The sequence below is a fragment of the Vulpes vulpes genome, chromosome 14 (assembly GCF_048418805.1).
Source record: "Vulpes vulpes isolate BD-2025 chromosome 14, VulVul3, whole genome shotgun sequence".
Taxonomy (NCBI): domain Eukaryota; kingdom Metazoa; phylum Chordata; class Mammalia; order Carnivora; family Canidae; genus Vulpes; species Vulpes vulpes.
The window spans coordinates 79,449,022-79,521,110 of NC_132793.1; the positions used below are offsets into that span (position 1 = coordinate 79,449,022).

At 36.1% G+C, this 72,089-nt stretch overlaps 2 protein-coding genes and 1 pseudogene across 2 annotated transcripts; all 3 read right to left on the minus strand.

Moving 5' to 3' along the window:
* Positions 1 to 11,210: 11,210 nt before the first annotated feature.
* On the minus strand, positions 11,211 to 12,146 carry LOC112912634 (olfactory receptor 6C2-like). The gene has a single exon (XM_072735216.1). It carries the CDS (start codon positions 12,144 to 12,146, stop codon positions 11,211 to 11,213), a length of 936 nt encoding a protein of 311 aa, XP_072591317.1.
* Positions 12,147 to 37,678: 25,532 nt separating this feature from the next.
* LOC140595301 (olfactory receptor 6C2-like) lies at positions 37,679 to 38,617 on the minus strand. Its single transcript, XM_072735217.1, has one exon. The coding sequence runs from the start codon at positions 38,615 to 38,617 to the stop codon at positions 37,679 to 37,681; it is 939 nt and encodes a 312-aa protein (XP_072591318.1).
* A 17,316-nt stretch (positions 38,618 to 55,933) lies between these two features.
* LOC140595270 (olfactory receptor 6C2-like) lies at positions 55,934 to 56,882 on the minus strand (annotated as a pseudogene).
* Between the last annotated feature and the right edge of the window lie 15,207 nt (positions 56,883 to 72,089).

Here is a 72,089-nt window from a genome sequence, read left to right on the forward strand (position 1 = left end):
TGAATTTGAGTTCTTTCCAGTTTTTGAATGGATCCTTGTATTGCGATGTATTTCCCCCTCAGGACTGCTTTTGCTGCGTCCCAAAGATTTTGAACGGTTGTATCTTCATTCTCATTAGTTTCCATGAATCTTTTTAATTCTTCCTTAATTTCCTGGTTGATCTTTTCATCTTTTAGCAGGATGGTCCTTAACCTCCACGTGTTTGTGGTCCTTCCAAACTTCTTGTTGTGATTAAGTTCTAATTTCAAGGCATTATGGTCTGAGAATATACAGGGGACTATCCCGATCTTTTGGTATCGGTTCAGACCCGATTTGTGACCCAGTATGTGGTCTATTCTGGAGAAAGTTCCATGTGCACTTGAGAAGAATGTGTATTCAGTTGAGTTTGGATGTAAAGTTCTGTAGATATCTGTGAAATCCATCTGGTCCAGTGTATCATTTAAAGCTCTCGTTTCTTTGGAGATGTTGTGCTTAGAAGACCTATCGAGGGTAGAAAGAGCTAGATTGAAGTCACCAAGTTTAAGTGTATTATTATCAAAGCATTTCTTCAGTTTGGTTATTAATTGGTTTAAATATTTGGCAGCTCCCACATTCGGGGCATATATATTGAGGATTGTTAAGTCCTCTTGTTGGATAGATCCTTTGAGTATGAGATAGTGTCCCTCTTCATCTCTCACTATAGTCTTTGCGTTAAATTTTAATTTATCTGATATAAGGATGGCTACCCCTGCTTTCTTTTGAGGACCATTTGAATGGTAAATGGTTCTCCAACCTTTTATTTTCAGGTTGTAGGTGTCCTTCTGTCTAAAATGAGTCTCTTGTAGACAGGAAATTGAAGCAGTCATCAAAAACCTCCCGAGACACAAGAGTCCAGGGCCAGATGGCTTCCCAGGGGAATTCTATCAAACGTTTAAAGAAGAAATCATACCTATTCTACTAAAGCTGTTTGGAAAGATAGAAAGAGATGGAGTACTTCCAAATTCGTTCTATGAGGGCAGCATCACCTTAATTCCGAAACCAGACAAAGACCCCACCAAAAAGGAGAATTACAGACCAATATCCCTGATGAATATGGATGCAAAAATTCTCAAGATACGAGCCAATAGGATCCAACAACACATTAAGAAAATTATTCACCATGACCAAGTAGGATTTATCTCCGGGACACAAGGCTGGTTCAACACTCGTAAAACCATCAATGTGATTCATCATATGAGCAAGAGAAAACCCAAGAACCATATGATCCTCTCATTAGATGCAGAGAAAGCATTTGACAAAATACAGCATCCATTCCTGATCAAAACACTTCAGAGTGTTGGGATAGAGGGAACTTTCCTCGACATCTTAAAAGCCATCCACGAAAAGCCCACAGCAAATATCATTCTCAATGGGGAAGCACTGGGAGCCTTTCCCCTACGATCAGGAACAAGACAGGGATGTCCACTCTCACCACTGCTATTCAACATAGTTCTGGAAGTCCTCGCCTCAGCAATCAGACAACAAAAAGACATTAAAGGCATTCAAATTGGCAAAGAAGAAGTCAAACTCTCCCTCTTCGCCGATGACATGATACTCTACATAGGAAACCCAAAACCCTCCACCACAAGATTTCTAGAACTCATACAGCAATTTGGTAGCGTGGCAGGATACAAAATCAATGCCCATAAATCAATGGCATTTCTATACACTAGCAATGAGACTGAAGAAAGAGAAATTAAGGAGTCAATCCCATTTACAATTGCACCCCAAAGCATAAGATACCTAGGAATAAACCTAACCAAAGAGGTGAATGTTCTATACCCTAAAAACTATATAACACTTCTGAAAGAAATTGAGGAAGACACAAAGAGATGGAAAAATATCCCATGCTCATGGATTGGCAGAATTAATATTGTGAAAATGTCAATGTTACCCAGGGCAATTTACACGTTTAATGCAATCCCTATCAAAATACCATGGACTTTCTTCAGAGAGTTAGAACAAATTATTTTAAGATTTGTGTGGAATCAGAAAAGACCCCGAATAGCCAGGGGAATTTTAAAAAAGAAAACCATATCTGGGGGCATCACAATGCCAGATTTCAGGTTGTACTACAAAGCTGTGGTCATCAAGACAGTGTGGTACTGGCACAAAAACAGACACATAGATCAATGGAACAGAATAGAGAACCCAGAAGTGGACCCTGAAATGTATGGTCATCTAATATTTGATAAAGGAGGAAAGACTATCCATTGGAAGAAAGACAGTCTCTTCAATAAATGGTGTTGGGAAAATTGGACATCCACATGCAGAAGAATGAAACTGGACCACTCTCTTTCACCATACACAAAGATAAACTCAAAATGGATGAGAGATCTAAATGTGAGACAAGAGTCCATCAAAATCATAGAAGAGAACACAGGCAACACCCTTTTTGAACTTGGCCACAGTAACTTCTTGCAAGATACATCCACAAAGGCAAAAGAAACAAAAGCAAAAATGAACTATTGGGACTTCATCAAGATAAGAAGCTTTTGCACAGCAAAGGATACAGTCAACAAAACTAAAAGACAACCTACAGAATGGGAGAAGATATTTGCAAACGACATATCAGATAAAGGGCTAGTTTCCAAAATCTATAAAGAACTTATGAAACTCAACACCAAAGAAACAAACAATCCAATCATGAAATGGGCAAAAGACATGAAGAGAAATCTCACAGAGGAAGACATGGACATGGCCAACATGCACATGAGAAAATGCTCTGCATCACTTGCCATCAGGTTAATACAAATCAAAACCACAATGAGATACCACCTCACACCAGTGAGAATGGGGAACATTAACAAGGCAGGAAACAACAAATGTTGGAGAGGATGTGGAGAAAAGGGAACCCTCTTACACTGTTGGTTGGAATGTGAACTGGTGCAGCCACTCTGGAAAACTGTGTGGAGGTTCCTCAAAGAGTTAAAAATAGACCTGCCCTACGATCCAGCAATTGCACTGTTGGGGATTTACCCCAAAGATTCAGATGCAATGAAACGTCGGGACACCTGCACCCCGATGTTTCTATCAGCAATGGCCACAATAGCCAAACTGTGGAAGCAGCCTCGGTGTCCATCGAAAGATGAATGGATAAAGAAGATGTGGTTTATGTATACAATGGAATATTACTCAGCAATTAGAAACGACAAATACCCACCATTTGCTTCAACGTGGATGGAACTGGAGGGTATTATGCTGAGTGAAATAAGTCAATCGGAGAAGGACAAACAGTGTATGTTCTCATTCATTTGGGGAATATAAATAATAGTGAAAGGGAATATAAAGGAAGGGAGAAGAAATGTTGGGAAATATCAGGATTGGAGACAGAACATAAAGACTCCTAACTCGGGGAAACGAACTAGGGGTGGTGGAAGGGGGGAGGAGGGCGGGTGTTGGAGGGGAATGGGTGACGGGCACTGAGGTGGACACTTGACGGGATGAGCACTGGGTGTTTTTCTGTATGTTGGTAAATTGAACACCAATAAAAATTAATTAAAAAAATAAAAAACATAAAAAATAAAAATCAGAAACAGTGTAGGTAAGTTGTTGCTGGGACTTGGGGATGAAGAAAATAGGGAGAGATTGGTAAAACATAGGTACTATAAGGTGAGTAAGTCTGAAGATCTAATCTATTACATGATGATTACAGTTGATAACACTGTATTGTATAACTAAAATTTGCTGAGAGTAGAACTTAAATGTCCTCACAAGAAAAACCAAACTTCCAAAAGCCTTGAAACCAAAACCAAAGAGCCAAGCCAAAGCCAAAAAGCCAGATTTTATCGATTTATTTGAGAGAGAGAGAGAGAGATAGTGACAGAGATAGCAAAAGAGAGCAGGAATGGGAGGAGAGGGAGAAGCAGGCTCCCCACTGAGGAGGGATCCAAATGCTGGGCTCTATCCCAGGACCCTGGGATTGGGACCTGAGCTGAACGAAGATGCTTAACCAACTGTTCCACCCAGACACCCCTATGGATGTGTTAATGAACTAGATGGGAGGAACCTTTTCACATTGTGTGCATATATCAAATCATCACAATGTATACTTTAAATATCTTACAATTTTACTTTTCAGTTACACCTCAATAAAGCTGAAAAAAATTTAAAGTGAAAAAAAAAATCGCTCTAAAATGCATTACCATCAATTAGCTGTTACCTAAAAAAAAAGTTAGATTTATGTCCATTATGTTATTCTGCCCATTTTTCCCATGGTGGGAACCATTTTTGACGACACAGCCTTGAGAGAGCAGTGTATTGTTGAAACCATCTAGACAGTATATGTGACCAAACCCAGTTAAAGCCTCTACATAAACTTTTACATTCTGGAGGATGGGTGTGTACTCAACTTGCAGCCACTGATGACAAACCTTGTATGTAATATATTCCCTTTCTTCTTAAAAACTGTAGTTTATCAATCTGTAGTGGCCTGCCTTTTTTGTCTCTCCTTGCCCTTGTGTAATGGGACCATTTTCAGATTTCACCTGGGAAGCTCCTGAAGTTGTGAATCAACAACTTTTTACAATGAAAAACTTGTAAAAGGGCATTCATTTCCACAGTAGTACGTTTGGATAATTTCAAGGTATATTAAAAAAAACAACAGATTACTATATCTATACCACATTCTAATGACAAAGTATGAGTCCTTTTCACTTTTTATTTCCAATTTATGTTTTATCTGAACATTGGATTGGAATTACTTGTAGTTATATTTTATCGCTAACTGAAGATAAACCCTAAAGCTAAATCTTAAGCTTTTTAACGACTTTGTAGTTAAAAAGTTACTTTTTTTAAAGATTACTTTTTTTAGGTTAAAAGGTTACTTTTTTTAGGTTAAAATGGACACTGATTTCCACCCAGTGAAACTGATTTTGCACTTGTCCTCAAACATTGTCTAGAGAATAAATTTCTATTGATTCCAGTCACAAATAAATTGCAGCAGCCATAAGAAACTAAAAAAAATGTTACTTTTTTAAAAGATTTTATTTATTCATGAGGGGCACAAATAGGGAGAAGCAGAGATATAGGCAGAGGGAGAAGCAGGCTCCCTGTGGGAAGCCCAATGCAGGATTCGATCCCCATCTTGGGACCTCAAGAACATGCCCTGAGTGAAGGCAGATGCTCAACTACGGAGTCACCCAGGCATCCCTGTAGTTTGGCTATAGGTAAAGTGCAAGTATAGCACAAATAGTTTGGGGTTTACTATATGGGCTTTCTGTATCCATTGCTTAAGATTTTGAGATCTAACATTATTTTATTTTTTTTAATTTAAGTTCAATTTTCTAGCATATTACATCATTATCACATCATTAGTTTTACACCTGTTATAGTTACCGCATCCTCCCACACACCTCCCCTGCAGCACTCCTCAATTTGTTTCCTAGAGTTAAAAGTCTCTCATGGTTTGTCTTCCTCAGGATTATTCTAATTCTTGAACTCATTTTTTTTTCTCTCTAAACAAATTTCTCCTGATTCATTTCTTCTTGTGTACAAAGGACCCAACAGTGTCCTTTATATGCTATTTGAAAAATTAAATTCTATATATCTGAAACTTAGAAAAGTGCCTAGCTTGTAATAACTATATGCTCCCTAATTCAGTGTCCTTGTTCACAGTAATTATCCTTTTATTTACCCTCCATTATTCATCCCATTGTAATCATACTTTTGCCTCCAATATTTTTTTTTTAAAAACTTAAAATATATTTGAGGGGGGGCCAAAGGGAGAGGGAGAAGAAGAGAATTTCTGCTTGAGAGAAGAGCCCAACACGGGGCTCAATTTCATGACCTTGAGATCATGACCTGAGCTGAAACCAAGAGTGGGACACTCAAACAACCGAATCACTCAGGTGCCCCACACCTGTTCTAATGAAACTGGTTACCGAAGTTTATCAAAGAATTCCCCCTTTCTGATATAAAATTGTAGAAGATTTCTATGTAGAATGGAACCTAATGAGATTCTGATATATGGGTTTGATGTTATTCAGAGCAATCAATTCGTTATTATAGCAACACCCTGAAAATCTGCATTGTTTTGAGGCTTTTTATCTAGAATAGCATCTGTAAATAACACAGTTCTATATATATTCAATGCCTAAAAAATTTACTGGCAAAAATTTTTTTTAAAGATTTATTTATTCATTTGAGGGGGCGGGAGAACGAGTTGGAGAGGGACAAGCAGACTCTGTGCCAAATGAGGAGCCCAACAAGTAGCTCCATCTCATGACCCTCAGATCATGACCTGAGCTGAAATCAAGGGTTGGAAATTTGACCAACTGAGCCACTTGGGTGCTGGCAAAAACTTTAAGTGAAATTTTCCACCTGAAGCTACATTATTCTTATTTGGGATATGCCTAAAAGTTGCTGGGATATTGAATTTACTTATTTAATTTGCTGTATTCTGTGTTTAACATTTTGACTTTTGTTTTTGAAGATTTTTTTTTCCTTTGGCTAGTGTAGTAAGTCGTATCGTGAAGGAGCACTTCTCTGATTACAGTCTTTATATTCACACCTGAAAAAATGATAATTGCCTTCTCTTTGCCTTATCTGTCAAACAGAAGAATAGTAGTATGCTCAAGAGGAATAATTGTATGATCATTAATATTGTTTTCTTCTTTCCTGATGCATCTCTCATTGGAGCATTAAACACAGAAGCCAGGGACCTTGAAATCCTAAATCTGTGGCATCATGTTGCCTGGATTTTTCCCCCTCAACTAACACAAACTAAATACTATGCTAGATTTTCAAATATTTTCAGAATGGAATCCAGGTTTCCAAAAATAGTAGATTTCCTGCAATATGTCTTGCAATTCATTTACTATGCAAAATGTTTTGCTATATTGTTTTATAATATTTTCTCTATGTTGAGAGGGAGCCAGTACCAGCTCTGATCATGTGCCTAAATTTGAGAGTTGAATCCCAGGAATGACAATCACTATCATAGGCAAGGTACATGGACTTGCTCATGTTTGCTTGAGAGCTAGAATGCTCCCATAAATGTAGGTCCACCCTTGACATTTACAATAGATTATTTCTATGATGAAATGATCATTTCATCACAGTGAGGGAACATTTCTGCAGCCCACCCCATCCCTGAATCTATTCTTTCCAATGTATACAGACTTGTGCTTCTCTGGCAATTAATGTAACCCATTGACTCTGGGAATCATTTTTATTCTAGTTATTAAAACTATACTTCCATAATAACTCTGATACTACAATGCAAGTGTTAAGTATTGAATTGATCTGAATTTTTATTGACTGATTATTGTTTATATTATATGTAAAAGTTTTAAAATTTGATTTCTAATGAGATAATGCAATGTGAGCCAAGTTGTTTTTTCATTGATCTGTGCTTCTTCATGTTCCTCAAGCTATGTTACTTTTAGAAGACTTCCTATTTATTGATGCATAAAATGATCACGTCAATGAATATAAACTATCCCAAAGTAATATGTTTCAAAAATAATGTTTCATTAATATCCAAATTAAAACTCCTATATCCCAGCTTTATACAGTTCTAGGGAAAATCCATTTTCCAGAAACAAATGTGACTCAATATCACCAAAAAAGAATATAACTGAAAGGGCAGGATTGATCATATTTATATTTTGAGCAATTAATCATAGCCTCTCTTGATGTTTATCAACAATTATTCTTACAACTACAAATTTGAAAATTAATGTAATGTTGAAAACCTGCATGGGAGCTTCTGCCCACTGCCTGATCAAATCCATGCTCACAGTTACAGAATCCTTGAATGCCTTGAGCTTTTATCTTCAATCAATTACATAAATTTCCTCAAGATAGATGTGCTGTCATAAGCCCAGGAAATATTTTCTTTTACTTTCCATCACTAAAAAGAAGTACTAGTACAAAGGAACTTCCAGTAGCTTTGGAAAAATTGATGTTCTGAACTATCTTTGTTAGTGTAGAGAAATGCAATTGATTTTTGCTATTGATCTTGTGTGCTGCAAACTTGCTGACCTTTTTTATTAGTTCTAATAGTTGTTTGTGGATTTTCTATATACAGGGTCATGTCCCTTCTCCCTTTCCTGTCTTATCTTGTCTTTCTCTGTCTCTTTCTTTCCTTTCCTTCCTTCCTTTTCCTTTTCCTTCATCTAATTATTCTGGAAAAAAAACCTCTAGTACAATGTTGAATAGAAGTGGTACTTGACAGGATGAGCCCTGGGTGTTATTCTGTATGTTGGTAAATTGAACACCAATAAAAAATAAATTTATTAAATTAAAATAAATTTATTAAAAAAAAGAAATGAAAAAAAGAAGTGATGAAAGCAGATATCCTTTTAGATATCCTTTTATTGTTACTGATCTTAGGCAGAAAACATTCAATCTTTCCCTCATTAACTGTAGGTTACCCATAGATACTTTTATCAAGTTGAGGAAGTTCCCTTCTATTTCTAGTCATTCTAGTATCTTTATCATAAAAGGGTGTTGGATTTTGTTCAGTGCTTTTACTATGTCTCTTGAGATAATCATGTGTATAACATGTACATGTACACAAAGAGACGTTCATTTTGAATTTTTATTTTTATTTAACTAGGGTTAACCAAAAATCCTGCAACTTTTTTTTTTGGCTTGGCAGTAGACATTTAATATTCTACCATTTTGTAGATGAAAAGTTGTTTGAAAAAGATTCTTCTTTATTTTTACCCAAATACATATATACCAAAACTTTCATATATAAGTGGGGTTATATGATTATGGTTTTATTTCAATTTTTTCCTTTGTCTTATTCTACCCATTCTTCTTTCTGATTGCATTTCTTAGTTTCTGCTTCAGATAACCTTCATTAGAATTTCTTTTTCTTTAAAACTTTATATGTGGGATCCCTGGGTGGCGCAGCGGTTTGGCGCCTGCCTTTGGCCCAGGGCGCGATCCTGGCGACCGGGGATCGAATCCCACATCGGGCTCCCGGTGCATGGAGCCTGCTTCTCCCTCTGCCTATGTCTCTGCCTCTCTCTCTCTCTGTGACTATCATAAAAAAAAAAAGTAAAACTTTATATGCTCAGTGATTATATAAAAGTAAATATTTCTAAGATACACAAATATTCTATATATTCACCCAGACGCATGCTTGTACTAAAATTTTCCAACCAAGAGTATTGGCTTTCTTTTGTTCTATTTTAATATTCTTTTAAGAGGTTTTATACTTTATATATAAACTGCTCCTTAAGTTAAATTTATCCTTTTGGCAATTAAACTTTTTTGACTTTTATGACCAAAATAACATTTGCTCATTGAATTCCTGTTGCTTGTTGCTATTACAGTCTATTAAATTTTAAAATATTTTCCAGTTTTTTTTCAACTCGGATTCAAAATTGCTTTACTAATTCCTTTAGTTTCCTACTAGAGTTTTTTGAGTTTTCTATTATGTAAGAATGTCCTCAGTATAAAAAAAAGATATGTCAAATTTCATCAATTTTAAGGCAGTGTCAATTGTAAGGCATGCCATTATACTATGTATCACTAAGTGTAAAGAAAATGTTAGTAATTAGCCTATGAACAATGGTCGATGCCATCCATTGCATGAAATATCTGCATTTCAGAAAAGCAGAATGTGAATAAGATTTTAAAATCAAGGGAATGCAATTGTTTTATTTATTCTTTCCCATATTTATCATGATTATTTTTTCTTATGTTATTGCATGTCCAAGATCTTCTGATAAAATATGGAGCAGTTCCGATTTTTACTTATTACATTCATTGGGATGGGGTTTATCTATGCTATTGAACTTTTTAAAGAACTGGCCTTTGAGCGTTTTTTAAAAGATTTTATTTCTTTATTCCTGAGAGACAGAGAGAAGCAGAGACATAGGAGGAGAAACAGGCTCCTCACAGGGAGCCTGATGTGGGACTCCATCCCTGGATCAGGATCATGCCCTGAGCCCAAGACAGACGCTCAACCGCTGAGCCACCCAGGCTTCCCTGGCTTGTAAATTTTTAAAACTTATTTAATCCGTTTCATTTTCTACCCATAGTAAGTTACATTTTCCATTTACTTCTGTTTTGTTTTCTCCTTTTAAAAATTCATTAGTATAGATTCCTCGCTTTTTGGCTAGTTTATATATTTATTTTTTCTAATGCATATATTTAGGATAATAATTCTAACTACAGCTTTTTTAGTGCTCCGAATAATTTGCAATGGCATGTCTGCATTTCATTCTTTTCCAGATAGCAATTAGTTAATTTGATGTATATTCCTTAATTTCCAAGGAATTATATCAATGTGGATTTTTCAATTCTTTATAAGTAAAACTCTTTACATTTCAGGTATTATTAGAATTTGGACTATAAGAGTTTAATTTGTATTAGATGGAGGCACAGGCTATCGAATACACTGGGGAATGTTTTCTCCTTGACTCACAGCTCTGTAAGTAGCAAATGGTATTTTTAAGAAAAAAAGTAATTTTTCTGTGAAAATGGGCTTGGTTTTCTAATTCAAACTTTCGCCGAATGTGCAGCTATTTTGTCTTTCCAAGTACTCTCACCACATTAATCCTGAGACTTTAAACCTAAGCCTTTGCTTTCCATAATGCAATCTCCTGTTCCCACCCTCCAGTCTATGCTCACCTCAAGACCCACAAGTCACTTTATAGATTATTACTCTACTTTTGGTTGAATCTTTATTTCTGATACTTCCTGTTTACAACTTTGTAATGATTTCAGCTATAGATTTAAGAGAATATTTATTACATTTTATCCAGTGTTTCTGTGTGTTCATAGTAGTGAATTTTGTCTATTTTCTCAATATTAGAAGTGCTATTCTTTCTCACGTGTATTTTAAACTATACGATTATTCATCCATTTTAGACATTTTACCTAAAATTACTCTTATCACATGTGTTTAGATATCATTATTGTGTATATTTAAGAGCTACAAAAATTTTTACCCTATATTTTCCTGATGAGTAACTTTTATTATCTATTGTAATAATATTATGAAGTTAATTTCTCTTCAGAATGGTTTTTAAGAAATTGGTATGCAAAAGTATCAAATATCGGTTGAAAAATCAAGAATGGTATAAGCAGGGCTCAAAGTTAAGGAACTGTTGAGAAATTAATGTAACTGAAGTATATACTATTAAAAAGCAAGATTATAAGCTTCAAAAATAAAATGTCTGTGGACATTTATTCTTGCTTCTGAGATGTTTTAAAAATACTATTTCCTTTTACTTAGTTGAGAGCAAGGCAATTCTTTTGATTGAGTCCTCGAAGGCTTTCTTAACTTGATTGTTTCTCAAGGTATAAATAAATGGGTTCAATGTAGGTGAAATAGAAAAAATGAGCAGTGAAACCACTTTATTAATGGTCACTTTTTCCTTTGCTGTAGGATTCATATAGATGAAAATGCATGTGCCATAGGTGATGGATACCACAATCATGTGGGAAGAACAGGTCGAAAAGGCCTTTTTCCTTTGTTGAACAGAAGGGAATCTAAAAATTGTCTTGATTATGTAAGCATATGACAGAACCACACAGGTAAGAGTCATATTTAAGGTCAGTATGGCACATATTATAACTGTCCATTCCATGAACCTTGTATCTGAGCATGAGATTTTCACTAAGGGAAATGCATCACAGCCAAAATGATCAATTATGTTAGAGTCACAAAATTTTAGATTTAAACCCAGGCTAAGTGGTGGGATTATTATACATAAACCAGCCACCCAACAACAGATATTGAGAATCCTGCAGACGCTGTTACTCATTATGATCACATAATGCAAGGGTTTGCAGATGGCAACATAGCGGTCATAGGACATGGCGGCCAGCAGAAAAAACTCTGATACTCCACAGAGGTCAGTAAAAAACACTTGAATGACACAAGCATTATAGGTAATAACATTGTCACCTGTTGCTATGCTATACAAATATCTGGGAATAATGGCAGATGTGAATGAGATCTCCAAGAAGGAGAAATTTTTTAAGAAAAAGTACATGGGTGTTTTAAGGTGGGGATCCACAAAAGTGAGTATGATGATGGCCAGGTTTCCAGTTATACTCAAAGTGTAGGTGAGAAATAGAAAGATAAAAATCAGAACTTGCAGCTCAGGGTCATCTGTCAGTCCCAGCAGAATGAATGTTGTTATTGTACCGTTTCTCATCACTGACTTCTGACTTCTCTCCGATGTGTATGTGATATTCAGGTAGATTTTCTTATAGATTATAGATTATTTTAACTGTTCTAAAACATAATGTATAAAGTTTTATATTTCATTATATTTATAATATAACAGAAGCATATATTATATATACATTTACATTTCATGTCTATCCTGTGCTTAGGATTTTTCCCATGTGACTAAGCAGATTACTGAGAGACTGACACTGAGAGAGTGTCATTTTATGGGTGAAAAAATTCTTCCCTACTCAGAAATTAAGTCACAAAATTTAACCCTCGATTTCATGTCTTTTCTTGACACTTTGGGTCTTTTTAGAAAAACAGTGCTAATATAACTTGAGTTCACTCTATTTTTTTTAATTTTTATTTATTTATGATAGTCACAGAGAGAGAGAGAGAGAGAGAGAGAGAGAGGCAGAGACACAGGTAGAGGGAGAAGCAGGCTCCATGCACTGAGAGCCCGACGTGGGATTCGACCCAGGGTCTCCGGGCCAAAGGCAGGCTCCAAACCGCTGCGCCATCCAGGGATCCCTTGAGTTCACTTTATAAACCACTAGAGCAAAACTCAAGGTCTTTGTTCCAAAGGATTTTTGTTTTTGGTGTGTTTTTAGGTTATGAACAACTTTATGCCCTGCTGATTCCCCCTACCTCCTGCTACACAGCCTTTTTTTTTTTTTCTGAATATTTGCATTACCTGTACTGAATTTGTGTTACCTTTACTGCCTACACAAGTGACGGCTGTCTTGTCTTCCCTCCTTCATCTTCCAGTCAGTGAATTATTTTATCTTCATTGATGCTACACCTGGAGGGACTCAAATATCTTTAGTATACATTCAAGATCTTAAGCCTTGAGGTTTTCTGACGTTTTCCCCTTGCATACAGACTTCATTTGTTTTATAAGCAAATTCACTTTATTGTTTAACTTACTGTGTTCTCTTCTGATTGGGGCAGAATTGTTTGTGGCAGAATTGTTTGGGACTATTTACCTTGTTCACAGTGTTTGTGATATAGAGAAAAATCACCAGCAGGATCAAAGTTTACTCAGGAGTTAGAATCCTCTTAGGAAATTTTGTCTCTCATTCAACAACTATCAAATTGAGATGCAGAAGGAATATTCATATACTTGCAACACACTCACCTTCTTTTCATCTCTTCTCTGAATCTCTGAGATAATGTGCATCACTGTGAAATCTTACTTGGCCCTCAAACTATTATTCAATTTTCAAAATATAGCTATTTTCCCCCAAATAATTGCAACTTACTCTATGATAGAAGTTAATAAAGAAACTGACACTAAACTGTAACTAACTGATTTTGTTATTCTTTCTAACAAATCTTTAAATGAGCACAGTAGTGTCATGAAATGCTGTTGTTTCAGTCATTATGGTGTTCTTTTGGTGCTGGAAAGAGGAATACAAGGGCATGCTTATAAAATTCTACATATATGAAAACACTTTATTTCAAATTTGAGGTTGAATATCTATCCAAAGTTACCCTAAATATTTCTTACATTAAGTTGGATACAGATTTGCTTACATACCTTATGCATGCAAACTTCCAGACATTTATCTACACAGGGAAATTCATTCTTAAAAAATTACATCTCATAAATATATCTTAGATACATTAAAAATATAAAAATTATCCCTGAAATTCAGTTTTTTTCTTAGGAGAAAATATAACTTATATCCTACAAAGGGAATTACAATCAAAGAGACAAAATTTATTATACTTACTCTTCTGTTAGTAAATCAGAGTTTCTGTTGGTTGTTTGGCCATAGCAATATTAAGACTACAATGTTAAAAGCGATATTTTTATAAAGGTATTTATGTCTTCATATTCAATACATGTCTGGGAACACATGGAACTCCCTTTGTTTACTATCTCCAACAACTTGGGCAGATTTGATAACGGGCTTAGTGCTATTAGAAGCCTCCAAATATTTTCTTATGATCTCCATCATTGAAAAGAAGATAAAGTATTCTAAGGGCTGAGGAACCTTCTCTACTGGTGGAAGAGATGAATTTTAAATCATAAAGGCAGAGAGAAATGCTTTTACCATGCCAAATGTGACTTTTTAATTTGCAGAAAATGTTAAAAGTGAAAAAAATAGTCCTTGGTGACCTACAGTAAAGAGTCATTAACTTCCTGAATAATGAGTTTTGGCAAAAACACAAGTAACAATGCTTCATGAGGACAGTGTCTTTGGAGATAGGAGGATGTTATAGCATCATTTGACACAGATTGGGGGGCAACTGTATCATTTAAATTATGTAGTTAATTTGTTTTAAACTTTCACATCCACTAAGGCATTTGTAAGATTGGAATCCTTTATTTATGAATGAAATTCTTATTACATATATATATGTTATGTAAATTATATAAATTATATAAATTATATTTTATATTTATATAATTATATAATTATTATATAAATCCTTATTATATAAATGCTTTATTTATTTTTTTAAAAATTCAATTAATTAACATATATTATTGGTTTTAGAGGTAGAGGTGATTCATCAGTTTTATATAATACCCAATGCTCATTACATCACATGTCCTCTTTAATGTTCATCACCCAGTTACCCCGTTCCCCCCATTCCCCTCCCTTCCAAAAACCTTCAGCTTTGTAGGAATAAGAATCTCTTATGGTTTGTCTCCCTCTTTAATTTTGTCTTGTTTTATTTTTTCCTCTCCTCCCCTTTGATCCTGTTTTGTTTCTTGAATTCCATTTATGAGTGATATTATATGATAATTGTCTTTCTCTTGAATTATTTTGCCTAGCATGTCCTCTAGTTCCATCTATATCATTGAAAATGGCAAGATTTCATTTTTTTTGATGGCTGAGTTATATAGATACAGATATAAATATGTGATATCCATAAAGATATGGATATTTCTTTATGTGTTGATGGACATCTGGGCTCTTTCCACAGTTTGGCTGTTATGGACATTGTTGCTATAAACATTGGGGTGAATGTGCTCCTAGCCAGACTTATCAAAAAGAAAAGAGAAAGGACCCAAATTAATAAAATCATGAATGAAAGAGGAGAGGTAACAACCAATACCAAGGAATTACAAACAAAAGAACATATTATGAGCAACTATATGTCAACAAATGAGACAATCCGGAAGAAAGGGATGCATTCCTGGAAACATATAAACTACCAAAACTAAAACAGGAAGAAAGAAAACAAGAAAATACCCATAACCAGCAAGGAAATTGAGGCAGTCATCAACAACCTCCCAACAAACAAGAGTCCAGGGCTGGATAGCTTCCAAGAGGAATTGTACTAAACATATAAAGAATAATTAGTACCCATTCCTCTGAAGTGATTTCAAAAGCCCACAGCAAATATTATTCTCAATAGGGAAAATCTGGGAGCTTTCCCCCTAAGGTCAGGAACATGACAGGGATGTCCACTCTCACCACTGTTATTCAACATAGTACTAGAAGTCCTAGCCTCAGCAATCAGACAACAAAAAGAAATAAAAGGCATTCAAATTGGCAAAGAAGGTCTTCACAGATGACATGATACTTTATATGGAAAACCCAAAAGACTCCACCCCAAGATTGCTAGAACTCATACAGGAATTCATCAACAGGGCAGGATACATAATCAACACACAGAAATCAGTTACATAGATACCTATGAAGATCTCTTTTTTTTCTTTTTGGTATGAACTTTGTTTTTTGTTTTTTTTTTTAAACTTTTATTTATTTATGACAGTCACACACACACACACAGAGAGAGAGAGAGAGAGAGAGAGAGAGGCAGAGACACAGGCTGAAGGAGAGGCAGGCTCCATGCACCGGGGGCCCAACGTGGGATTCGATCCCGGGTCTTTAGGATCGCGCCCTGTGCCAAAGGCAGGCGCCAAACTGCTGCGCCACCCAGGGTTCCCTGAACTTTGTTTTTATCTGTGATTTGAAAGTTAATTCTAGCAAGCCTGGAGTTGGCCTGTGCTATTTTTTGCTAAATTTCCAGCATAGCACTGACACTTGTTAAAGGGATGAAATATACTGGTCAATGATGTTTGTCACCATGGGCATAAGGATTTTCAGAGCAGTTTGTACTAGCTTGTTAGCACTGTTTATTGATAATAGTGACATTGATTAATTGGCACTTGATCTAGGTGAGACCACTATGCGGTTCTCCTTTTGAGCTTTTTATATAGCAGAAATGTCCCTACATATTCAGTAAAATATAAAAATTCCTAACTGTGACTCTATTTGGGCTCTCTGGGATTGAGGTCTTTTTTCCACACAGCAGTGGTTTCTGACCTGAGAGAGAAAATATGTCCAGCAATAAGAGGGAGGACAATAAGAAGTGGACAATAAGACATGCACCTTGCCTCTTCAGATTCTCTAATGTGACATAGAATTTGTCAGTGAGGCTTACCCTTTATTCTAATGCTGTTCATATGGTATGTTCTTTTCTTGCAATAAGCTATAGCTGTAAAAATAGTCACTCAGGGTCCTGTGAATCATCTCTAACAATCAAACACTAAGTGCCACCATTGTGCATCACGCTGTAAGAATTTGTCTATTTTATACAAGTTAACTTATGGTTATGCACTTTCAATAAGACTCCTTTGTTCTTTTAATATCCATAAAATCTACAGTTACATCATTTCATTCATGCCTTATATTTGTAATTTGTGACTTCTCTCTTCTTTCTTGATTTTCTCTAAAAACCAACATCTATCTATTGTATTCTTCTATTTAAATTGATTTCTACAATGATTTTTATTATTTTTTTCCTATTTGCTTTAAATTTGATTGACTTTCCTCCCTCTCCCTCAAACTTTAGGGGAAAATTGAGAACATTAGAGATTTTTCTTCTATTTTCATATAGGCATTTTAGTACTATAAATTTTCACGAAAATATGACTTTAGTTGCATCCAACATATTTTGACACTTTGTGCTTTAATTCCCATTCATTTCAACATACTTTAAATATCCCTTTTGACTTCTTCATAACCCATGAATATGATTTAAATTATTTTATGGCCCAGAATATGGTTTATTATGCATGTATTTTTCTATATATATACATAGGTATATATATACATATATATGTATGTAAATATATATATACATAAAGATATATATATCTTACATATACATGTATATATATCTTACATATCCATCTACCATTTATCTATTTATCTATTATCTATGTACATATCTATTATGATCATTATCATCTATCTCTATGCATAGTTAAGTATATACACATATTGAAGGGTTTGGCCAAGGTTTCTATTAGAAACATTTGATATATGAAACACACTTTTCCACCTTTTCAAAAAAAAACACCAAAAAAATTCATGGGAATTACCACAGATGAAATGGCATGACTCTAATGTATTTATGTTTAAAAACAAAAAAGTTAAAACAAACAGAAATCAAGTGGGGGATGGGACCCCCACGGAGCTGGACTAAGAGGGCTGGTGAGAGGCTCCAGGACAGGAAAGCTCAGCCCCAGAGAAGTGGGAACTTTAACTCCGCACTGGATTCTTCCTGGTGGTTGATATTCGTGACTCAGCTGGATCATACAGCCACTCTGCACGGAGCAAAATGACTAGAAGGAAGAATTCAACACAAAAAGAAGAAAAAAACACAGTACTCTCTGCCACAGAGTTACAGCATATGGATTTCAATTTGATGTCAGAAAGCCAATTCAGAAGCACAATTATAAAGCTACTGGTGGCTCTGGAAAAAAAGCATAAAGGATGCTAGAGACTTTGTTACCACGGAATTTAGATCTAATCAGGCCGAAATTAAAATCAATTAAATGAGATACAATCCAAACTGGAGGTCCTAAAGGCTAGGGATACTGAGGTGGAAGAAACAGTGAGTGACATAGAAGAGAGGGTGATGGTAAGGAAGAAAACTGGGGAAAAAAGAGGAAAAAAAAGAGACCATGAGGAAAGGCTAGGGAAAACAAGTGACAACCTCAGGAGGAAAAATGTACATATAGTTGGGGTTCCAGAAAACGCCGAGAGGGACAGAGGACCAGAAAGCATATTTGAACAAATCGTAGTTGAGAACTTCCCTAATTTGGGGACGGAAATAGGCATCCAGATCCAGGAGAAAGAGAGATGGCCCCCAAATAAATAAAAACCATTCAACACCTCAACATTTAATAGTGAAACTTGCAAATTCCAAAGATAAAGAGAAAATCCTTAAAGCAGCAAGAGACAAGAGAGCCCTAACTTATATGGGGAGAGGTATTAGATTAACAGCAGACCTCTCCACAGAGACCTGGCAGGCCAAAAAGGGCTGGCAGGATATATTCAGGTCCTAAATGAGAAGAACATGCTGCCAAGAACACTTTATCCAGCAAGGCTCTGATTAAGAATAGAAGAGATAAACAGCTTCCAAGATAGGCAGAAACTGAAAGAATATGTGACCACCAAACAAGCTCTGCAAAAATATTAAGGGGGACCCTCTAAAGAAAGAGGAAGCCCAAAGAAATAATCAACAACAGAGACTGAACAGGCATTATGATGACACTAAATTCATATATTTCAATAGTAACTGTAAACATGAATGAGCTTAGTGATCGCAACAAAGGCGCAGGGTTTCAGACTGGATAAAAAAAGCAACATTCATCTATTTTCTGTCTCCAGGAGACTCATTTGAGAACTAAGAACACCTCCAGCCTAAAAATGAAAGGTAGGAAAGCATTTACTATTCAAATGGTCCTCAAAAGACAGCAGGAGTAGCCATTCTCATATCAGATAAATTAAAGTTTATCCCAAAGACTGTAGTAAGAGATGAAGAGGGACACTATATCATAATTAAAGGGTCTATCCAATAAGAAGACCTAACAGTCATGAATACTGATGCCACTGATGTGGGAGCTGCCAAGTATATCAATCAATTAATAACCAAAGTAAAGATATGGATAATAATACACTAATAGTAGAAGACTTCAATATGACACTTTTTGCAAATGACAGATTTCTAAGACAAAACCTCCAAAAAACAAGAGCTTTAAATGATACACTGGACCAGATGGTTTTCACAGATATATACAGAGCTTTGCATCGGAATTCAACTGAATACACACTCTTCTCAAGTACCAATAGAAGTTTCTCAGAATAGACCACATACAGGGTCACAAATCAGGTCTCAACTGCTACCAAAAGATTGGGATTGTTCCTTGCATACTATCAGACCATAATGCTTTGAAACTTGAACTCAATCCAAGAAGAAATTTGGAAGAAATTAAAAAGGTGGAGGTTAAAGAGCATCTTGCTAACAGATGAAAGAGTCAACCAGGAAAGTAGAGAGGAATTAAAAAGATTCATGGAAACTAATGAAAATGAGGATAGAACCATTCAAGATCATTGGGATACAGCAAAAGCAGTCCTGAGAGGGAAATACATTGCAATACAAGCCTCCCTCAAAAAATTGGAAAAAAACAAATACACAAGCATTTAATTCATTTAATTCAAATTCTGCTGCATATGAGACTATAAACTGTTAACTTGTGAAACTCTTTATAGCTTCATTCTCACTGTCTCACATTTCCTTGAACTTCTTCCTACTGCTTTGTCTCTTTCATTCTCTTTTGTGGCTTTTCTTTTTCTAATCCCTATGGTTGTTGATCCATCTGAAATCTCTTCTCTAGAAAATCCTTTGTTTTGCTCTCCCTTATAAATGAGGGGATTCTTATAAATAAGATGACTTCAAATAGGCTAATTCCCAAATTTATATCTACAGAGAAAAATGCATCTTACATTGTTCTGATTTCAACATTCAGCTTATTTCTTGGGCATCTAGATCAGACTTAGAGGGTTTGAATTTACACTTTTTTCCTTTCTGAATGTCTTTGAAAAATTTGCTTAACTTCTTTATTTTGTGCTTTTATCATGTGCAAAATTCAGGTAAAAATAATATTTACATCTTGGGGTTATAGTGATAAATTTAGATAGTATAGATAAAGCATATACAGCTGCATTTGGAATATGGCGAACACTCATCACTATTAGCTACACTGAACATTCTTATTTTGTTATCTTATTATTTCCTACTGAGAGTCCTGTAGATGTGCACAATTCAAGATTTTAAATGGGCATCTCATTATTGTATATCCTTCTCTGTCAATCCTAAGTCTCATATAAGGACATTCCTTATTGCTCCTTTTTCTATACTCCTGTTTTCAGTTTATCACTGGGTCCTGCCATTTTGCTTATCTCCTTAATTTGTTTCTTTTACTCTCTCACTCACAATATTAATCTTATCTGGGATGTCTTTATCTCATAGCTAAAATATTGCAAAAGCATATGTCCTTGCTTCTGCATTCAATATTTTAAAATCAATCAGAATCATTTTTTAAAAAGCCCGGATATGACTAGTTCTTCTTTATGTGTTGTGTAAGACTGAACTGTTATTAGCTGACATTCATCCCATACTAGATGTATCCTTAAAACTCTTGATCCATGTCTCAATTGCATGAAAGCTAATTAGTCTTGGCTTTAGGTAAGAACTGTAAAGAGTAGAAGATGGAATATATTTTGGATTTTAAGTTTGAAATGCATCAAGCATTTAGATTAATGGAATATTTTCAGGCAATAAATATTTTATTCAGAGTAATATGTAATAACAAGTCTTCTATCCTTAGAGAATCTATGAAATTTGTTTACCGGGGGATAAGAGAGTTGAGGGATAAATTAGAGAATTTGATGGTTCTGAATGAGATTTCTATGTTTGGGGCCCTCTGCTCTCTTCCAGTGATATGGAGCGAGGATAACAGAAGGAAAGAAAGAAATTGACTGGTGCAGATGTTTTTATTCCTTGTAGAGATCTAAGGGGGAAAATAATAGGAACAATTATTTGTTCCTATTAGGAACATAGGCTAAAGGGCTTTAGAAAGACACATAGTTTTCCCATTCTCAAGACTGGTATAGAATTAGAAGAATGGTGTCCTCGTGCTTAATTGTGGCAGGAAATTAAAAAAGAATGCTTGATACTTCATAAATTTTTCCTGTATTGCAATTTGCTGCAGAAACACTAAAAGTGGGGGATCCCTGGGTGGCGCAGCGGTTTGGCGCCTGCCTTTGGCCCAGGGCACGATCCTGGAGACCCAGGATCGAATCCCACATCAGGCTCCCGGTGCATGGAGCCTGCTTCTCCCTCTGCCTATGTCTCTGCCTCTCTCTCTCTCTCTCTGTGACTATCATAAATAATAAAATAAAATTAAAAAAAAATTTAAAAAAAAATAAAACACTTAAAAAAAAAAAAAAGAAAGAAACACTAAAAGTGTCTTAAAGCTTTCATAGGAAACCAATGGACTGCAAGAGTAATACAGGAAGGGAAATAGGAGATGGATTCCACAGCAGTAAAGCACAGAATAGGTATTTGAGGACCTGAAGAGATGATGGATATTTTGATAATGTCAGCTCTGACGGATACTGATATTTCTTTACCTCTTAATATCAGAACTGTGCAAATGTATCAGAATTAAGGTGAAGCTGAGTTGAGGGTGTCAACAGATATATGATAACAATTCACTAGAGTGAGGTGATGGGTTTGGGTAGAGAGAAAAGACTGGTATTAAGTTGGATTAAAAAATAAACTTTTATTTATTGTTTTAAGAATTTGAAAATGGAAATTTTGTAACTCAAACAGTAATTTTAATCCTTTCCCTCACTCCCTTTTGCCTTCATTATAAAATTTAAGTTTCTCAGTGGGCATATGGAGATCTTTCTAATATTTCCTGTATTAATTCACACAATTTACCCAGTTTTTTGTTCTATTCTCCTGGTTATATTCTATTTTCCTTGCACTGGCTGCTGTCTTACTATCCTAGTATGTATGTACCACAAGATATACAATGGGATATTACTCAGGCTTAAAAAAGAATGAAATCTTGCCATGTACAGCAACATGGATGGATGGATCTGCAGGATATAATGCTAAATGAAGTAAGTCAGAGAAAAACAAATAAAATATGATTTCATTCATGTGGAATTTAAGAAGCAAATGAACAAACAAAGAAAAAAAAGACAAACATAACAAAAACAGACTCATAACTAGGCCAAAATGGTGGTTGCCAGGAGGTAGGTGGGTGGAGCCTAGGTGAAATAGATAAAGATGATTAAGAGTATATTTACCTTGATAAGCACTGAGAATGTACAGAATTGTCAAATCATTATTTGCACACCTGAAACTAATATAAGTCTGTTAATTATATGTCAATAGAAAAAGAGATAATATACCAAAATAATAGAGTACAGTCTATAGAGTTAGGCCTCTGGTTTCACATCTCCTGATTCAATTTGCTTCACTTATTTACTTGTAGTTCCAATAAAAGGCTATGCTTAAAATTATCTGTGGAAATTTCCATATGCTGATCCTTTTGTCTTTAGTGATCTCTATACTTGCAGTCCCTACCCTCCCTATCCCTCTTTCAAGTTTTGGTTAAGGTATACATTTCACTAGGAATCTATCTATAATCCTTTAAGATAGAGTAGCTTTTCCTCTAACATTCCCACTGTAGTCTATGACTATTCTCAAGATAGCTCTTATGACTAACTCGTAGGTGTTGACAAGTTGACATTATTGAGAGAGAGAGAGAGAGAGAGTGAGAGAGTGCAAGAGCATGCACATGAACTTGGGAGGAGCAAAGGGAGAGGAGGAAATCTTAAGCAGGCTCCATGCTCCACACAAGCCCAGGCAGGACTCAGTCTCACAACACTGAGACCATGACTTGAACACCTTTCCTGAATTCTTTATAGGCTTGTGAATATTGGTGCTTCTGAAAACCCATTCAATGTTCTGTAAAGAAATACTAAGGGCAGAATTGAGACTGCAATTTTGGACATGAGACAATAGGTATTTCACGTTTCTTTCTCAACTATCATTAGGTAATTAATTCTATGAGCAGCTATTTCCCTTTGTGAACAAAGAGTCTGTCCTTTGTTTTCCCTGCATTCCAAGGAAGAAAAGGCTTCCCTATGGAAAAACTAATTAATTTGTTATATGAATGGTTTCACTTATTTCTAGTGATATGTACCCAACAAGAAACCTAGAAATGTGCTTTTGTAAGGTCTGATGAATTGAAGCATGTTACTTCTATCAATACAGTAACGTATAACAGCATCAGAGTGCTAGAGATAGGAAATTACCTTGCATTGTAGGCACCTCTGCAGAAAAGACCACTAACCTATGCTCAGGGGGGGAAATAATTAACTGATAACTAGGTACCCTTTTAGACAAGATTATAGAAATTGACCTTTTTTAACCAAACTGAGAAAATTCTTAAAGAGAGCTTCATTGTGGCATCATAATTCAGAGCACTGTCCTAGATTCCTAAACTCTCTTTCTCATCATCAACACTTATCTTCTGTGATCCTGGGATATTACATGAATGTTCCAGTAATTAGTTCAGGTGTATTTTCAATTTAGTGTAGTTCAATGAATATTTGTGTTTATAATTAGCTCATTGCTCACTAATGACAACATTGCTAATACTTTGGCACTCTAATGAAGGCACAGTTACATCTTGGTATAAATATATATTGATTGATAAGTACGATGCTTTGGGGCAGATCACTTCTGTTTGTCCCTCCTGTTTCTATGATTACTCATAAATTAAATAAAAACATATTTTTTGAGAACCAATTATATGATTGTATTGCTGTAGATACCAAGGATTAAAAAAAAAAAGTGAACAGATGCTGACTCACCTCTACCGATGTGTGTATTAAATATTTCCAGTAAATCCAATCCCTTAAAATTTTTCTTTTTTTTCTTTAAAATTTTTCAAAAACAAATTAACATTATAAATAACTATTTGCTTTTTCAGAGATTTCCGAGTTAATTTATCGCCTTCCCATATTTAAGTAGATCAGTCTGATATTTTGCAGAGGCCAAAGAACTAGAATGTTGAAGAAAGAAACTGAAATTACCAAATAAGAATATACTTACTCTCATGGAAAGTAACCATGGCTTTAGGTGACTGTGTAAGCCTGATGGTTCCAATGATAAAACTGGAAGTGTAAGTGGCATCAAATATATGCACAAATGCCTCTCTCCTGGGCACACACACGGCCAATGTTTTACTACAGATTGTGTTCTCTGGGTTGCCAACAAACTCTCATTGAAGATTCTATTCCACTTCAAGCCTAGGAAAAAAAATTCTTATATACCAAACCTGATAAAAACCTGTCATTTATTTTAAACGATGAGCAATGTAAGGTGAATTTTAGAAGATTTTGGCAGATGATTTCTGATTTCTCTGGGCAAAGATACACTTTTACACGGTGAAGTTACATGAATGTTTTATTATCTCAGACTGTTGTGGATGTGCAGGGGCTCTCTATATTGATAAAAAAAGGGTCCTCTGTGACCAAAGTTTGAACATGACTAATTCTTCTAAAATGTCTTGCATTTAGGCAAGTGCATCTAATAGAGGAAGCAGTGGGAATCATGTCCTTGGAGAAAATAAGGTGCAATAATTTTAAAAGACACATTCTGAGGGCAAAACAGCAATTTTCTGATGAAAAGCTACTTCTGGCTACTCTTTGGCCCATAGATAACAAAAGATTAACAAAAGACAGCAAAATTGCTTTCTGCCTATACTTCCAGTGGAAAAAAGGAAATATACTTGAAAATAGTATACATACAATTTCTGAATCAATAACTATGAATATTTTTCCATGGTAAAAATATAGATTTGTATCTCATTTGTTTTCTGCATTGTACTCTTTTTATGGACAAGCCATATTGGATAAAGCTTCCCATGTTTAACTATTATAAATTATATATTTAAAATCTTTTTTTATATACATGTCATCTATTTCCTAAGTATAAATTATCAGAGGAGGAATTTCTGAGGCAAAGGCCAGTTATATTCTAGAATTTTGAAGTGTATTGCCACACTTTACTTCCAATGTGTAATGCCACATAATATTCACAGAAGTGGTTGGGCTCCTCACCACTGCTGGAATTGTGAAGGAATCCCACTTATTCTTTGCTTGACTTCTGAGTCAGTTAGATATATGGATATTAAAATTCCAGTTTTAGGGATGCCTGGGTGGCTCAGTGGTTGAGCGTCTGCCTTCAACTCAGGGCGTGATCCCAGGGTCCTGGGATTGAGTCCCACATTGGGCTCCCTGCCGGGACCCTGCTGTGTCTCTGCCTTTCTCTGTGTGTCTCTCATAAATAAATAAGTAAAACATTTAAAAAATTAAATTCCAGTTTTATTATAGATAGAATTATTGAACACATGGCTTTGAACATCCCAATAAGAATTTCCTGAGTTAGTCATATATATCAGAGAGACAGTGCTAGATCCAAATCTACTCCATCAACCAGGGGGGACTCTTTTATTGGTGACTTCAAGCAGTCTGAAATCTAGCTGTAGAAAAGACAACATAAAAGGGGAAAGGGCTAGCTAGCATACCCAGGTCCTTGTTCAAAATCTATCCATCAGATAAGTCTTTTCAACCAGTGGAAGGCTAGATAGGGGAGAGACCAGGAAAATTGCACAAAAGAATTATTTTAAAAATCTTCAAATCTTAGAGAAACAAAGCAGGAGAATGACTGCCCATCTTTATAATGTCACTATTTTACAGATTCACCCAAAAATTATTAGGAAAATACACAGGAAGTAGACTTTATTATTTACTTGTTTGCTTAAAGACCACACACCTTGAAGTGACACATTAACTGTTCAGCAGAAAAGCTATCCTAAATATTGCAGTTTTATGGCACTATAGGATATTAGTCTTCTGATTGTATAGGGTTTATCCCTTGAATTCTCCTTTGAATAGCCTTACCATCTTACTGGCTTAACTGTTGAATAAAATATTTTAGCATGTGTTTCTTGAACAATTGTATGAATTGTGTAATTGTTTTTACTTTTTGAAAAATTTTAATAAGGGAATGTACCTCCACATGGAGAGGGAGTATATATTTCTTTCTAATATTCACATATTCACAATATTTCTAAGATTTTCTCTTAACTAATTGGCTTAATATTAAGCTTATGGTAGCAAAGCATGTGCTTATACCCCTTGAGAGAGAAATCATTTCTCTTTAAGGCAGAACAATCTACCTTCCTAGTTTTACTTTCCCAATGCCAATTCCTTTGAATATCTTTCCGGGACTGTGTTGGACATTTCAGAATTTACTCCGAATCAGAGAACTGGATAACTAAGTGAGCAAGGCCATTCTAAACGTATAACTGAAAATTTACCTTCTAATATTTTCCCACTGTCAAGTACTTAGATGTGTTATCTAACACAGGCAACCTAATATCGAATGACATTATAGATACGTTAAAAATTCTTATATAGATACAGAGTTTTTAGAGAATAGTCCTAGAAAATTTATTCATGAAATAAAGTGCTCTAGACTCCTCAAGTTTTGTTTATTCTTTTTTTAAGTTTTATTGAAGTATAACTGATATACAAAAACTGCATATATTTAACGTATACAAGTTGATGAATTTGTACCTATGCACATATCTGTGAAACCATCACCACAATCAAGATAATTAACCCATCACCTTTATTTTAAGTACAGCATACTTGATGTTTGGATGGAATTCAGATTTTTTTTTTTTCAAAACTAAAGGCTGAGCTGTAATCCTCTAACTTAGATTAATTCCTTCAGGGATTTAAAAGATGTAAGAGTCTAATTTGCCAATTTTCAGAGATTCCAAAGTGTTAAGGAAGCCAATGAATTTATTATGTCACTCTTTTTATTCCTTATGCTGGCATATAGGAAATTACTAAAACAACCTCAATTTTTTGTAGCAGTTATCCCAGGATGTGATTTTTCCTGAAATATTTGTTGTTTTTAAAATTCTCCATATGTTTTAATCCTGCAAGATATTTTTATTATTGTTTTTATACAATGTGTATTTAACTTTCCACCTTATTTTCTTTCTTATTATGTACTTAATGAAGTACTCATGACATTCTCAAGGATACACATCATTATTTTTCTTAGTTATAAAGAGCACTTTATTATTTTTTCTTTTAGTGTAGGTATACTGATGATGAATTCACTTATTGTTTGTTTTTCTGGAAAATTTTCTTTCTTTTTTTTTTCTGGAAAATTTTCTATTCCATTTCTTTTCTTAAAAAGATTTTATTTATTTTATTTACGAGAGGGAGAAGCAGGCTCCATGCAGGGAGCCGATGTGGGACTTGATCCCAGGACCCCAGGATCACAACCTGAGCCTACCACTGAGCCACTCAAGGGGCCCTCACTGTTTCATCTTTAATAATTTACTGATGTATAACAAATTTACAAGAAATGTACACAATTAAATTTTACTAGTTAATTAATCTTTACAAAGATGTACAACCCTATGACCACCACCCAGATAAATATATAGAATATTACCAACAATCAAAACAAGTCTCTATTACCCTCTGTCAGTCAAGATTCAACCAAAGTAGCTATTATCCTAACTTTATGTGTATAATTTTTGGCAATATACATTTTCATTTTTCTTAGATATATAACTAGGAGAGCAATTACTAAGACATGATAATTATGTTTATATAAAACTGCCAGAATATTTTCTTAAGTGTTTATATACCGTTTCACATGTCTGTCACCAATATATGATACTTCCAATTGCTCTCCATCCTTGTCATGATTTATATTGTCAGCTTACATTTTTAATTGTAGCCATTCTAGTGAGCGTGTGACTCATTTATAATTTGAATTTCCTCATAACTAATGATATTGAGCTTCTTTACATTTGCCTATTGGCTATTCATGTATCTTCCTTTATGAAGCATTCAATAAATTTACTCGACCATTTTTAGTTATCATTGTTCACTAGTATCTTGTTATGGATATTTGCATCTATGATCATGAAAGATATTGGTAATTTCTTTGCCTGGTGTTAGTATCAGATTTATGCTGATTTCACAAAATGAGTGGAAAGTGTTCTCTCCTCACATGCTTTGAAGGATTGGATTATTTGTCCTTTTGAAAGTATTCACCAGTAAGGCAACATAAATTTGGAATTTTCTTTGTGAAAAGACTTAGGTATTCAATTTTCATAGCAGAAATAAAAGTATGCAGATTTTCTACTTTGTGTCAGGTCTATAATTTACATCTTCCACATAACTTTTCCATTTCATCTAAGTTGTCAAATATATTGATTTAACCGTGTTTGCAACCTTCGTTTGTTAATATGTTAATATTCAGAGGATCTGTATTGCTGTTCTATCTTACCTTCTTTTTTTTTAAAAAAAGATTTTATTTATTTATTCATGAGAGACAGACACACAGAGAGAGGCAGAGACACAGGCAGAGGGAGAAGCAGGCTCCATGCAGGGAGCCCAACGCGGGACTCAATCCCCGAATTCCAGGATCACAACCTGACAGAAGGCAGACGCTCAGCCCCTGAATCACCCAGGCGTCCCTCTCTCACATTCTTTATATTGGTGTTTCTACCTGGGTTCTATCAGGAGACAGAAACCACACAGTGATTTAAACAGGGGGAGTTTAATATCAAGGATTATTAACCTATGCTAAGTTAGTAACCATAACATATGAGAATGTTACAAGATACCCTAAGACCCAAGGAGAATTTAACAAGGAAGTACGATTTTGAAGGGGGATTGAATCTCCTGGTCAGGTTCGAACCTCCTTGCAGAAGCTGTAGTTGCATTATACCTGGTGGCAAAGAAGTTTACAGGTTTTCCTGGGCCTAAACTCTTTTACAGTTCTGTGCAAGGCAAAAAGAACACCCCAGGGCACTGACTAGTCTTAGCCAGTGGGTGCCTATGAAGGTATGCAGAGGTCATACGGCTATTACTGTGGGTGGGAGGCCTTCACATCAGGAAGAATAGAAATAGTGATTACCAGCCAGGCTGGAGCTGCAAGGCTGCTGAAGGGCTATGCGTAACTGGCGAGGGGCTAGGGTATATGTCCTCACTCTCATGCCTCTCTCATATGTGCAGCTGGCAGAGCTAGCATGTTAGAGGAAGTCCTGAGACATCCAGCTTGACTCTGGCAATTGAGACTGTCTATGTCCAACCCTGTTCTACAAATGTATGGTCTGTCCATCATTCCTACAGTAAGAGCTTTTTCAAGAACATATCCTCAAAAAAATAAAGTGTTGTTGAGACGATCTGGACTGCATATGTGACCAAATCCAATGAAGGGCTCTATATCATCCCATTAGATTTACCACTCTTTCCCAATAAAATGGATTCATAACACAAGACTTACATATTTTTTACAACTATAAAAAGGAATTTACTATGCATAATATAACATCACTGCTAAATAAGAAAAAGTTATAATTTTGTTGTTCTGTTTTTTTCAGTTAAAAAATTTTGATAATTACCTCTATCACTTGGTTCAAGGTTCATCTTCTATATTATTTTTTTAAATATTTTATTCATTATATATATATATATATATATATATATATAGAGAGAGAGAGAGAGAGAGAGAGAGAGAGAGAGGGAGAGAGGCAGAGACAGAAGCAGAGGGAGAAGCAGCAGGCCCCACGCAGGGAGCCCGACATGGGACCCGATCCAAGGATCCCAGGACTGAGCCCTGAGTCGAAGGCAGGTGCTAAACTGTTGAGCCACCCAGGAATCCCCTTATCTTCTATATTAAAACTAAAGTTTCTGCCAAGAAGCACTGGGAGCCTTTCCCCTAAGATCAGGAATGAGACAGGGATGTCCGCTCTCACCACTGCTATTCAACATAGTACTACGAGTCCTAGCCTCAGCAATCAGGCAACAAGAAGAAATAAAAAGCATTCAAATTGGCAAAGAAGAAGTCAAAGTCTCCCTCTTCACCGATGACATGATACTCTATGTAGAAAACCCAAAAGACTCCATCCCAAGATGGCTAGAACTCATACAGCAATTTGGCAGTGTGGCAGGATACAAAATCAATGCCCAGAAGTCAGTGGCATTTCTATACACTAACAATGAGACTGAAGAAAGAGAAATTAAGGAGTCAAACCCATTTACAATTGCACCCAAAAGCATAAGATACCTAGGAATAAACCTAACCAATGAGGTAAAGGATCTATACCTTAAAAACTATAGAACACTTCTGAAAGAAATTGAGGAGGACACAAAGAGATGGAAAAATATTCCATGCTCATGGATTGGAAGAATTAATATTGTGAAAATGTCCATGCTACCCAGGACAATTTACATTTTTTTAATAATAAATTTATTGATTGATTTATTTTTTATTGGTGTTGAATTTGCCAATATACAGAATAACACCCAGTGCTCATGCCATCAAGTGCCCCCCTCAGTGACTGTCACCCATTCACCCCCAACCTCTCCCCTCCTCCCCTTCCACCACCCCTAGTTCGTTTCCCAGAGTTAGGAGTCTTTATGTTCTGTCTCCCTTTCTGTGTTGCGTGCGCTGCAGCAACACCATCAGGGTCTTGAGGATAAGGGGATGAGGAAAATAAAAAAAGTAAAGAGATAGGGACAGGAGGGACACAGTGGATGATGTGCAAGCAGTGCCAGCTTTATTCAAGGTTTTACAACATTTTATAGCATGAGCAAAACAAAGCCAAGAAGGTGTTTATTTTTAGCAGGTTTGTGAAACCTTCCAAAGTTCCCCTTTCTCAGCATGCAAGACAGACTCACAGGTGCCAGAAGACCTTGGTAAATAGATAAGCTTGTGGCTCCAGATGTGCATACTTCAAAGGAATATTAGGTATGGTAAACAGACCAGCAAGGACAGACAGACCCTTGTTTACATTTATGACCAGGTCAGAATAAGTTGGATCTATTGTGTTATGTGGGCTACCACGTAAAAGCGAGCCCTGAGAACCATTGCTCAAGCCCTTTCTCAAGCGTCTACCAACTATTCACCCTCTAGGCTCCCGAGCCTTTTGAGTGAATGAGGGACGCAAGTCCGGGCCTGGTTTGGTTCAGTTACTCCAGCTAGTTTGTGGTCGCCCACATTTCTGATATTTCTTACCCATTTCTTCTCCCGTCCCTTCTATTCCCTTTCACTATTATTTATATTCCCCAAATGAATGAGAACATATAATGTTTGGAGGACAATTTACATGTTTAATGCAATCCCTAACAAAATACCATGGGCTTTCTTCAGAGAGTTGGAACAAATTATTTTAAGTTTTGTGTGGGGGCAGCCCCAGTGGCACAGCGGTTTAGCGCCGCCTGCAGCCCAGGGCGTGATCCTGGAGACCCACATTGGGCTCCCTGCACGGAGCCTGTTTCTCCCTCTGCCTGTGTCTCTGCCTCTCTCTCTAGCTGTGTCTCTATGAATAAAAAAACAAAATCTTAAAAAAAAAAAAAAAGATTTGTGTGGAATCAGGAAAGATCCCGAATATCCAGAAGAATTTTAAAAAAGAAAACCATAGCTGGGGGCATCACAAGGCCAGATTTCAGGTTGTACTACAAAGCTGTGGTTATCAAGACAGTGTGATACTGGCACAAAAACAGACACATAGATCAATGGAACAGAATAGAGAATCCAGAAGTGGACCCTCAACTTTATGGTCAACTAATATTCGACAAATGAGGAAAAACTATCCACTGGAATAAAACAGTCTCTTCAATAAATGGTGTTTGGAAAATTGGACATCCACATGCAGAAGAATGAAACTAGACCACTCTCTTGCACCATACACAGAGATAAACTCAAAATGGATGAAATATCTAAATGTGAGACAAGATTCCCTCAAAATCCTAGAGGAGAACACAGGCAACACCGTTTTTGAACTTGGCCACAGTAACTTCTTGCAAGATTCATCCATGAAGGCAAGAGAAACAAAAGCAAAAATGAACTATTGGGACTTCATCAAGATAAGAAGCTTTTGCAAAGCAAAAGATACCATCAACAAAACTCAAAGACAACCTACAGGATGGGAGAAGATATTTGCAAATGACGTATCAGGTAAAGGGCTAGTATCCAAGATCTATAAAGAACTTATTAAACTCAACACCAAAGAAACAAACAATCCAATCATGAAATGGGCAAAAGACATGAAGAGAAATCTCACAGAGGAGGACATAGACATGGCCAACAAGCACATGAGGAAATGCTCCGCGTCACTGGCCATCAGGGAAATACAAATCAAAACCACCATGAGATAACCACCTCACACCAGTGAGAATGGGGAAAATTAACAAGGCAGGAAACCACAAATGTTGGAGAGGATGTGGAGAAAGGGGAACCCTCCTGCACTGTTGGTGGGAATGGGAACTGGTACAGCCACTCTGGAAAACTGTGTGGAGATTCCTCAGAGTTAAAAATAGACCTGCCCTATGACCCAGCCATTGCACTGCTGGGAATTTACCCCAAAGATACAGATGCAATGAAACGCGGGGACGGGAAGATTTGATGGTGTGATTTTTTTCTAGCCATGGAGATAAGGTGCCCTGTAATTTTTAAACTATCAATGACATTGATTATATTTGCTAAATATGCTATGGGGGCATCAGAATCAAGGAAAAAAAAACAAGAGGGTCCTTTGTGATTGCTGTATAAGAGCCAGTAATGAATTGTCTAATGAACTTTGACACACACAAAAAATACGTGTAGTAGTGGGACCATTTCCTTAGAGACACAGAAGTATAACCATAGCATTAAATGTATAAACACAACAATGATATCACAACAAAGCAAATGCCTGGTTTCTTTTCTAAGCCAATTGGATGTAAGAATTAAGCTTTATTTGATATAATTATAGATTCACATGTACATGTAATAAATAACACAGAAAGAACTCATGCATACTTTACCCAGTTTCTTGCAGTGGTCACATCTTATAAGACACAATCTCACACCCAGGACTTCAGTAACCACACAATACAAGTACAGAAAAATTTCATGATCACAATATCCCTCATTTTGCTCTTTTTTTTTTTTTTTTTTGTAGCCAGGCAAGCCTCCATTTCCCTTAGTCTTTCCATCACTGGAATTCACTAATTTGTTCTCCATTTTCTAATTTTGGCATAAACAAATCAATACTGCACATGACTGTTGGGATTGGCTTTTTGACTTGGCATAATTCTCTGGAGATTTATCCAAGGTGTTATCTGTATCAATAGCTTGTTTCTTTACACTGCTAAATATTCTTCAATTGTATGGATGTGTAATAATGTGATCAACGCTTACTTTTTAAGTGACGTCTGAGTTGTTGCAAATTTTTGGCTATTATAAGGTCATCATGAATATTTATGTGCAGGTTTTATCTGGGTTAAATGACTAGGCAGTATGGTATATGTATGTGTAAAATTTAAAAGTACATTTATATATATTTCCATATATAAATATTTATCCCGGATATATAAGTAGTGATGATATGTAATTTATATGCTCTAAACTCATCCACTTAAAGTATGCAGTTCAATGGTTTTAAACTGTATACATAGTTGTATATTCGTCAGTACAGTAAACTTCAATGTGAGAGAATAAAACTATATAGGAGTAATGTTTCTATCTCACTAGATTTAAGTATTATTCTGACATAGACGATGATGTTAGAATGTGTATGGTAAGCCCTAGAGATAACAATAGAAAAATACATCAAAAATATTGTGGAAGCATCATTAAAAGAATTAAAATGATAAAACTGGAAATATTCACTTAATGCAAAAGGAGGCATTGAAGTAGGAATAGAAGAGGAAGGAGTACAATAGACATCTAGAGAGCAAAAAGTAAAGTGGGAGAGGTACATCCATCTATATCAATAACAACATTACGTGTAAATGGATCCAACTATCCAATTGAAAAGCTGAGATTTTCAATCTGGAATAATGAGAAAAAAGTAACCACAGTATACTGTCTATAGAAGATACATACAGATTCAAAAATATACGCATATTGAAAGTAAAAAATTGGAAAAGATAAATTTAAAGCATCCAACTACTTAACAACAGAGCCCCAAAATACATAAAGCAAAACTGACTAATGAAGAATAGACAGTTGAGCAATAATAATCGGAGACTTAATTTTCAAAAATGGATAGAGCAACTAGGCTCAAATTCAACAAGGATTTAAAAAAAGACTTATAAAGCAATCAGACCTAATAATCTACAACACTCAAGTGCAAAACAACAGAATAAAAATTCTTGGCATTGGTGATTTCCTTTTTTTTTGTATCTTCTTTATTGGGGTTCAATTTGCCAACATATAGTATAACACCCAGTGCTCATCCCATCAAGTGCCCCCCCCAGTGCCTGTCATCCAGTCACCCCATCCCCCCGCCCACCTCCCTTTCCACCACCCCTTGTTCGTTTCCCAGAGTTAGGAGTCTCTCATGTTCCGTCTCCCTCTCTGATATTTCCCACTCATTTTCTCTCCTTTCCCCTTTAATCCTTTTCATTATTTTTTATATTCCCCATATGAATGAAACCATGTAGTGTTTGTCCTTCTCCGACTGACTTACTTCATTCAGCGTAATATCCTCCAGTTCCATCCACGTTGAAGCAAATGGTGACTTCCTTTATTGAAAAACTGTTTCTATATATTTAGTTTTTTGCTGTTGTATATTCTCTTCTACATTTCTTTGATTTAATTTGTACTTTTTCTTACTTCTTGAAATGGATACTTAGATCATTGATTTTACTGTTTCTTCTTTTTAAAATATAAATACTTAAACTATATATTTCTTTCCAAGCACACCTTTATCTGTATCACACAGGTTTTAGCACATAATATTTTCATATCATAGAGTACAAATATTTTCTAATATTCATTTTGAGCTCCTTTTTTATACAAATGCTTTTCATGTGTATACTATTTAGTTTCTGAATACATGTGAGATGTTCAACATATCTTCATATTGATCGCTTCCTCAAAACTTCAATTTCATAAACATTTTTTCTCTTAAAAGTAGTATTCAGCTTTCAGGGGTTTTTGTACAATATTTCATACCGATGATTAGGTCTGGTTTGTTACATGAGTCGTTTAGATTTCTATATTATATTGATGCTTTGGTCAGTTTGAGCTATGCAATGCTGAGATAATGTGTAAAAATCACCCACTATGATTATGGATATTTCCATTTTTCCTTTTTGTTCTATATGGTTCTTATATTCTCAGGTTATATAATAAAGTATATAAAATTTAGAAAATTTTATATATTCTCAATGAATACAAAATTATTTTTATCAATTTTATTTTTATCAGATTAATTTCCAAACCAGAGAAAAAGAATTTACCTGCAGCCACTGCAAATTTTGTGTTAAATAGATCTAATCGTTCCCCCCTACTCAGAAATCAAAAGTTCCAGAATGCCTACCTGTTAAAAACAAAAAGACAAAAACAAACCATGTGGAATAAATGTAATCAGTCAATTCATTTTTTTTTCTATCTGAATCTTTATAAAGAAGTTTCCAAGTAGTCTTTATAAAGAAATTTGTTGGTTACTCCTCTTTTACTGTTCATACCATAAAGCAGCTACTTTAAACCAATAAATAGAAGGCCAGTGTATATAACACATATGTGCTATGATCTATTTTCGGTTGTAAAGTATAAAATTAGAAATGCTAATATTTTATCAAAGAGAGAAAATAAAATGTCAGCTTTAAATAATCTTAATTTGGGAAGCCTGGAAGGCTCTGCGGTTGAGCATCTGCCTTTGGCTCAGGTCCTAATCTCGGGATCCGGGATAAAGTCCCGCATCCAGCTCCCTGCATGGAGCCTGCTTCTCCCTCTCCCTGTGTCTGCCTCTCTCTCTGCATCTCACAGGGATAAATAAATAAATAAAATCTTAAAAAAAAAAGAAATAATCAATTTTCTGACTTTGATGTATATAATATTGAATTTTTATTTTAATTTTGAAAGGGAAAGTTCCAATATCTACTTTTAATACCTAGGACGAAAAAACTTTTTTTCTTTTTACATGGGACGAGATGCAACATAAGGATTAGTAAATGCACTCTCTTTAAAAAAACAGCAAATTGTGGAAGGAGCCTCGGTGTCCATTGAAAGATGAATGGATAAAGAAGATGTGGTTTATGCATACAATGGAATATTACTCAGCCATTAGAAATGACAAATACCCACCATTTGCTTCAACGTGGATGGAACTGGAGGGTATTATGCTGAGTGAAGTAAGTCAATCCGAGAAGGACAAACATTATATGTTCTCATTCATGTGGGGAATATAAATAATAGTGAAAGGGAATATAAAGGAAGGGAGAAGAAGTGTGTGGGAAATATCAGAAAGGGAGACAGAACATAAAGACTCCTAACTCTGGGAAACGAACTAGGAGTGGTGGAAGGGGAGGAGGGCGGGGGGTGGAGGTGAATGGGTGACGGCACTGAGGTGGGCACTTGACGGGATGAGCACTGGGTGTTATTCTGTATGTTGGCAAACTGAACACCAATAAAAAATTAATTTATTATAAAAAATAAAAAATAAGCAAAAAATCAAATAAGGATATAAAACCCAGCAAATTTTCCAGTAGTATTTAAGAAGAAATAGTCTCAATAATTGTCACCTTGGATGGTCTCTTCAGTTAAAATGGCTTTGGCTAAAAATGGTAGACTACTTTTATATGGTCACAAGGCAAGCTATACAGTTGGGATGACTCAGCCAAACAGCACTTGAGAGGCACTCTCCAAACTTTATGAAGAATTTGGATACTTACCCTCACACTTATGACACATACTTAAGCCAAATGATCGGCAATCACACAGATGGCCTTACTTCAAATTCAGTAGCCCTAGGAAATATACTTCTGTGGCTTGATTTTGAATTGCACATGCACAACTTAGTAATTTTGAGTAAGTATTTTTTTCATGGGCAGTTGAGGTGACAGTCAAGATTTATAGGAATTGGTGGGCTGAACAAAATTCCTATTAAATTTTGTTTATTTGTATATTAAATTAAATATAAACAAGTGAATTCCTTGTTTGTTACAAAACATTGATGTGGTTCTAACTTGAGTTGTTAGTGTGAGATCTAAGTGGACAGACTATACAAGCTTCCCCAAATTTTCAATCTTTCAAAGTCTATTTTGAAGTACATTCAAAGACAAAGGAGAAGAGTGTAGAGGGATGGACTACTTCAATTCCTCAGGCTGGCCAACAGGTTTAAAAGTTACTTTCTGGAGATGTCCGGGTAGATGAAGACAATGTAGCTGTGTAGCAACCTGTCTCTCTTGTTTCTCCCCAAATGCTACAAAACCATAAAAACAGAAAAGTAAATTCTATACCAGAGGTGGACAAACTTTCTGTAAAAGGCTAGACAGTAAATATTTTTGGCATTTGGATCCATGAGGCCTCTGTTAGGCTACTCAACTCTGCCATTAAAGGCCACCATACACAATAGGCAGATGAGTGACAGTGGACATGTTTCAATAAAACTTTATTTACTAAAGCCAGTGTAGATAGACTTTATCCCCATATCTTAATTTTTTTTACTCTTACACAGCAGGGAGTCTGCTTCTCGCTCTTTCTCTCCCTCTGTTACTGCCCCCATTCAATGCTCACTGCCTCCCCATCAAGTTAATTAATTAATTAATTAACTAATTAATTAAATTCAGTGTGCTCTCATTTGTGTAAGATAAATGCAATTTTTTTGATTGTGTCATTGAAAGCTCGTTTCACTTGCTTGTTCCTCAAAGTATATATGAAAGGGTTCAACAAAGGAGCAACAGATGTAGTGAGCACGGATACTCCTTTATTGATATCCACCTCTTCTTTGGCCGAAGGCTTGATATAGATGAAAATACAGCTGCCGTATGTAATGGAAACAACAAGCATGTGTGAAGAACAGGTAGAGAAAGCTTTTTTTCTTTGAGAAGCAGAAGAAAATCTTAGAATTGTCCTGATGATATGTATATAGGAAAGAATGACACCTATCAGTGTAATAATGAATGTCAGTACTGCACAGATTATAACCATCTGTTCTATAACCCATGTATCCGAGCATGAAATCTTAAAAAGAGGAGATGCATCACAGCCAAAATGATCAATGGCATTGGAGTCACAGAATTCCAGCTGGAGGCCCATACCAAGGGGTGTGATGATGATCAGCAGCCCAGAAATCCAGCAACAGAGGACAAGGATGGTACAGACTTTGTTATTCATGATGGTCATGTAATGAAGGGGTTTGCAGATGGCCACATAGCGGTCATAGGACATGGCTGCCAGGAGAAAAAATTCTGTGACCCCAAAAAGCCCAATAAAAAATATTTGGCAAGCGCAAGCATTATACGTAATAGTGTTGTCTCCAGTTGTTATACTGTACAAGAATCTGGGAATGCATACTGTTGTGAATGAGATTTCTAAGATGGAGAAATTGCGGAGAAAAAAATACATAGGTGTTTTAAGATGAGAATCCATAAATGTAAGAATGATAATGGTCAAATTTCCAGTAATGCTCAGCACGTAGCTGAGAAATAAGAAGATAAAAAGAAGAACTTGCAGCTGTGGGTCCTCTGTAAGTCCCAACAAGATGAATGTTGTTATTGCTGTGTGATTTCTCATTGTTACCTATGATGTCTTAGGCAATCTACATGAAAAAAAGTCAAAGAGAAAGTATTTAAACAGAAGAAAGGAAACAATAAGGCAAAAATCAATGAAACAGAACACAATAAAGCAAGAGAGAAGATCAAAGGAATTGAGAGCTGATTCTTAGAAAAGATAAATAACACTGATAAAACTGCTGTGAGACTGACCTGAAGAAAAGATGAGCTTTGTCAGGAATGAGCGCCATAACATCATTAGAGATTATACAGATATTAAGAAGATAAAAATGAAATATTTTGAAAATGTCTGCAGAGTAGATTTGGCAACTTAAATGGAATGAACTAATTCTTTGAAGGATACAATACACCAAAGATAATTCAAGTTGAAATATCTAATATATATAGTCCTATATCTATTAAAGTAAACAAATATGTAGTAAGACATCCCATAAAGAGACTCCAGGCTTCAGATGGCTTAATTGTAGGTTTCTACTAAACAGTCAAGACAAACAAAGACACCAGTTCTATACAAATCCTTTCATAAAATTGATGAAACCAAAAATTATAGCATTATCTGATGGAGCTACTCACGTCTGTAAACTTAATATAAATGATAACCACAATAAAAAAGGGAAGAGTGAAGGGTCTTATATAGTAATACATTTTCCGCATTCTACCTCCAGTAGTAAAATATTGATTATAACTGGTCTGTGAAATGTGTCTTGGGTACATCATGTCACACACAAACTTTTAAGAAATGGTATAGTCAAACGTACGTTATATAAATTAAAATGAAACACTGGGGCTATTAATTTTGAGGCAGAAAATGAGAAACAAAAGAAAGAACAATGAGAACAAACAAAAATTGAGTAACAAAACGATTAACAGATGTTCAAACATAAATAATTACATTGTATAAATGATCAAAACATACCACACTGATTAAAACACAGGGATTATAAGAATGTGTTTTTAAGAAACCTCCCACCTAGATGCAGTATTGAAACACTTCACTTCAAATATAATGACATAGATAAGTCCAACAATTAAAAAATGACCACCATGTGAACCACAATAAAGAGAATGTTGGAATAAATATGCTAATATTACCATCAAAGAAAGTTAACAAACATACAAAAGAAAATTACATACCGTTAAATTATCCAATTCACCGATAACAACTAAAGATCTTAATTATTTATGTATTTAACAGTACACCAAAGTATAAGAAGAATAAACTGGCATAAATAAAAGAAGAAATAATAGGTAAATTGTAAATCATAGCTGGAGATTTACTAACCGATGGAACTAGTTGACTGAAAATCCACAAAAGTATAGAAAAACTATATGTCAATTACATATAATTGATGTTTATAGAACACTCTGCCTAATAATGGCAGAATGCACATTATTTTCTTTTATAAATTTATTTTTTATCGGCGTTCAATTTGCCAAGATATAAAATATATCCCAGTGCTCATCCCATCAAGAGAATGCACGTTATTTGAAGTGTACATGTAAGACTGCAAAATCGGTATCCCAACAAGAGAGGTAAAATAAAACAAATATTAATGAGTTTAAACAAACTGGAATCATATAGAAGATATTCTCTGACCACAAAGAAATCAAACTAACAATCAATAACCAAAGAAAAATGGAAAGAAAATATTTACAAATTAAACAGGTTACTTCTAAATAATTTATGAGTCAACCACTAAGACTCAAAGGAAATAAAATAACATATTGAAATAAACGAAAAATATGTGGAACGAAGCTAAACCTAAGAATGAGTGGAGAATTTATAATGTTAAATGTTTATATTACAAAAGAAAAAGTTTCAAACCAAATATAAAATCCTTGACAACAATAACAAAAAGCTGAAAAAAAGAGTGAAAAAACTACCCAAAGAATGAGACGGAAGCAAAGATAGAGATAAGACTAGAAGTCAACAAAATTAGAAACAAAAATACAATAGAGAAAATTAATCTAACCAAAAGCTGTTTTTGTTTTGTTTTTAAAGATTTTATTTCTTTATTCATGAAAGACACAGGCAGAGCCATAGGCAGAGGGAGAAATAGGCTTCCCACAGGGAACTGCTTGATACTGGATCTCCAAGATCATCCCCTGAGACCAAGGCTGATGCTCAACTGCTGAGCCACCCGGGCTCCCCTAAAAGCCGGTTCTTTAGAGATTAATACTATTGATGAACTTCTAACCAGACTGACAAGCAAAACAACAAAATAAAACAGTGAGAGGAGGAAAACACACTTCCTAGAAAAATCAGAAATGAAACCTATCATCCCAGATCTCAGATATTAAAAGGATATTAGAGGATACTGCAAACCATTAACAAAAATATTTTAGAGAGCTTAAATGAAACAGATGAATATTTCAAAGTCAGCAAACTACAAAAACACATCCAAAATGAAATACATAACCTGAAACAATCCTACAACTAGTAAAGAAATAGAATTTGTAGTTAAAAACATTCTAAAGTAAAACTTCTAGGACTAGAGATTTAAACATGAGATATTATGAATTCTATCTAATTCATGAATTCTATCTAATGTCTTTGAGAAAATAAGAGTAGGGAATGTATCCAACCTTATTTTTTGAGTATTTAAGAAACACCTGTAAGATTTAGATAGAATTCAAGGGCCGAAATAGGAGATCACATCTGAAGAACATAAAGAATGATGGGGGTTTTCACTCTTGGGTATTAAGACTTATTTTTAAGAAACCATCATTAAGACTATATGACAAAACAAATCAATATTAAGTTTCCTCAGAAAACAGACGATATTAAGCACCCTCTCCCTCTCCTTTTATAAGGTGAGTGTAACCATGATATCAAAACCAAGGATACTATAAAAAAAAAGAAAAACCATTGAGCTATATCTTCTATAAACATAGATAGAAAATTTCAAAGAAACAATAGCCAATCAAACTCATTATGCTCAATAGCAATATAAGCATAACACATCAGGAGAAGGCAACATTTACCCCAGGAATTCAATGTTGGTTCAATATTTGAAATCAACTTATTCTCCACAAAACAGAAAAAGGGAGAGTCCATGTTTCTTCTGAATACTTTCAGGAAAAAATATTTGCCAAAATTCAACACTTCTTTATGCTTAAAAATTTTTCTCAGTAAAGTAGAAGCAGAGAAAACTGTCTCCATGTGATAAAGGATACTTAGTTATATATATATATAAAAAAAACAACCCAAAACTTCTGCTAATATCAAATATGAGGGGGAAAGCCTGAAAGCTTTCCTCTAAAATTATGAACTATGCAAAGATGGCTACTTATAGTTCACGTTTAACCATGTGCTGGAATTCTTAGCCAGTAAAATAAGGTGAGAAAAAATAATGACATTTTGATTAGCAATATAGGAGTTTAATCATCTTCCTTTGATAGCAGGATTGGGGGGATAAGGAATCCTAAATGATCTACAAGATAATCTTTGAATAAATAAGTGAGTTTAACAAAAGCATGAGATAGAGTGTCAATATATATAAAAAAATTCTATTTGTGTATAACAGTGAGCATTTTAACTTGAAAAATTTTTTAAAATTACAAAAAAATCACAGCTTCATTTAAACATTAAATATTTGTGCATAAATTGAACAAATAATAGTATAGTATAGCAATACAATGGAAAGTTTAAAAAACTGACATGGAGATATGTTTAAACACATAGCTTATTGGGATAGAGCAATGTGTACTGAAATAGAATAAAATCAGGCAAATTGAAGGGAAAAATAATGTCTTATCACAAATGGTGCTGCTACAATAATACATACATATGGATAAAAATGAACACAAATGAAAAATAAAATAGAGCATAGACCTAATAAAAAAAACTGCTTTTCAAAAATACTGTTAAAAAGTGAAAAGGAGGGCAGCCCTGGTGGCTCAGCGGTTTAGCGCTGCCTTCAGTCCAAGGCCTGATCCTGGAGACCTGGGATCGAGTCCCACGTCGGGCTCCCTGCGTGGAGCCTGCTTCTCCCTCTGCCTATGTCTCTGCCTCTCTGTGTCTCTCACGAATAAATAAATGAAATCTTTTTTTAAAAAGTGAAAAGGAGGTGCCAGTCTGGCTCAGTCAGAAGAACAATGAGACACTTGATTTTAGGGTTGAGTTCAAGTCCACACGGAGTGTAGAGATTACACAAATAAATAAACTTTAAAAAAAGAGCTGTTTTAAAAAATGAAAAGAAAGGCCCAATACTAGGAGAAGATATTTATAAAACATGTATTTACAAAGGTCCTGTATTTAGTGTACAGATATATGTCTACACAGTGTATATATGCACATATGTATTATGGACATATTTCATTTTATATATATGAAATACATCTTACTTAACTTATGCTGTGTATATAATATGATGGATACAAAGGAACATGTATGTATGAGTGTACACATGTATTCAAATACACAGTTTACCAATAAAAAGAAAACAGCCCAATGAAACTGGTCAAAGATTTGAACATATACTGCACATAGGAAGAGGCATGAATATCAAATGCGCACATGAAAAGAAGCTCAACATCATTAGTGATTAAGGAAATAAAAATTAAATGATAATAAGACATTACTAAACATTTGTTCCAATAATAAAAATGAAATGTATTAACAATAGCAAGGGTGGGAAAAACAGGAAGCAGTTGAAATTTTCTTATCACTGGTGGAAATAGAAAGTAGTAAAACCAGTGTGGAATATAGTTCTGCAATTTCTTAAAAACTTAAAAATGTATCTATTATGTAACATGGCAAATCCATCCCTACGAATTACCCTAGAGGGAAAAAAATGTCCTTAGAAAGACTTGGTAATTGCAATTTTATTCATAATAATCAAAAGGGGAATGTAATATAAGTAATCACTGAGAAGTACTTTATCTTTTAAAGATTTTATTTATTCATGAGAGACACAGGCAGGGGGAGAAGCAGGCTCCATGCAGGGTACCTGATGCAGGACTCAATCCCAGGATCCTAGGATCACGCCCTGGACCAAAGGCAGGAGCTAAACTACTGAGTCACCCAGGTATCCCTGTGAAAAGTAATTCAAAAAGTGGTATATGTAAATATACATGGAGGGCTACATAGCAGTAAAAGAATAAAGAATTCATGTGTGTGATAATGTGGATAAATCTCAAAGTAGTATGCCAGAGGAAAAAGTATATATGTATTAGAGGGAAAATACTATAAGATTTAGTTTAATTAGAAAAGATAAACCAAATCTGTTATGAAGGATTAACTGGAAAGAACACAGTCAAACATTTAGAAGTGATAGAAATTTATATATCTTGATCGCATTAGTAGTTGTAAAGATGTTGTACATTTGTCAAGACTCGGTGGAATGCTACACTTAAAATAAGTGCATTTTTAAAAAGTAAGTGCATTTTATTGTGTGTCAGTTATACTTTAATAAGAATGATTTTTAAAGTAGGCTGCATGCCCAGCCTGGAGACGCAACATGGGGCTTGATCTCACCACCCTGAGATCAAGATCTGAGCTGAGATCAAGAGTCAGATGCTTAACTGACTGAGCCACCCAAGTGCCTTAAAAATGATTTAAATAAGACAAATCATGGAGTGTGAGAAGATCTTTGCAATAATTGTCAAGGGCTATAGTCAAAATTTATAAAATTTGCTACAACTCAATAAGAAAAGAAAAATCTAATCTAATAACAATTAGGCTAATTTCTTCACTAAAGAGCATAATAAAGGCCAGTGAACATATGAAATGTGAACTTTCTAGTATTTAGGGAAAAGAAAATTAAATTCACAACTACTGCACAATCATGAGAATAATGGATATTAAATAGATGGGCCATATCAAGTTTCTTGAATATTAGGGTGTACATTCCTATAAACACTATGAAAACTTTTTGAATATATTTTTTAAACTGATGTCCAGATATATATGATGCAGGAAATTATAATCCTAGGTCTTTACCCAATCAAAATATGTACACAGAATGCATGTTTAAGAAAGTTTAGCCTCATCATTCCCAATAACCCCATAACCAAAATGCCCATCAGTGATAGAATCAGTTTCTAAATTGTGATATATTCATAAAATGGAAGCACATAACAATGAAGATAAAAAATAATATTGTTACATTCAATAGTATAAAAAGTTCTCCCAAACATAATTTTGAGTGAAGAAGCAAGACACAAAAGAATGTGTAGAATACAATTTCATTTATACAAATTTGAAAGTTAAGTAAAACTAATCGAGTTAGAAATCAGGATAGTGTCTCTCTCTTCAGGGAGGATTATGTGGGTACAGGCCTGGTCTAAGTAGAGAAATGGCTTAGATGATACAGTTCATGTTCCTTCTATATATAGACCTGTGTCCTTAAAGTTTATTCATTTTTCTATAATAAACTGTTGCAAAATTTAACAATTTAAAAAAGCAAGGTGAACCCTAATCCCATTTCATCTAACACTTTATAGTATTCAATAAATAGTTCCTTATTTCTGCACTTCTCTGTGATCCACCAAACCCCCTTTACGTACATTCATTCTATTACAATATGAGGTGATACTTGGCGCAAGTTGTATTCTTTAGCAAAGCTCACGTCAACGTCCAGTAACTGAATTTCAAGGCCATGCCATTTAGATGAATTCTCCTAGTCAATATATATGTTTTCATTTCTTCACTTCTCTACCCCTTCATTCATTACTCAGGCTACTGAAATCTGGCATCTTTATCCACTAATCTACTATTATTACTCTTGCTTATTTCATTATCATTACTCTTGTTTTAGAAGGCCCCCTTCCACCCAGCTTGCCACATCTGGAAAAGACCAATCTATTTAGACTAGACTCCTAACTCTGGGAAACGAACTAGGGGTGGTAGAAAGGGAGGTGGGTGGGGGGTAGGGTGACTGGCTGACGGGCACTGAGGGGGGCACTTGATAGCATGAGCACTGGGTGTTATTCTATATGTTGGCAAATTGAGCACCAATAAAAAATAAATTAAAAAAAACATAAAAAAAAATCTAGTTTGTCTGAAAAAAATACATCTCTAATATGTTATTAAAAGGCCTATCTTTTCCATTCCATCTTCTTCTACCCTACTTCAGATCACTTTGATCTCATACTCAATATGAAACCTTCATATTCTTTTTTTTAAGATTTTATTTATTCATGAGAGACAGAGGCAGAGATACAGGCAGAGGGAGGAGCAGGCTCCATGCAGGGAGCCTGATGTGGGATTCGATCCCGGGACTCCAAAATCACGCCCTGGGCTGAAGGCAAGTGCTTAACCACTGAGCCACCCAGGGATCCCCGAAATCTTCATATTCTAACTGGACTTCCTGTCTCTTGTTTTGATCATTTTATTACATTTTGCTCATTGCATCCAGAATAAGTTCTGAGATACCATCTCAATTCCTGCAGACTAGGCTAGTTACAACTCCACTGTGTTCGTATATCCATCATCCTTACATCAGAGCAATTTGGTGTAGAGATTGCTTATTTTCTATGTGTCACCCACTTAGACTGTGATAGCCTTGGGATCAGGGCCAATCTTATTCTCAGTAGCAGACTCAGATCTTATCACATTTCCTGGAACATAGTGGCTTCTCAGTATATTAATAAACACATAGATATTTACAAAGACCAGAATATATTCTTTACTTCTATTTCAAAATTCTACTTAGTGGAAGTCCTTTAATTCCTATGGTTCCTATAGAATATACTATACTAATGTTAAAGGTCAATACAAGAGTTAGTATCATGTTCCCTTGATCTTTCAGTGCCTTAATTTTTGAGTTTTAGAATATAGTATCTTAGACTGGGCATTTAGTCAGCTCTACTGGTCACAGCTCCATGGGACTTTTCATTTAAATTCTAATATAGGCCACATAAAAAATAGAGATCATAAAAAATATAAGATAATGAAGTTTTTAAAAGGTTCTAGATTATGAGCTTGTGATAATTTTCTATTGTGTTGTATTTACCTGAACCTGTTACTAGAAAGTCCCTTAATTATGTGGAGACATTCTTCGATTTTACTGACAGTATAGGGTAAACTTCTCAGACTGTAGTCCAGGTAGACTGGAATTAGCATTTCTATTGGATGGCATGCTATTAGATGGCTAGTTTCAACCAAAGCTTCCTCCTGGGTTCCTTGTTTGACAGAATAGTCCCAGATAGGACCTATGCAACAAAAAGTAGCATTCTGAATCTCTAGACACTATCAGGGAGGGCAAACATTGAAATATGCTCATGGGCAAAAAACTGTCTAAATGTCCTGCAGATGCACACTTGAAATATCTACAGTAGCTCACATATGAAACACAGCATTGTTACCCAGGGCTCACCTTCCTTTCTTTCTTATAGTCATCTCCCTTCATTCCCTATTGTAATCTCTAGCAAAAGTCCTTGCTGATCCTGGGTATTATCCCTATGCAAAACCACCCTCTGTCCTTCTAGTTACTTACTTCAGAAACATGCCTCAGAAACATCTTGACAAATTAATTATATTGCAGATGTAACTTACTAATTTTTGTTTACTATGCCTAGACAGTAAAAAGTGTTTGTTTAAAAAAATATTTTCTTGGATGAAATGTTAACCAAGTTTTAAGTTGAAAAGATGTCATTGTACGACTGAGATTGTGTATGTGAATGAGTGTGTGTACGTGCATATGTTGGCAGCTAGGGCAATAAATATTGCATCATCTATCTATCGAATCTAACCATTTTGTTGCTAACATACGTAATCAATTCATAAAGCAAGCTTAGATACTTCTTCAGTTGCTTCCGTGATTAATATTCTTGAAAAAGAAATGACATTTTAGAAATGAAATTAATTCCTAATATCCTTATGAACTACCTACGTTAAAGAATACACACAACACATATGAATGTGTGTTTACATATAAATGTAGATAGATAGATGATAGATCATAAATAATACATAGATGATAGATAGATGATATATAGATAGAAGATAGATAGACAGATAGAAGTTTAGATGCACACACTTAGGAAAGTGACAGGAAATATTTTAATCATTTTTTCAAATTTCATAACAAAAAATTGATTTGAGAAATACGAATATACTTACACTTTGTTCTCTCATTTGGGATCCAGTGTTTTTTTATCCATACAGATCCTTAGTGGAACTCACAGTTAAATAAGATTTATCGATAGTGACATGGATATAATGTAGCCATGCTTTCTGACTTAATTTTCACACAAAGGTAGCAGTAGAAATGCAAACACAAGCTATATTAATTCTTATATCCCTTCATCTAACATTTATCATGAATTAGAATACCTATCTGAATTTAAAAACGAAGTATTTCTGCATAATCTGATTAGGTATATAGAAGGAAAGACTAATAAACAGGCAAAGGAAACCAAAAATTCTTTTTGATTTTGAAAAGCTGATGATCTGACCAAACAATTTTAGCATGGGGGGATTTCCAAAACGTTTTACCAAGATATGATTGAGGATGCTTTACCATGTTTAACAGCCAACCTGTTAAATAGGCAAGATCAACTAAGTTACAAAAAAGAGTCCTTGGGGACCCATTTCAAAGTCACTAATGAATGTAAAATGTAATTAAAATAGAAAAATAAAACAAAACAGAAGCTAACTAATGCATCTATGAATTGGGACAGTATCCTTGGAGATTGGAAGACGCATTAATAACACAAGATGCATGGTTAATGTATTAAGTCTTTGACAATATGATGACCCAAATAATATTTTGTTTCTTTGTTCACTTTAATTCACATTTTGTTGACTGCTAATGATATACAACAAATTTAAAAAGTTTATTGACACTTTATGCTTTATTTATGAACAGAAAATTACTTTCCTATTATTGTTTTTGAATAAAAGTGGTTCCTAGACCATTGTCTTACACCATACACAAATATAAACTCAAAACGGATGAAAGATCTTAATGTGAGACAAGATTCCATCAAAATCCTAGAGGAGAACACAGGCAACACCCTGTTTGAACTTGGCCACAGTAACTTCTTGCAAGATACATCCATGAAGGCAAGAGAAACAAAAGCAAAAGTGAACTATTGGGACTTCATCAAGATAAGAAGCTTTTGCACAGCAAAAGACACAGTCAACAAAACTAAAAGACAACCTACAGAATGGGAGAGGGTATTTGCAAATGACATATCAGATAAAGGACTAGTATCCAAGATCTATAAAGACATTATGAAACTCAACAGCAAAGAAACAAACCAATCATGAAATGGGAAAAGGACATGAACAGAGATCTCACAGAGGAAGACCTGGACATGGCCAACAAGCACATGACGAAATGCTCCGCATCACTTGCCATCAAGGAAATACAAATCAAAACCACAATGAGATACCACCTCACACCAGTGAGAATGGGGAAAATTAATAAAGCAGGAAACCACAAATAAGATTGTGGTTCATTCCTCAACATCTTAAAACCATCTATGAAAAGCGCACAGCAAATATCATTCTCAATGGGGAAACACTGAGAGCTTTTCCCCTCAGAGCAGGAACACGAAAGGGATGCCCACTCTCACCACTGCTATTCAACATATTCCTTTAAGTGCTTGCCTCAGGAATCAGGCAACAAAAAGAAATAGAAGGCATTCAAATTGGCAAAGGAGAAGTCAAACTCTATCTCTTCGAAGATGACATGATTCTGTACATAGAAAACCCAAAACCCTCCACCCCAAGATTGCTAGAACTCATACAGCAATTTGGCTGTGTGGCAGGATACAAAATCAATGCTCAGAAGTCAGTGGCATTTCTGTACACTGACCGTGAGACTGAAGAAAGAGAAATTAAGGAGTCCAACTCATTTACAATTGCACCCAAAAGCATTAAATCCCTAGGAATAAGCCTAACCGAAGAGGTAAAGGATCTATACCCTAAAAACTACAGAACACTTCTGAAAGAAATTGAGGAAGACACAAAGAGATGGAAAAATATTCCATGCTCCTGGATTGGAAGAATTAATATAGTGAAACTGTCAATGTTACCCAGGGCAATTTACACAATTAAAGCAATCCCTATGAAAATTGCATGGACTTTCTTCAGAGAGTTGGAACAAATCATCTTAAGATTTGTGTGGAATCAAAAAAGACCCTGAAAGCCAGTGGAATATTGAAAAAGAAACCGGAGCCAGGGGCATCACAATGCCAGATTTCAGGTTGTATTACAAAGCTGTGGTCATCGAGACAGTGTGTTACTGGCACAAAAACAGACACATAGATCAAGGAGCAGAATAGAGAATCCAGAAATGGGCCCTCCACTCTATGGTCAACTAATATTCCACAAAGCAGGAAAGGCTAATCCATTGGAAAAAGAACAATCTCTTCAATAAATGGTGCTGGGAAAATTGGACAGCCTCATGCAGTAGAATGAAACTAGACCATTCTCTTACACCAGACATAAATATAAACTCAAAATGCATGAAAGATCTAAATGTGAGACAAGAATCCATCAGAATCTTAGAGGAGAACACAGGCAACACCCTGTTTTACTTGGCCACAGCAGCTTCCAAGATACATCCACGAAGGCAAGGGAAACAAAGCAAAAATTTTAAGATTTTTGCCTCTTTTTCTCTATGTGTCTGTCATGAATAAATAAATGAAATCTTAAAAAGGATTTCAGGGTATTTAATAATAAATAATAAATAATAGAAGTATTGGGACCTCAACAAGATAAAAAGCTTCTGCACAGCAAAAAAAAAAAAAAAACTGTCAACAAAACTAAAAGACAACCTACAGAATGGGAGAAGACATTTGCAAATGACCTATCGGATAAAGAGCTAGTAACCATGATCTATAAAGAACTGATTAAACTCAACAGCAAAGAAACAAACAATCCAATCATGAAATGGGCAAAAGACATGAACAGAAATTTCACAGAGGAAGACATAGACATGGCCACAAGCACATGAGAAAATGCTCCGTGTCACTTTCCATCAGGGAAATACAAATCAAAACCACAATGAGATACCACCTCACACTAGAGAGAATGGTGACAATTAACAAGACATGAAATAACAAATGTTGGAGAGGATGTGGAGAAAGGGGAACCCTCTTGCCCTGTTGGTGCGAATGTGGACTGGTACAGCCACTCTGGAAAACTGTGTGGAGGTTCCTCAAAGAGTTAAAAATACAACTGTCCTATGACCCAGCTGTTGCACTGCTACAGATGCAGTGAAACACCAGGACACCTGCACTCCAATGTTTTAGCAGCCACAATAGCCAAACTGTGGAAAGAGCCCTGGTGTTCATCGACAGATGAATGGATAAAGAAGTTGTGGTGAAAGTTTCATAAGGAACAGGATATTTACACCATCTCAAAATATCTCCTAAGAAACTTCTTACTATTCCATGGAGAAAATAGTAACTTTGCAGTCTAGCAAGGTTTGGAAGGCCACCTTAGTCAGGTGTTCAATTATCACCACCCTTGGGAAAATCGGCATTATGTGGCTCTTGAAAATGTGGACCAAGAAGGATCTATATCATCACTTCTGTTTTATTCCTGCCAAAAAAAAAAAAAACCCACCCAAATGCCCTAAAATCTTTTTTAAGATTTCATTTATTTATTCATGACAGACACATAGAGAGAAAGAGGCAGAGACACAGGCAGAGGGAGATGCAGGCTCCACGCAGGGAGCCTGATGTGGGACTCGATCCCAGGTCTCCAAGATCACACCTCGGGCCGAAGGCTGCGCTAAACCGCTGGACCACCGGGGCTGCCCCCCAAATAACCAGTTTAACCTTGAAGACAAATCAGATGAGCTTGAGTAACATGTCTTCTTTGAAAATATGAGGACAATAAAGTGAAACATAGGCTGAGGAGCTGTTCTAGATTAACGGAGCTAAATAGAAATGAGAGAACTAAATGCAATATATAATCCTGCATTATGCTGGATCTAGAGAGAATACAATGGTATAAAAGACATCATTTGAAAAAAATATATAAAATTTTAATATGTACTATGGATTAGATAATATATCAATGTCAGACTTTCAGATTTTGATCAATATATTTTGGTTATATAACATAATGATCTTATTAGGAAATATGCCCTGAGATAGATAATGAGGCACAATGCTTAATTTATGTTTAAATTATTATGAAATGGTTCAGAAAGCATCATATATATGCATATATATACATATTTATGTGTATAGTATTAGTATTTCCAGGTATTAGACATACAAATGCATTTCAAATTAATTTATATTTATACTGCTAATGTGATATTGCTGGCTTAGAAAATAATCTATATGATCATTCCTCCAATTTTTTATGCCCCTTTAATATCATCACAAGCTCTTTTAAAAATTAAAAAACACATCTAAATATTCTATGATTCAAACAAAAATTTATACATGATGTTCATAACAGCATTGTTCATAGCAGCCTCAAAATGAAACAATCTAAATGTCCATCAGCTGATGAGTGGATAAACAAAATGTGGTATATCTATGCAATGAAACATTATCCATCCATAGAAAAGAATAAAGTACTAATAGATTCAACACCATGTGTAAACCTTTAATACATTATGCTAAGTGAAAGAAGCTAGTCACAAAAGGCAACACATATTGTATAATTCAATTTATATGAAATGTCTAGAATAGGCAAATTCTAGAGACAGGGAGGACGTCAATGGTTGACAGGAACTGGAGGAAGGGAGTGACACGGAGTCACTGCTTAATAGCTACAGAGTTTCTTTCTGGGGTAATGACAATGTTATGAAAGTAGATTATGCTGATGATTGTACCACTATGTGAATGTATGGCTATCCAGTGAATTTCACACAGTGGAACAGTTAAAATGGTGAATTTTGTGTTGTGTAAATTATACCTCAATAAAAAATGTATTTTTGGACAGAGATAAAAAAAATTGCAGATTGGATTGAAAGACCTAACAGCCTTTAGAACCCTAACTTCATAATTGCCAGGCTACTTTATAGAAATACTTGTCTTGGGGATGCCTGGGTGGCTCAGTGGTTGAGCATTTGCCCGTGGCTCAGGGCGTGATCCCAGGATCTGGGATCGAGTCCCACATCAGGCACCTGCTTGTGTGGACCCTGCTTCTCCCTCTGCCTGTGTCTCTGCCTTTCTGTCTCTGTGTGTCTCTCTTGAATGAATAAATAAGATCCTTAAAAAAAGAAAAAAGAAATCCTTGTCTTCTAAGCAGAGGAGATTTAAAGGTGAGATGACATGACCTGGGTGGCTTAGTCATTAGCTGTCTTTAGCTCATATTTTGACCCTGGGGTCCTGGGATCGGGCTCCCTGTAGGAAGCCTGCTTCTCCCGCTGCCCCTGCCTCTCTCTCTGTGTGTCTCTCATGAATAAATAAAAAAATCTTTAAAAATAAATTTAAAAAATAAAAGTTTTTATTTATTTATTTATTTATTTGAGAGAGAGAGAGAGAGAACGATAGTGTGCCAGCAATGTGCATGCCTGTATGTGCACAAGCTGGGGGAGGAGCAGAGAGAGAAAGAAAAGGAGAGAATCTTTTTTTTTTTTTTAATTAATTTTTATTGGTGTTCAATTTACCAACATACAGAAAAACACCCAGTGCTCATCCCGTCAAGTGTCCACCTCAGTGCCCGTCACCCATTCCCCTCCAACACCCGCCCTCCTCCCCCTCCACCACCCCTAGTTCGTTTCCCCGAGTTAGGAGTCTTTATGTTCTGTCTCCCTTCCTGATATTTCCCAACATTTCTTCTCCCTTCCTTTATATTCCAAAAGGAGAGAATCTTTAGCAGACTCTGTGCTGTGAGAAGAGCTGTTGTGGGGTTGGCTCTCACTACCCCAAGATCATGAGGTGAGCCAAAACCAAGAGTTGTTAGCCAATGGACTGAGCCACCCAGGTGCTCTGAAGGCAATTATTTTCAGGACAACAAGGCATTATCATTTTAAATAATCCTCAAGTTTTTATCAGTTATGTAAATATCTCAGAGAGATATATGGAATGTTCTCTAAAACAGATGAATAAATGTTCCCCCATTAAATCAAGAGGTAAAGGACATTTGCACTATGTAACTGATCATAATCTTTGTCCAATAATTTTGTACTCAGAAATCTTACCTTAAAATTTAGGACTATGATTCTAACCTTCATATCTCAATATGGTTACACCATGTTATAGATTAATAAGCATGGAAAAAATGTCAATATTTTAAAATGACTTAGTTTCATATGTAAACAAGAGAAGATTCAGAATTATCTCTATACAATATCACCCTCACAGACTTGCCTTACCACAATGCATTTTTGATTGGAAAGAAAGGATTAGAATAACAAATCATAACATGGAATTTCAAAAACCACTAAGATTTTTTTCATGAATAGCATAATATATAAAATAAAATCCATTAGATAAATTTTGAAATGTCTAGACAACTTAATGTTTTTCTTTGATGTCAGTAAGGCAAATTAATAAACTGAAAAGTAGACACATCAATAAACTGAGTCTATGACTACAGAGAGAGATCCCAACTACTATGTAGATTACATACTTTGAATCAGTGTCTTTTCTTAGCCCTTCCACAGCAAAACTACACTATTGCTTGTCAGGTCATGAGTTGTAGTGAAGTGGACATGACTTGATATCAGAATTCAGGCTCCATTATTCACTACCTATGATGTATTGGTCAATGTGTCAATCTTCTTCAGCCTACATTTTGATACAACTAAAATGTATTTCCAGGATTGGTAAGAGTTGATATTATTTTAATAATAATCTTTGAAGAGTTTGGCATATCACTGGCAATTTGAAAAATACAATTATTTTCAAACCTATGCCAATAGAAATAATTAAAAGAGTGGCACCTGGGAAGCTCAGTCAGTTAAGCATCTGCCTTTGGCTCAGGTCATGATCTCAGGTCCTGGGATCAAGCCCTACATTGGGCTCCCTAATTAGCAGGGACGTCTGCTTCTCTCTCTGCCCCCCCCAATCCTCTCCTCTCTCTCTCTCTCTCTCTCCCTCAAATAAATAAAATCTTAAAAAGAAAATAATTTTAGATGTTATTTCAAAGCTCACTTTTATTTTTATTGATTTTTTAAAATTTATTTATTTATCTGAGAGATGAAGAGATGGCACAAATAGGGGAAGGAGCAGAGGAGGTGGGAGATGGAGAGGGAGAGAATCTCAAGCAGACTTGCTGCTCAGTGAGGAGTCCTATGTGGTGCTCGATCTCATGACATTGAGATCATGACCTGAGCTGAAATCAGTAACTGGCTGAGCCATGCAGGAGCCCCTCAGAGCCCACTTTAGAATTTAAAATTTATCTTTTTTGCATTTTCTTATTTTTTCCTGTTTCTACTGATTACATATTCTTGATATCTTCTTAAATCATTCACTTAGCCTTGCGCAGATGTGAATAATGGTCTTATTTCATTGTCATTTAAAATTTGGTGTTCCAATTTGCTCTTATGCATTTATTCTAATTCTGTAACATATAATAAGTGGCATAATGTTTAGTTTTTAATTAATTAATTAATTATTTTAGAAGGTTTATTTACTTAGAGAGAGAAAGTACTCATGAGTGAGTGCAGGGAGGGGCAGAGGGAGAGAATGAACCAGCAGAATCCCTGCTGAGCATGGAGCCCATTGATGGGCTTGATCTCATGACCATGAGATCATGACCTGAGCCAAAACCAAGATTTGGACACTTAACCCACTAAACCACCCAGGTGCCCCTGTTTACATTTGTCTTAAATTAAATGTATGCCTTTTAAGTGAAGTTCTGTCATAAATATAAGTAAGTAATACATCTTATCAGCGTTTGTGAAGCTGTTTCCATCTCTTCAATTCTGATTATTCCCAAACTCCCATTGATATCTCTGTTTCCATTTGTTGTTTTCATTATTTCAACTGCCCTAGAATGCCCTATTTGGTTTAATTTATTTTGATGCATCTTTGCTCTTGCTGTTTTCTATATTGTATTTGGGTCTTCGACTATGCCATTAATTTTGATGACTTTGATTAGGGAAAGAAACTGGTTTTATTACTATGTAATGTGTCTTCTATAGCACTTATATAGTTTTAATATTATTACTTTCCTTCCTTCCCCAGAACACTGAAGAAAGGATTAGGTCAGAAGTGGCGATAAGTTCAATTACAGTTTATACTTTATAGTTTTACAGTGAAAGAAAACACCATGTATGAATTTGGTTTGAAAGAAAAAGGCGTTCAATTAAGATGAGATTAGGATGTATTATTAAATGTCTTTGAGAGGGTTAATATGATCAAGTTATAAGCAAAGCAATGAAACAAGTTAGAAGCTGTTGTTAAATGTTTAGAGGACTTTCTTCTTTCATTTTACACTGATTTATCAAAACTTCAGTTTCTTTGAGTGAAATGTCATCTTCTTTATGAAGTCATTAAAAGCTTGTTTCCCTTGCTTATTTCTCAAGGTGTAAAAGAAGGGGTTCAGCAAGGGTGCAACAGAAGTAGTGAGCACCGAAACACCTTTATGTATGGCTATCTCCTCTTTTGCTGATGGCTTGATATAGATGAAGATGCAGCTTCCATAGGTGATGGAAACTACAATCATGTGGGATGAGCAGGTGGAAAAGGCATTTTTTCTTTGTTGGACAGAGGGGAATCTCAGAATCATCCTGATTATGTACGTGGAGGACAGAAATACACACACTAAGGTGATAATGAGTACAAATACAGCCACAAGGATAACCATTTGTTCTATCATCCACGTATCTGAACATGAGATCTTCAGGAGGGGACCTGCATCACAGCTAAAATGATCAATGGCATTGGAGTCACAGAATTCCAGCTGGAGGCACAAGCTAAGGGGTGGGAGAATGATCATCAAGCCAGACGCCCAACAGCAGAAGACTAATAAGCTACACACCCTATTGCTCATGATGGCCATGTAATGAAGTGGTTTACAGATAGCAACATAGCGATCATAGGACATGGATGCTAGGAGAAAAAATTCAGTTGATTCAAAGAGAATAACAAAAAATATTTGACTTGCACAAACATTGTAGGTAATAGTATTGTCCCCTGTTGATATACTATACAGGAATCTAGGAATTCAGACAGTGGTGAATGACACTTCTAAGAAGGAGAAATTTCTCAGGAAAAAAGTACATAGGAGTTTTAAGATGGGAGTTCACCAGTGTGAGGGTGATAATAGTCAGGTTCCCTGTTACGCTCAAGATGTAGGTGAGAAATAGAAAGATAAAGAGCAGGATTTGCAGTTGTGGGTCGTCTGTCAGTCCCAGTAGGATAAAAGTTGTTATTGCTGTATAGTTTCTCATCACTGACTTTTGAAATCTAACCATCAGCCTATGAAAATAAAGGAGATTTTTGTGGGAAGATCAGTATTAAAATTCTGTAGCAAAACACTGAATACAAAAACCAAGCAAATCAGTCTATTTTCTCATTTCACATCATAATCCATATCACCACTATTCCAACTAGCCTTCCTGAATATTCCATATATGAGCAAATATTCAGGATTCATGTTAATGTAAAACAATCCAACATTTTCTCAGATCATTCTTTCCCCCTGAAAATTTACAAATGTACATGTTAATTGTTTGTAATTCATTACATGGATTGGATTTACAAATAAGAGCAAAAAAAAATGATGTTACTTAATGTGTACTTAAATGTTCTTTATCCAAGACAAACCTTGGATATATGTCATATCCAGATGATGAAGAACATGACTTCTCTTCAGTTGTTATTTTCAAAGGATTGTTTTAAAGTTAAGATGCATTTTACCTGGAATACAAACAAACAACAATGATAACAAAACACAGCACTGGATCCTGAGATTTCCCTTTGTCTCTTTATTATTATCTGCTTGTACTCCTTATTCTTAAAGATAGTTTGATATGCAATTATTTTATCTATAGTGTGAAAAAAAGGAATATCTTCATATGCATACACCTGACTTTTTAGTTGTCTGTGGCTCCATTTCTCTCAAAAGCCCTGAAATGAAATCTGTGTTTAATATCAATAAATAGGGGATCCCTGGGTGGCACAGCGTTTTAGCACCTGCCTTTGGCCCAGGGCGCGATCCTGGAGACCCGGGATCGAATCCCACGTTGGGCTCCCCGTGCATGGAGCCTGCTTCTCCCTCTACCTATGTCTCTGCCTCTCTCTCCCTCTCTCTCTCTCTCTCTCTGTGACTATCAGAAATAAATACAAATTTAAAAAATAACTTAAAATTTTTTTTTAAAAATAATATCAATAAATAGTCTTCCAGGAGCTGTCTATATAGTTTTTTGAGAGGCTGTGGGGAGGGCTAAAGGGAGAAGCAGAGAATCTGAAGCAGATTTCATGCCTAGCACAGAGCCCCATGTGGGCTTGATCTTACAATCCTGAGATCAAGATCTGAGCTAAAACCAAGAGGTGGATGCTCAACCAAGGTGACCTACAGGCTATGCATCTTTAATTACATTTTTTATTCCTTTGAAAAGATACTATTATTTCCACCTTCTCACCCCAACCCTACTTAGTTTAGGTCTTAGGGCTCTGCAACCCTATTTTCATGTCCAACCTTCTACTGCTCTAACACCCATAAGAACGTTTTTACTGTTGAAGCCATTGGCATATTTTTTTCCATTGGCATATTTTTTGTAGTTATTTTGCCTGATAGCCCCTTCAAATGGATTCCATACCATAATCCTGATTCTATTCCAGATTCTATCTCTTTTTAGTGTCCTATGGCCTCCTCACCCTCTATTAACCTAAAAGCATTGCTATTCCCCAATATTTTGTCCTGAAACCTCTCTTTTCTTGTTTTCTCTTTGTTCTTCTTCTTACTCCATGCTCTCCAAGAAGATTTCACTTGGTGCAATTGATTTCATTGCCATTTATATGATGAATTCCAAAGTCTGGAACTTTTCCAAATAAAAAAATTGGTAAGTGTATATCATCAGTTGGATGTCCCACAGACACTTCATACACTAAGAGCTCAAAATGAAATCATGGCCCTTCTCCAAGACATCTTCTCTTCTAGTGTTCACTATTTATTTATTTTTTAAAGATTCTATTTATTTATTTGAGAGAGAGAGAGAGACAGACAGACAGACAGACAGAGAGAAAGAGAGGCAGTGGGAGAAGCAGGCTCCATGCAGGAAGCCCAATGTGGGATTAAACCCCGGGACCCCAGGATCACACCTGGGGCCAAAGGCCGGCGCTAATCCGCTAAGCCACCCAAGAATCCTGTGTTCGCTATTTATTGATAAAGATTAGTCTCTTGTGTGTGGCCTGCAAGGCTCTTCATGGACAGGGCCTTCCCTATTTGCTCACCTCATCTCTTACTAATTCCTTAGCTTTCTTTCTCATAACTTAAGTTCCACAAACATTGAGCGCTTAAATTCCTCATATTTTTCACATGCTGTCTTCTCTGCAAGGGCTAATATTTGACTAATGGCAATTGGTGCTTCAGAATTCTCCTTAGGTATCAGTCTTCCAGGGAAATCTTCATTCATCTTCCCAGAGTACGTGAGATTATGATACCGTGTTATTTATAGACAGCTACTGCTTACTCTCTAGACCACATTGTATGCTTCATATACTTATATTTCTCCTCTAAGTTCCTATAAACTTCTCCAAAATAGTGGTTTTGTTTTTATACATCCTTTATTCTATTACATCTGGCACAAGTAGGTTGTTATGTAAATGCGAACTGAAGAAACAAAAACCTGACTGGTGAAAAATTAGACAGTAAGACAACCATGAGAAACTCCTAACTCTGGGAAACAAACAAAGGGTTGCAGAGGGGCTCGTGGGTGGGGGCATAAGGTAACTGAGTGATGGGCATTAATGAGGACACATGATGAGATGAACACTAGGTGTTGTATTATATGCTGGCAAGTTAAAGAATATATTAAAACAAAACAAAATTAAAATTAAAAACAAAACAAAAATTTAAAAATAAAACAAAAACAAAAAAGGTGTGGTCTATGTACTGAGATGAAGCTATATTCTTTAATGCCTATTCTGGTCAGGTGGTTCAGCACTCTTATTTTTTATATCTGTTTCAAATTGCACTGTCATTTTGAGTACACTCCTACATAAAAATCCAAATTCTAAACCGTAAATCCTTTTCCAGACTTCTTTTTTTAGCTTCCGAGCTAGTTTCTACTTTAATATTTTAATTCTCCATCTGTTATTATTGATTCCCTGTGGATTTGTTTCTAGTAATCTCTCTCCTGCACCTCTTGCTTGTTGGGTAGTTAGTTTTTTTTCCATTGTCCAGAATTTACTCCCCATTCAATATTTCTTAGAGAATACAGTTCTAGGTTTTGTTTTGTTTTTTTGTTTTGTTTTTTTGGGGTTTTTTTTTTTTTTTTGGTTTTTGGTGGTTTTTTGTTTGTTTGTTTGTTTTTTGTTGTTGTTGTTGTTGTTTTGCTTTCTTTTGTTCTGGGTTTTTTTGTTTGTTTGCTTTTTTTTGAATAATGAATTTATTTTTTATTGGTGTTCAATTTGGCAACATACAGAATAACACCCAGTGCTCATCCCGTCAAGTGCCCCCTCAGTGCCCGTCACCCATTCACCCCCACCCCTCGCTCTCCTCCCCTTCCACGACCCCTAGTTCATTTCCCAGAGTTAGGTGTCTTCATGTTCTGTCTCCCTTTCTGATATTTCCCACCCATTTCTTCTCCCTCCCTTCTATTCCCTTTCACTATTATTTATATTCCCCAAATGAATGGGACCATATAGTTTGTCCTTCTCCGATTGACTTATTTCATTCAGCAAAATACCCTCCAGTTCCATCCACGTCGAAGCAAATGGTGGCTATTTGTTATTTCTAATGGCTGAGTAATATTCCATTGTATACATAGACCACATCTTCTTTATCCATTCATCTTTCGATGGACACCGAGGCTCCTTCCACAGTTTGGCTATTTTGGACATTGCTGCTAGAAACATCGGGGTGCAGGTGTCCCAGCGTTTCATTCCATCTGCCTCTTTGGGGTAAATCCCCAGCAGTGCAATGGCTGGGTCGTAGGGCAGGTCTACTTTTAACTCTTTGGGGATCCTCTGCACAGTTTTCCAGAGTGGCTGCACCATTTCACATTCCCACCAACAGAGTAAGAGTGTCCCCCTTTCTTCGCATCCTCTCCAACATTTGTGGTTTCCTGCCTTGCTAATTTTCCCCATTCTCACTGGTGTGAGGTGGTATCTCATTGTGGTTTTGATTTGTATTTCCCTGATGGTAAGTGATGCAGAGCATTTTCTCATGTGCTTGTTGGCCATGTCTATGTCTTCTTCTGTGAGATTTCTGTTCATGTCTTTTGCCCATTTCATGATTGGATTGTTTGTTTCTTTGCTGTTGAGTTTAAGAAGTTCTTTATAGATCTTGGAAACTAGCCCTTTATGCTTTCCTTTCTTTTTTTAAAGCTGAAAGCACTTACACTGTTTTTGAAGATTCATTCCTCTCCTAAAAAGAAACTAGAGTGTGGCATGGTTTCTTTAGCTTCCCCATCTCAATCTCTAGTCTCAACCCTCGTTGTCTGATAAGAAGTATTGGTGTTCTTCATTCAAGAATCACTTTGTATAGTTTTAATTGAAATCAGTAGCAATTCACATAGGTACTATAGATGGAGATATTCCAGGAGTTCAAGAATAGTCATTGGATCACTTAGGTCACTAACAAATGAACTCTACCCACAAGGAATTTGTTCTTTCTCTGCTATATACCTTGTTATTGCAGGAACTGAGTCTGACACATAGCATGCATTTATAATTTTAGAAGAATTATTTAATGTACCTTATGTATAATTTAACTCAGTCTGCATTTTATTATTTTTTAAAGGAGAGAAAATTTTAGGCAATAATGATAATTAACAGGCTTACACTGCAACATCAGGATGACTCGAATTGCCCTAACTCCTGTGAGTGTACTCAAGATAGAACCTATTTCTTCATTTAAATAATCTACTTCCCTTTCTACACCCAAAAACCTATTTATCTCTTACTGACCCTTTTATAACATGCAATCAATAAATGAAGTGTCTTTTAATATTCATAGTATGAATTTCACCCATCTTTTTATACACATATTAGAAATTCATTTAGCTGTCCAGTTTTTTGTGCTATGTAGAACCAATTTTTAGAGAAACAAATGCCTAAGCATAGAGACAAACCAATAAACCAACTTTTTGTAAGGGAAAATGGTATCCTCCCATTTCTGTGCCTTGAAACTGCCATAGGGCCTCTAAAAACGCTTTCATTCAACTTTTCGTTGCCTTGTCAGTACTCCTTTCTCTATCTCCTTTTCCATCAATCAGTCACACATCAGTAGCACAATGTTCAACTCTTTATTTGCATTAACACTTCCAAGATATAGAATATAATAATATAGTAACAGTAAATTGCTCTCTTTTGTGGTGATTATGAATTGGGAGTTGGATGTATACTAGTTACTCTATCACCCCTAGGATATGTGAGCATGAATGAGATTCTTTGGGTAATGGAAATCTCAGGAGTTTGGAATCAGTCAACCTCAAAAAGGAATTCTGAAATATCCAAATAACGGATGACCCTTCCACTCCTAGAGAGTGATTTCTTTGTGAGCCGCTCATACCAATCAGTGGCTTATACAAGGAAAGAAAAGCAGGGTTCTTTGTTCTCAAACTTCCTGATGTTTTTCTTTCTTTTAAAATAAAATAATTTAAAGACACAGAGAGAGGCAGAGACAGACAGAGGGAGAAGCAGGCTCCCCATAGGGAGCCCGATGTGGAACTCGATCCCAGGACCCCGGGATCCCACCCTGAGCCAAAGGCAGATGCCCAACCTCTGAGCCACCCAGGGGCCCCTGAGATTTTTCATATCCCCTCAATCTCTGGGCAAATTCTATTTTTGCTTGTGTTAGAAAATCAATTTATTAACAGTTTCTCTTTTGTGCAAATAAAACAGTGTGCTAATAATTTACTATGGCTTATTCTTTGCCTTGTCCTTTGATTTTGGTTATTCTAAGAATTGATGCTCTCTGACTACTTCAGGGCTACAAAAAGGGCAAGAAGTAGAACAAACTACAAAGTAACTAAAAATTGACATCCTGCTCTCATCTCCTTTTCCATCCTTCCTCTCTGGATACACAGCAGGCAAAAGTTGCACTTGTGAAATATTCTTTTCACTTTGTTATCTTGAACAATGTCATACAAGTCATTATCTAGACAACAAATTGTGCTCCATGAACAATAAAAATGGCCTCTTTCTCCTCCAGTCATCCAATTACTCAAATTTTTGTTATTGAGGAATTAGATATTAAGGGAATATTTTTGTTGAATTAACAGATGTTCGGGAAGGATTAAATTAATTCTTTTAAAATTTTTCATTGTAAGAGAATATTTACAAATTAGAAAATGTGGACATTTTAAGCAATGTAATATTCTTTTGGGGTACAAATTCCAAGGATTGGAAGGTATATTTCTGTATGTTCTTGAAATTACACTACATGGGTGTCTAATTATGGATGCAAAAATATAGCTCTGGCTATATGACCTTAAGTCTTACAAAGGGCTATTGCATAGTTCACAACATGTCTACTACAATTTTCCACATTAAAGGTTGAAACAAGCTTAAGTAACCATATTACAGAAGAAATGCCAGCAAATGTTTCTTTCTCTTATCTCCTATAGGAGAAAGTAACTCTTACGTCTACCTACAGTACTTACTCTGGGTAATTACTGGTGGCTTCAGCTGGCAGCTCTTCCTGTGTATTCACTGTGTTGTGCGGAGAAGATGTGCCTCAGCCCAGGTCCAATGGGATTATCAACTCATAGTAACTCTCCAGGCATTTTCTGGAGGGTCTCGAGTTCTTTAAGTTTTCTGTTTTCATATAATATAAAAACTGTCATTGGAGACTCTTATTTTAAACATTGGAAGCATTTTCCTTTGGTCTCGACCAGGAAGGGAAGAAAACTTAAGGTAAGGAAAGAGAATAAACAAATTTCCTCAGGGTTTTGGAAGTCATCTCTGATTGTTCTGAGCTAGGGGTTGGCTTTTCTACTCCAAAAATAATGATATTTATGGTCCTTTGCTCTATCTTCTGGGGATGCCCTGAGATCATGTTCATGAATAACGTAAAGGATCCTTAGAGACCTGAGTTCTAGTGTCACCAAGGAATATTTTGCTTAATGAACTTTGGCAAAGCAACTAAAATAGCTGCAGGGATGCTCTCCTTTGAGACAATAAGAACAACAGCATCAGAGATCAGGTACACATCGTACTAATGAGAAAAATTGTGCAAGCTTAACCCAATCTTCTACTACACTTTCTAATGATATGGGTATATGAGACTTTAATAATCAAAATATTTTGCCTTACCTAATCCCGCATGATATAATTTTGTTTGTAAAATGTCTAATATATATTTTAAAAATTACTATGTTCAATAACATTGAAGAACAAATGTATTTATTTATTTATTTATTTATTATTTTTTTTTAATTTTAACATTTTATTTATTTATTCATGAGAGACACACAGAGAGGCAGAGAGATAGGCAGAGGGAGAATCAGGCTTCCCACAGGAACCTGATGTGGGATTTGACCCAGGACCCTGGGATTATACCATGAGCCGAAGGCAGACAGTCAACCACTGAGCCACACAGGCACCCCTGAATTTATTTTTTTTTAATTGCAGGAGTATTTACCTACATTTGGCAAACACGAAAAAACATATATGGCAAACATATTTTTATCCTGCCTACAGACAATGCTTGTTAAGACCATGGATGACTCAAAAATATTTCACTTAATTGGAAGCATGGCTCTAAAATTTATGTTGTGAAATATCTTCCCCTGAGAATTCGAAATATATGTTAAGAGGAGCCCATGTGAAAATATTTTAAGACATAAACTAAGGTTTGAAGGACTGGTTAAGAAATGTTGCTTTTGATCAATTATAAAGGGGAAATAGGAATTACAGTAGCTTGGAGATGAGATGACTGCTGAGAAATCTGGAAAGACCTTGTATGGTTGCATATTAATTGCTTTGGGAGTTATGATTCGATGATGGTCGATTAGGGCTCATGATTAAAACATTTGTCATGATTAAGAATGAAAACTCCTGGGATCCCTGGGTGGCGCAGCGGTTTAGCGCCTGCCTTTGGCCCAGGGCGCGATCCTGGAGACCTGGGATCGAATCCCACCTCGGGCTCCCGGTGCATGGAGCCTGCTTCTCCCTCTGCCTGTGTCTCTGCCTCTCTCTCTCTCTCTCTGTGTGACTATCATAAATAAATAAAAATTAAAAAAAAAAAGAATGAAAACTCCTACAGTAAAAGCGGGAATAGGGATCCCTGGGTGGCGCAGCGGTTTGGCGCCTGCCTTTGGCCCAGGGCACAATCCTGGAGACCCGGGATCGAATCCCACGTCGGGCTCCCGGTGCATGGAGCCTGCTTCTCCCTCTGCCTGTGTCTCTGCCTCTCTCTCTATCTCTCTGTGACTATCATAAATAAATAAAAAAATTTTAAAAAAAAAGCGGGAATAAATGCCCTTTGTGCAAAATGCTTGAATAAATAAAGCTAATCTCTACTTTTTATTACTTTTTATTATACCAGCATCACTTCAATGTCTTTTCCTAATTTTCATTTTATATTTTAATTGTGGCAAGTATTTATTTTTATAATTAGTATTCATTTTAATATTTCTCACACATAAAGTTTTATTTATTATTAGGATTTATGTTGTGGGAGGCAATATATTATAGGAATAGGTTCTTTTTTAAGATTTTATTTACTTATTGAAAAAGAGAGATTTTATCCCTCCTACGAGGGAGGTGGGAGTTGGATGGAGGTGGGGTGAAAGGGGCAGAGGAAGAGGGGGAAGCAGATCCCCTGCTGAGCAGGAAGCCTGATTCCATCCTTGGACCTGAGATCATAACCTGAGCCAAAGGCAGACACTGAATGGACTGAGCCACCAAGGTGCCCTGAAGCAGGTTCTTTCACGCTGGTAAGTATTCAAATTTTTGGTCTGGGGAATAGAAAGAGGATAAATAATGAATTTAAGATGTATGAAAACTATGACTTTATAGGTTGGATTTGAAAAAAGAAGAATGAATCCTATCAAGCAAGTAATATTGTACAACTTCAGAAAATTTTAGTCCTGGATATTTAAAAATTTCCCTTCCATCCTCTTACCTGTTTTTTACTACTGTATGTAGTAGGCTGATATATGTAATATAACTAATACTTTTGCATTTAGAAAAGCCTTGATCTTAAATATATCTTATAACAGGTAGGTCATCTTTTTCCCAGATGATTCTCTTAGATTTTTCAAACATATGAGTAAATTTTAATGATTTTTCCATGGATTCACCAATTGGATTTGCAATGGCATACACTTGCATTATTGCACAGCTTTTAAATAAATCAATCGGAGAAGGACAAACATTATATGGTCTCATTTATTAGGGGAATATAAAAAATAGTGAAAAGGAATAAAGGGGAAAGGAGAAAAAACGAGTGGGAAATATCAGAAAGGGAGACAGAACATGAAAGACTCCTAACTCTGGGAAACGAACTAGGGGTGGTGGAAGGGGAGGAGGGCGGATGGTGGGGGTGACTGGGTGACAGGCACTAAGGTGGGCACTTGATGGGATGAGCACTGGGTGTTATTCTATATGTTGGCAAATTGAACACCAATAAAAAATAAATTTATAAAAAAATAAATAAATAAAACTTATTTTATAAAACTCTACCATGCATACAAACAATGTATCATTGTAGAGGTATCCACAAGCTAGGTTGAGGAACAGAACATTACCTGTACCTTAGAAACCTCCTGTTTGTCCATCTCTGATCACATCCTTCTTCATCCCTGATAGAGGAATTTAAGGGCCATTTAGTTTCTACTTGTTCTCTTCGTTCTTCTTTTGGTCCGGGGAAGCTGACCAGAATACACTGCATGAACAAACTCCTTTTTCTGTGGATTTTATTTTGAGTTCAGCCATTGAGAGCCCCTTAGAATATCATCATCAAGTATCGTATCAAGATTATGGTTTTGGGGGGATCCCTGGGTGGCGCAGCGGTTTGGCGCCTGCCTTTGGCCCAGGGCGGATCCTGGAGACCCGGGATCGAGTCCCACGTCGGGCTCCCGGTGCATGGAGCCTGCTTCTCCCTCTCCCTCTGCCTGTGTCTCCGCCTCTCTCTCTCGCTCTGTGTATCTCTGATGAATAAATAAATAAAATCTTTAAATAAAAAAAAAAAAGATTATGGTTTTGGGACGCCTGTGTGGCTCAGCGGTTGAGCGTCACGTCATGATCCTGGGGTCCTGGGATCGAGTTCCGATTGGGCTCCCTGCATGGAACCTGCTTCTTCATCTGCCTTGTCTCTGCCTCTCTCTTTGTATTTCTCATGAATAAATGAAATCTCCTTTAGCTATGACCTGGAAATGTCTGTGGAGAACTGGTATAAATTTCTTAAATATTTACCAAATATTGTTATATTCTGGAAGTTTTATGAGAAATTTTTCTTTGGAGATTCAAAGTTTGTATTCAATATATGGGTATTCAGACTTTATATTTTTGCTGTATTATTTTGTAGAGATTTCAAAACTACTTATAAGTTTGTTGGAAAAATTATAATTATTTTAATGTATGTTTATGTTATGTGTAGTTATGTGCACTCTATTTCCTATTATTGAATTCCTTGCTTTTTAATAATAAATTTATTTTTTACTGGTGTACAATTTGCCAACATACAGAATAACACCCAGTGCTCATCCCGTCAAGTGCCCACCTCAGTGCCGTCACCCATTCACCCCCACCCCCCGCCCTCCTCCCCTTCCACCACCACTAGTTCGCTTCCCAGAGTTAGGAGTCTTCATCTTCTTTCTCCCTTTCTGACATTTCCTACCCATTTCTTCTCCCTTCCCTTCTATTCCCTTTCACTATTATTTATATTCCCCAAATGAATGAGAACATATAGTGTTTGTCCTTCTCCGATTGACTTATTTCACTCAGCATCACACCCTCCAGTTCCGTCCACGTTGAAGCAAATGGTGGGTATTGGTCGTTTCTAATGGCTGAGGAATATTCCATTGTATACATAAACCACATCTTTATCCATTCATCTTTCGAAGGACACCGAGGCTCCTTCCACAGTGTGGCTATTGTGGACATTGCTGCTAGAAACATTGGGGTGGGGCACCCGGTGGCGCAGCGGTTTAGAGCCGCCTGCAGCCTCGGGTGTGATCCTGGAGACCCAGGATAGAGTCCCACATCGGGCTTCCTGCATGGAGCCTGCTTCTCCCTCTGCCTGTGTCTCTGCCTCTCTCTTCGCTCTCTCTGAATGAATAAATAAATAAATCTTTAAAAAAAAAAAAAAAGAAACATTGGGATGCAGGTGTCCCGGCATTTCATTGCATCTGTAGCTTTGTGAAATGGTGCAGCCACTCTGGAAAACTGTGTGGAGGTTCCTCAAAGAGTTAAAAATAGACCTGTCCTAAAACCCAGCAATTGCACTGCTGGGGATTTACCCCAAAAATTCCTTGCCTCTTTTCTTTTAGTCACCTTTGAGAGAGATTTTTATTTTATTTTATTTTATTTTATTTTATTTTATTTTATTTATTCATGAGAAACACAGAGAAAGGTAGAGACATAGGCAGAGGGAGAAGCAGGCTCCCCACAGGGAGCCTGATGCAGAACTCCATCCCAGGACCCTGGGATCGTGCCCTGAGCTGAAGCCAGATGCTCAACCACTGAGCAACCTAGGTGCCCCACCCTTGAGAGAAATTTAATGATCTCATTAGTCCATGCAGACATTCCTCTTTGGGCATTACAGGTTTTAACAAAAGGTTTTGCTCATTGTCTATTTTTTATTCTCTATTTTTATAATATTCTGCTTTAATATTTATTACTTTCTTTTTTTCTAATTTAGTTAGGTATAGTGTCATGCCTTTTTTGCTTCTTTGGATTAATGCTTAACGTTGATTTTAAGCTCTGATCATTTTTTTTCTAATGCACTTGGATCTAAATATGCTACTAATCACTTTATACTTACTGCACAAATTTGTTACTTTATATTTTGTATGACATATAAAATGTTCATTCTAATATTTGTTGTGATTTATTTTTTGCCCAATGTCATATTTAGATGCTATTTCATAATTTTCAAATATATGGTGATTTTCCATGGTTTTTTCTTCTTTATTAACATCTGATCGGAATTTATACTGTGGATTATTTCACTCCTTTTTAATTTTTAATAACTGTCTCATGGCTCAATATATAGGTAGTCTCAGTAAATATCCTACAACGACTTATATAAAATACCAATTCTGGGGCAGCCTGGGTGGCTCAGCGGTTTAGCGCCACCTTCAGCCCAGGGCCTGATCCTGGAGACCCGGGATTGAGGCCCATGTCGGGTTCCCTGCATGGAGCCTGCTTCTCACTCTGTGTGTGTGTGTGTGTGTGTGTGTGTGTGAGTGTGTGTGTCTCATGAATAAATAAATAAAATCTTTTTTAAAAAATACCAATTCTGGAGTAGTTGGATGTAGTATTTTATATGTATCAATTAGTTCTAATTTGCATATTAAACTTGCCAAGTGTTTTATCCTTAAAGATATGTTTTATAGTTTTTACCTATTTATTAGGTAAATTTACCTATTTATTACCTCTTTTCTCTATCAGTTACTGAGAATAGTTTGTTATAATATTCACTGTGGTTTTGTCTATTTCTCTTGAGAGTTCTAATGATTTTTCTGTGTTTTGAAATCTGTTATTAAAGACATTTGAATTTACAATTGCTTGAACTGTGTAAATTTTGTCATTATGAAATCTTTATCTTTAGAGATTTATCTTGAAAGATATGTGCTTTTATTATTAACATAGGTATACAAGCTTTCTTTTCCCAGTATATGTTTTCTGTATGTTTTCTATGCTTTTACTTGAAATTTCTGCACATATTTCAGATGTGTCCCTTGTAAGAAAACATGTTGGTTTAAAAAAAGAACTGTTCAAAGTTACATATGCTTAGTTGAGGGGATATTATTATCTTTTTTAAGCAGCTGAAATCCAGAGTTCATATTTGTGCTATACATTCTATGAGTACTGACAAACGTATGATGACGTATGCAGCACTGTCGTATTGATGTATTCTCTGGCATTAAAATCCCCTATGATCCACCAATTCATTGCTTCCTCCCTCCCTCCTAGCCCCTGGTAACCTCTGATTTTTTGCTATCTCCATAGTTGGCCTTTTCCAGAATGTTACATAGTTAGAATCATATAGCACGTAGCCTTTTCAGATTGTCTTCTTTCACTTAGTTATATGGTTTTAAGGTTTCTTAATGATAGCTCATTTCCTTTTAGGGGTGATAAATATTCCATTGTCTAGATGTACCACATTTTATCCATTCATGTGCTGAAAGATATCTTAGTTGTTTCTACATTTCAGCAATTATGATTAAAGCTGCAATAAACATGAGTATGTGGAGTTTTGTATGAATGCAAGTTTCTAATCATTTGTGTAAATATTAAGGAGTAAAATTGCTGGACTGTATGAGCAAGAGTATGTTTTGCTGTCTAAGAAATTACCAAGCTCTTTTACAAAGTGGCTGTACAGTTTTGCAATAAATGAGATTTTTCTGTTGATACACATCCTTGCCAGCATTTGATGTGGTCACTGTTTTGGATTTTACCATTTTTATTACGTTTTAAGCAGTGCCTCATTGATGCTTTAATTTCTAATTTCTTTGTGATATATGATCTTGAACATCTTTTAATGTGCTTCTATGCCATTGGTGTTTCATTTTTGGTGAAGTCTATGTTCAAATCCCTCTCCAGTGTTTGAGTTGTACATTTTCTTGTTGTTGAATTCTAGTATCAGCATACGTCCCAATTGAAAAGTATTTAACTGTACTTTCAAACATTTTTAAAATCTTTTTAAAAACTTAGAATAGATAGTTTGATATGAACCACTTGGCTCAGCATTGTCAGAAATGGAATACATATTTATTCACTTCAACTTTTTCATGACTTTATTCTTAGAAAAAGTTAAATTTCCATTATAATTGGATGCCACCTTCTTAACCTATTAATTAATTAACATTCGTATCCTTTCCTGGGTGAAAATGCACTAAGTGTCCTCTGAAATTCACACTCACAAGTCGCATGTGACAAATGGTGTGATATTGAAGACATTGTGGAGAAATGGTATGTTTGTCAGAATCCTGAAGGAAGGGGGCGGGGGAAGATGGTGGAGGAGTAGGGTCCGCAAGTCACCTGTCTCCACTAACTTACATAGATAACTTTCAAATCATCATGAAAACCTATGAATTCGACCTGAGATTTAAAGAGAGAACAGCTGGAACGATGCAGACAGAAGGGTTTGAGCTTCTAACAAGGTAAGGAGGCAGGAAAAAAATAAAAAAGAATCAAGTGGGGGAAGGGCACTATGAGGAGGCGGGCTAAGGGGGCGGGTGGGAGCTTCCGCAACAGGAGAGCCCCGCGAGGAGGGAAGCAGGAACTTGAAAAATTTGCCCCAGTTGCTTCCCGGATGAAAGGCGCTCAGCAGGGAACTCAAGGGGAACCACAAGAGGGGCAGTGAGGCCTCCGCATTCCCAGGGTCACTAACAGAGGAAGTACAGCTGGGGGAGAGCATGACACAGCCTGTGGGCCCAGCTCGGTGAAGGGCTGGAGGGTGGAGGGCAGGGCCCCGGGGAGAAGGCTGCTTCGGGCGGAGGGGGGTCAGGAGGGTGCTCCGGGAGGAGGGCCTGGGCCTGGCTGCCTTCGGGAGCCGCAGACCGGGAGCCCGACTCTAGCAGCTCTGGCCCCGGAGCCCAGGGCGCCAGAGGACACAGCCCAGGATCCGGCATTCCCCCCGGGACAGGGGGAGGCAGGGAGGGCACAGGACAGTGAACACCGGGCGTCCCCAGGCTGTGCAGGTCAGCGCGATTCTAGCAGCACTGGCCCCCAGAGCATCCAGGCCAGTGCAGACTGGGAGCTGCAGTAGTTACTGCGGGGAGCTGACTCCAGAGCTGGGGACACGGCCGCCCCCAGTGTTGTTGTTCTTCCTCGTGTCACCCTGTGCCTGGGACAGAGTGGGGCCAAGGGGACAGGGGCCTCACAGGATAAACAGCTCCCACTGAGCCGTACACCTGGCAGGGGGCGGGGCAGCTCCCCCAGGTGCACACACCTGATTCTCCGCACATCAGGCCCCTCCCCCAGACGACCAGCTGGAAGGACAGGGGAAGAGGAAGTTCTTGACCAAGCAGCACTGGAGAGCTCCAGGGGAAGTCAAGGGATTTACAGTACGTAGAACCAGAGGGTATCCCCCCTTTTTTATTTTCTTCCTTTTTCCAGTACAACTCATTTTTATATCAGACTGTAAATTTCCAATTTTTTTCCTCTTTTCCCACCTTAACTACAATATTTTACCACCTCTTCATTTTTAAATTTCTTCCTTTTTGACTTTGACATTTCTACAATTACAGGTTCTAGATATACTTTCTACTTCTAGATGCCCTTCAACATACTCAACTTAATTTTGGGAGATACAC

Bases quoted from the DNA above. Each gene is read 5' to 3' on its own strand.
- LOC140595301 (XM_072735217.1), bottom strand. From the start codon at position 38,617: ATGAGAAATCACACAGCAATAACAACATTCATCTTGTTGGGACTTACA.
- LOC112912634 (XM_072735216.1), bottom strand. From the start codon at position 12,146: ATGAGAAACGGTACAATAACAACATTCATTCTGCTGGGACTGACAGAT.